The sequence below is a fragment of the Primulina tabacum genome, unplaced genomic scaffold (assembly GCF_025594145.1).
Source record: "Primulina tabacum isolate GXHZ01 unplaced genomic scaffold, ASM2559414v2 Contig754, whole genome shotgun sequence".
In the NCBI taxonomy this organism is placed as follows: domain Eukaryota; kingdom Viridiplantae; phylum Streptophyta; class Magnoliopsida; order Lamiales; family Gesneriaceae; genus Primulina; species Primulina tabacum.
In genome coordinates this window covers 1-57,792 of record NW_027459890.1, presented here as the reverse complement: position 1 = coordinate 57,792, position 57,792 = coordinate 1, and the positions used below count along the sequence as shown (strand labels likewise).

At 38.0% G+C, this 57,792-nt stretch overlaps 3 protein-coding genes and 1 pseudogene across 3 annotated transcripts; 2 read left to right on the top strand and 2 right to left on the bottom strand.

Annotated features, from left to right (window-relative positions):
* The first annotated feature begins 2,970 nt into the window (after positions 1 to 2,970).
* On the top strand, positions 2,971 to 25,119 carry LOC142534959 (uncharacterized). The gene is given in 28 exon segments (XM_075641601.1): positions 2,971 to 3,150; positions 3,153 to 3,310; positions 3,312 to 3,380; positions 3,383 to 3,430; positions 3,432 to 3,464; positions 3,466 to 3,549; positions 3,552 to 3,608; positions 3,610 to 3,983; positions 4,879 to 5,353; positions 6,440 to 6,527; positions 6,684 to 6,865; positions 6,974 to 7,110; positions 9,789 to 9,855; positions 10,315 to 10,477; positions 10,553 to 10,700; positions 11,276 to 11,351; positions 11,448 to 11,630; positions 17,655 to 17,815; positions 19,241 to 19,346; positions 19,559 to 19,760; positions 19,847 to 20,133; positions 20,267 to 20,388; positions 21,820 to 21,964; positions 22,043 to 22,135; positions 22,895 to 22,968; positions 24,114 to 24,167; positions 24,249 to 24,548; positions 24,682 to 25,119. Coding segments are annotated over 27 exon segments (3,969 nt in total). The 5' UTR covers positions 2,971 to 3,062; the 3' UTR covers positions 24,544 to 24,548; positions 24,682 to 25,119.
* LOC142534958 (uncharacterized) lies at positions 15,221 to 17,455 on the bottom strand. The gene has a single exon (XM_075641600.1). It carries the CDS (start codon positions 16,900 to 16,902, stop codon positions 15,646 to 15,648), a length of 1,257 nt encoding a protein of 418 aa, XP_075497715.1. The 5' UTR covers positions 16,903 to 17,455; the 3' UTR covers positions 15,221 to 15,645.
* A 738-nt stretch (positions 25,120 to 25,857) lies between the features above and the next one.
* LOC142534956 (translation machinery-associated protein 22-like) lies at positions 25,858 to 28,807 on the top strand. The gene is made up of 7 exons (XM_075641599.1): positions 25,858 to 26,113; positions 26,201 to 26,266; positions 26,698 to 26,757; positions 27,192 to 27,275; positions 27,367 to 27,434; positions 27,517 to 27,599; positions 28,490 to 28,807. Exons 1-6 carry the CDS (start codon positions 25,966 to 25,968, stop codon positions 27,556 to 27,558), a joined length of 468 nt encoding a protein of 155 aa, XP_075497714.1. The 5' UTR covers positions 25,858 to 25,965; the 3' UTR covers positions 27,559 to 27,599; positions 28,490 to 28,807.
* An 805-nt stretch (positions 28,808 to 29,612) lies between these two features.
* Positions 29,613 to 32,086, bottom strand: LOC142534957 (cytokinin dehydrogenase 2-like; annotated as a pseudogene).
* Positions 32,087 to 57,792: the final 25,706 nt, after the last annotated feature.

Genomic DNA, 57,792 nt, shown 5'->3' with positions numbered 1-57,792 from the left:
GATCTTGGCTCGGGGTTCGTACCTCGACCGTTCATGAAGGCCAGGGCTCCGCACCCTGGTCATCTATTAAGTCCAGGGATCCGTACCCTGGCTCGGGGCTCCGTACCTCGACCATTCATGAAAACTAGGGCTCCGCACCCTGGTTATCTATTAAGTCCAGGTATCCGTACCCTGGCTCGGGGCTTCGTACCTCGACCATTCATGAAGGCCAGGGCTCCGCACCCTGGTTATCTTTTAAGTCCAGGGACCCGTACCCTGGCCCGGAGTCCCGTACCTCGGTCATCTTTTATGTCCAGGGATCCGTACCCTGGCTCGGGGCTCCGTATCTCGACCATTCATGAAGGCCAGGGCTCTGCACCCTGGTTATTTTTAAGTCTAGGGACCCGTACCCTGGCCCGGAGACCCGTACCTCGGTCATCTTTTAAGTCCAGGGATCCGTACCCTGGCTCGGGGCTCCGTACCTCGACCATTCATGAAGGCCAGGATTCCGCACCCTGATTATCTATTAAGTTCATGGATCCGTACCCTGGCTCGGGGCTCCTTACCTCGACCATTCATGAAGGCCAGGGATCCGCACCTTGGTTATCTTTTAAGTCCAGGGACCCGTACCTCAGTCATCTTTTAAGTCCAGGATCCGTACCCTGGCTCGGGGCTCCGCACGTCGACCACTCCCAAGATCCGGGACATGCTCCCCAGCCCAAGGCTCCGCATCTTGGTTATTCATAAGCCCAGGGTTCTCAAACCTGGCTCGGGGCTCCGCACCTCGACCATTCTTAAGTCCGGGAGATATGAGGTACCGGCAATTTATTTAAAGCCCGGGAGACATGAGGTCCCAACATTTTATACTTAAGTTCGGGAGATATGAGGTCCCGACATCTTATGCAAAAACCGGGAGGCACGAGGCCCCGGCATCTTATCTCAAGTCCATAAGACACGAGACTCCGGCATTTCATCCCATTTCTGGGAGACATGAAGCCCCCGATGCTTTTATAGAACAAGATTGATTATCTCTTTGGGAATCCAAGCATGACTGATCAGGACAGCGAGTATGACTCAGCCCGACTATTTAAGGGATGTGTGATGATACCCCATAAGAGCCCGGGTCATCCATGACCCGGAATATCAAAAAGATTTCCAAATCCGAGTGAATCTGCAGATTGATTCTTCTGGAGCCGGGCAGGTGCAAGCTCATGCTCTACTCCCCGAGCAACCAGACGCCCGGGCTCTTGTATAAATCTCCCGGGAGGCATTCTACCCGGGCACCTCGCTAACAGTGCCGCATTTGAGTGGTTTAGAAGATAAGATCTTGTCTCGAGAAGCGCACCTGACTGAATCCTATTGATGTGAATTGATGGAAAATTAGGGTGGCGTGACAGGAAGGGTTCATCAGGAGCCGGGCAGGTGAATGCCCGGGACGTCTCCTCCTCGGGCCACCGGACGCCCGGGCTCTCGTTCAAACTCCCGGGAACTTTCTACCCGGGCCACCTCGGTATGAGCACCGCACTCGAGTATACTAGCAGAATAGGATGTGGGCGACTGTCCCATCTCTGACACTAGGCCGATGAGTTGACAAAATCAGATGGGCTGGATGTGACCAGTATGAGATTTGACATGTCAGAAAATATAGGGTGTGCTCAGCCGTCCTACTATAATTAGTAGGTAGCACGGAGAACGAGGTCATAATTACTTCTCCTACTATAAATACCAGGTTCTCTCTTTACATTTACATTCATTTATTCACACCAATATCACAACCATCACTTGGTTACATTGGTTCTTGGTTTGAATCATTCACTGACTTAAGCATCAGAGTGGCCACGCCGGACACCCCTCCGACACCCATTCACGTGGTTACCTTCTTGAGTGCAGGAAATCCTCTCCGCCCGGGGAAGAAGCTTCTGGTTCAGATATCTACATTGCTCTTATTTCCTTCATCATTTTGATAGCAGATCCGGTGGAACACCCGACCCTGCTCACTCATTTCACCAGGATCGCATCATATATCATGATTTTGCATGAAAGCATATCCAAGGATTTACGTAGTCCCTTTAATTTCCTTTACTTTATAATATCAAATGTTGCATTGTTTTTGTAATTAATCTTGTAATATTATTGACATACTGCATGTCTTTCCAAGCAAGTATGTGTAGCTAATCTCTTGTTTACTTTTGTTATATACATTAAAGCTAAAAGTTATTACCACTTCCTGGTCCTGTCGCGCTCCCATACCATGTTGCTACAGCAGGGGCGAAACCATCAACGACAGACGATATTGATGATCCCGGACTCATACAGAGGCAATGTTGGTTTATAAACATTAAAATTGCCGCAATTACCATAACTGGGAAAGAACGGGTGAAGAACACGGTGATTATATATATATGTGAAGCAAACTTTTAAATGTGCAAAAAAAGTTGGATGAAAAGGCAGTGGTGGCTGTCGTGTTAGCGCTGGTCATGGCCTGCCTTTTTATATTGGTACAATTATAATGCTTACCTTTTAATAAGTAACTTAAAGGAGAGCTTCTTACTATGTATAAAATAAAACCAATGATTATTATTATATATATTATATATAATATATATAGATAGATAGATAGATAAGTTTTTTAAAAAAATTGTGAGATGCAAGTCAATTTTGTGAGACAATATCTTATTTGATCACTCATAAAAATTACTATTTTTTTATGTTAAATACATGACTTATTATTGTAAATATTATATAGTTGATCCGTGTCCCATGACACCTTACCACAAAAAACTTACCAATATAATTTCAATATATTATATACTTACTATATATTATATATATTTATGTGTTCTTAGTTGAGGTAATAGTTTTCCAATAATTAATATCATTAGTATGAACATTGGTAAGGTGGGCTGCCCCATATATTGCAACATTTAGGCGGAGGCCTATTATATATATAGAGACGATGATGATTCAGATCTCCCAAATTTGAGTGCACGACCAATAACAATGTCAATACCTCGGTCGCAGAGCGATCAACTCTTGTCCTCCTCCGCCTCCCCCGCCATCCCTCCTCCTCTTCAGGGGACTGCATGCTCCCCGGACCGCCGTCCAAGAACAACGGTGGATCAGCTGATCTATCTTCAGCTGGCCTACTCGCCTACGCCTCCGGCAGCTCCGTACCGTTCTCGACACCCATTCCATGCAGCTCGTCTCCACCATGCCCATGCCCACGCCCTCTCCCTCTGCTGTCTCCCCTTTCATAACTGCTGTCCGATGGTCTCCGCTCTCACTCCCTCATCTCCTCCTCGAGAACTCATCCCCTCACCTTCTTCTCGCCCGTGGGTGATCGCCATGGACGCATTTCGATCCTAGATTTCCGATCGAAATCACCGATACTGTCTTGGACAGCAATACTTCTAATTCGTCTAAATTGGGCATTCAGGATCTCTGTTGGGTTCCAGACCCGTTCCGACTCCTGGGGTCTCGCCGCCCATTTCCGGCCCTTCATTGCTCTCTCTTTACAATACCGCTACGGGGAGATGCTTCTTTAAGTATGACGCTTCACCAGAGTTACTTCTCCTGTCCTCCGCCGCGACCCCTTTGATTCACGTCATTTCTGTGTTCTGGGCCTCAAGGGGCTTCTTACTCTCGGTGAAATTGCTTGGTGACTCAGAGACCGACGTTGTGATGAAGGAGCTTCAGATTCGTACTGAGGCCTCGGAATTGCAGAGACTGGAGAGGGATTCTCCTAGCAATGGTGGAGCGCCAGCTTCGGCGGCTTTCCCAAATTATCTGGTGAAATTTGCGTTCTCGCCACACTGGAAGCATTGTGTATTAGTAGGCTTTCCTAGGGAGCTCGTGGTGTTTGACTTGCAGTATGAATCTGTTTTGTTTGCAACGGGCCTGCCAAGGGGATGCGGAAAGGTTTTAGATGTGTTGCCAGATGCGAGTATGGATATATTTTACTGTGTTCATATGGATGGGAAGCTCACTACTTGGCGATGCAAAGAGTGAGTACTCAGCACAATAGGTTGTTAAAAGTCACATGGCTATGGTGATGTTTAATTTGAATTATATATAGTGCTAAAAAAGGCACAATGACCGGCTCTTAATTTCCAATAAAGTTATTGTAAGGTCGAGTTAAATGCTGAATTTGTTTGTGTGACAATAATTGATTGAGCAAAGATGTCGGGACTCAATGCTTACTCTCCATCATTCTTATAGTTGCTATGTGACATGAGAATGAATTTGAGCTGAAAGGTCATCCCCACCTTCCTCCAGTATATCACTGACAGTCCTTCGTGAGTGCGGCACACACCTTTTTTCTTTCTTTTGGAGCTGTTTTGTCGTATTTTCAATCTTCGAATAATGGAGCTGAAGTTTAATGAGAGTTTCAAGGTTTATTCTGGTAGGATTGTGGAAAGAAACGGGTTCTAGAATTTGTGAAACAACGAAAGGAAATGATAATGGTTACTGCATCTAGTTATGAAGTAAAACCCCTTTCTGCATCTTTGCAGTTCCGGGTATTTCTAACTTTATGTTTCCGTGTACGCATTAATCCATAAGCATTGAGCCATAATATATGTTGACGATGTTCAAAGTTTTATGATTAAACAAATGTGATTTTTTCATTATTCTGATCTTATGAATGTTAGTAATGCAGTGATGCGTATGTATCTATTTGAAAGGATGAAAAACTTAATTTTAGGAGATTTAAGTTCTATTACTGGCTTGCTATTTCTGCTCTTGCTAATAGAGTTTTGTACAGCAGAATGCCATAAAGCAAAATAAATTGTCTGATTGATAATTCGTTTTCGTACGCCATCATCATGTGCATAATTAGAAAAATCTCTGTTATCTAGATTTGAAATGTAATTATGCATATTTATTTGTTTATTACCACAGAGGCGAGCAGGTGCACATTATGTGTTCAATGGACGAATTGATTCCCTTAATCGGTACATCTGTTCCTTCTCCATCACTTCTGGCTGTTACCATCTCCCAATTAGATTCAACACTCCAAGATATTGGCAAGCTTTGTTCGGATGCGACTTCACTTGATATAGATTTTGATAGTCCATTTGATTTTGTTGATGAATCTTCTATCATTTCTAAAACTCATTTAATATCAATTTCGGATGATGGGAAACTGTGGAAATGGTGCCTGACTGCTGAAGAATCCAGCGCTGTTCTGAAGGATATAGAGATTGTTAGTGAAATTGTAAAAGCCAGTAAAGTTCCAGTTCCAGAAATTGAATCCCAGTTAGCTTGTTCAGCTAATGAATATGCAATTAGCTCAGTTAACCAGCAAGATGATAAATATAGAAGAAAGAACTGCCAATCTAGACGTACCATTGCCGCAGATGAAGTTTTATATAAGGTAGGCTGTCTAGAGTATGTTAATGCGCGAAGCTAGTATTTTTTTTGTAGATTTTAAATCTCTTTCATGTCAAACTTTGCTGTGATAGATTTGATGGTATTTAAATATTTCATATTAATTTGAATATAATCTTTTGAAGATCCACTGGCAGCATGAGAAGAAACCAAGTGAAAGGATCAAAGGAATAAAAATTAAAAATCATCTTTTTATTTTCCAAATTTGCTAGTTGTCAGTAAATCAAGGTTATCTACCTGGCAATAACAAGAAGGCTTTAATTTCCACAATCAGATCATTTAGTGGATTCCGTACGAGTCACTGAACAAATTTCAGATATCTGAGGCATGGTAGCTTCTAGATGTTATGATTGGTGCATGGTTTCTACTGGTATGGTCAATTTGAAGAGTTTCCAGGCTTTCATCTCTGACTTTCTTGTTTACATGTAAAACATTTATCAAAGTTTTGCAAAATCTTGAAAGTAATTTCGAGATGATATTTCGTTTTTTTATTTTGTTTTTTGTTGTTGGTGATAGGTGGATGAAAATATATTTTGTTTGAGTTGACGATTGATGTGCGAATATAATCAATTATGTGGAAAAATGAAGGGATTTGGGTTTTGAAAATCTTTTTAATAAAAACCTTCGAAAGAGAGATGAAACCATTTGATTGTGAAGAGAAAACGAAGAAATGAGTTGAACCATCTTTTCAAAATAGAAGAAAAATTTCAATTTGAAAACAAAACAAATAAGGGCTTTGATTCTATCTCATGGTGTCACCCTCAATGTTCATAACTATTTACTTCATTAAGCTTTACGATGAACTGGGTCGAAAAAAATGCTCGAGGCATTGCTGGATAATATTGGGCTTAGCCCCTTGAAAATTTTACTATTTTGTAGGTACTTGATTCTGCTTTGCTGTTTTTTGTTGAGGTTTTCAAACTCAAATTCTTTTAGGTTTCCAGTGATTGCAGGAAACAATATTATATGTTTATTTTGGATTTGGGTGGGAACCGGTATGTAATATCCTGCAATTCACTAGAAACAACAAGCCCTTACCTTTGTCTTTGTGTTTGCTATAATATTAACGCAGATTAACCTAGTTGGGCAACTGCATCTTCTCTCGTCAACAGTGACTATGCTGGCTGTACCATCTCCTTCGCTTACAGCTACTTTGGCACGTGAGTTCTCTCATTCTTTTATGTGATCCTTATAATCCTTTCTTCACTTCGACCCTGGTGGAAAGTCTTCTGATCCTCAAAATATAGAGTGAGTTTATCAAGATATTGGCGAACTTTTTTTTTTGTGTCAACTAATCATCCATCCGATGCATGAAGGTGGGGGAAATTCTCCTGCTGTAGCTGTTCCGCTAGTTGCTTTAGGAACTCAAAGTGGCACAGTTGACGTGATTGATATCTCTGCAAATGCTGTTGCTGCAAGTTTTTCCATTCATAGTAATATGGTCAGGGGATTACGCTGGCTGGGAAATTCAAGATTGGTGTCATTCTCTTATTCACAGGTCGGAACTGCCCAAGTTATTTTATGGTTATATGCCTCAATCTTTGTCACGCATTCAGATATTATCATTATACTGCAGTTTTCACTCTAACACGGTTTGTGGAGTTAGGTAACCGAAAAAACAGGAGGTTATGTTAATAAGCTAGTTGTTACCTGCTTAAGAAGTGGCCTTAATCGAACATTTCGAACTATGCAAAAGCCAGAGAAAGCTCCAATTAGAGCATTGAGGGCTTCATCTTCTGGAAGGTTCGCTGATTTTTATAATGTACTTATTTGCTCTTTTTTTCACATTTCTACTTTAACTGATAAGTGCTCTGTCTTTTTGTCTCTTGCTGAACAAGCATGATAATCTATCTCTAGCCCTAAAAATCAATTCTTTGCATTTGTTGTAAAATTCGAAAAAGCAAGGGAGTTGAAGACCCATGTTTCATTTATGTGAATTTCAAAGTTTGATTTGTTTTTATGAACCCACAAAGATCTTATTGCCTGTCAAAATAAAACAACTTAAATAAACTTATACGAAGGCTTCCAGTTGATTACTTAGTCATGACTTTGCTACTTCACAATTTAAAAGAAGCTGTCAAAAACAGTATTTACACATGCTTGATTAGCTATTTAATTAGTAAAAACACGGATAGTTAGAACTGGAAAACATTGGTACAGTAAACCAATTTTTCTACTCATGTTGTGACCATCGGTTTCTGCTCTTTCTCCCTTTTCCCTTTCAATTTCTATTTTTATCCAGTCATTTTTTATCCATTTCTCTTTGGTGTTGGTGGTATTGGACATTGGTTGTGATTGGGTTGGGGAAGATGGAAAGCTTAGTCAGGAGGTTGGTTGATTCTTACTTGCTTTATTTGATCACATTGAGTTAGACGACTTACATTACTGGTAGTGGCCTCGCTAATTGCTACATTCGTGAAGTTCTGATCTGCAAAGATGGGCATTACAGATCTCCCATGAGCCTTTCTAGCCAAAGCATTTCACATATACCCTGTACAATAGCTTTAAATTCTGCTTCCACCATTCCCACATGACTAAATTCAACACGATTTTGTACGATACCTGGCAGTTTTTTAATTATCTTCAACTCCAAGGCCTATCAACAGTCTGCAAAGGTTTCAATATCGATACTTTATTTTTCTGAGCATCAACACTTTAGATCGAGTTTCTTTGAGATGTTAAAGAATTTTGTCAGATTGCTATAGATGTTGCTAAGTTCTAGAGTGCATGAACTAATTTATAATGATTAACCACAAGTGTATGTCAGGTCATTCAAGAAAGAGAGAATTTTCTAGCTAACACTTGTATTTTCATTTGTCAACTGGAGGATAATCTACTACCACCTTTCTTCAGTAGGGTCACAATCAGGTTTGCGCCTTAATTTCCCCTTTTCCTCGTGTAAATTGAGTATATATCTCCATTGAGAAATGAAAATTCGATCGCACATTTTTTAAATCTCTCTTCCAAAGTACCACTTACAATTCTCCAAAATTTATGCTTAGAATCCTGTCTCCAACTGCTATTTAAACTCTTGGATTTAACGTGTATCATCTTCAGTGATTAGACAATCCACATAAATTGTTAAGATGGATCACCTCTCATCCTCCTATGTTGATGAAAGTTGCATGATCTACATATCCTTGCTAGTATCCAAGGCTAGCAAGGGTGATATTACACTAGGTTTGTAAAGTTTGTTTGACTCGTGAGAACATAAGTTATACATCCGAAGGAATTAAGAGTTTTTGTGATTGGAAATCCATCAGTTAAACATTACAAGGGTCAGGAATTGAAGTTTTTGAGGAGGACGATTTAAGAGGGTGTGAAGCAATAAGATTGGGCCCTCACTCCTGTAAGATTTCTGGGATTGCGGTAGTTAGCGTAATAGTACCAGTGAATAATATGAGATGTTAATTTTTTGGTCTCAGTCACTCCATTTTCTCGCGTCTACAGACGCGAGGGATGTTATGGCATTGATAAAGGATCTATTTATAGGGTGATTGAGCGGTTGGTCATTTAGAAGGTTGATTTGTTGGTGGCTTTTTCTGCCTTTTCTACCTATTTTGGATGAAATAAGATTAGAGACTCATATTCTCAAGAGAACCTCCCGATCTTGTTGCTCAAGAATTTGGAATATTCACTCGGATATTTTATTCCACTCATTTCTCTCTTAAATACAAATAGGACACTATTTCAATCAGGAAACCATTGACTAATCATGCAAGAAAAATAAGAAAGCACAATAAATTAGGAAACTAGAATCCTATGGTTTTAGAGCTGGTTGAAATCTTTATTCCATGATTAAAGTTGGCTGATATCCTTAATTTTGGTCATCGTTATCCCTTGACTGAATCTGGTTGATATCCTCGTTGAGCTGGTTTGGATAGTTATGAGCCCTAGTTCAGGCTTTTGTGCCCGTTACAGATGTGACCTAAGATTTTATCATCAATAACATATTGAGTCAGTTGAAAAAGATATTTTTTAATTTTATATTAGGCAGAGTTGGATGAATGTTTTGAAATTTTCTTTCGATAAGTTTATGACATTGTTAGAATACTCCGCAAGCAAGACTTTTCTTTTCGATGAGAATGAAATATATTACTTCTCTAGCACAAGAAGACTATCTTTAGAAAAGGGACGTGATAATAACCAATATTTACATCACATATCAGTCATTAAATAGTTTCCCAACATTTTTATGCATACAAATTCCGAAAAACATGAGGTTTGCTGAATATTGTCCTTGGGATTTAAAGCCATAGCAGTACCCTCTTCTTCCAATACCAAACTCAACCCTAATGCTTATTTATCATTCAAAGTGTAAGTGATTTGCTTGCATGCATTTGTTTGACGCTTGCTTCCTTTCCTTGTCATGCTATCTTATGCAATTTGTTCTTCCATGGTATGGCTGCAATTTCTTTCAGATATCTTTTGATCTTGTTTCGAGATGCTCCTGTAGAGGTTTGGGCAATGACAAAGACTCCAATAATGGGAAGTTTTGCCAATTTTGGTTATTTTTCTGTCATTCTTGATTTTAGCAAGACATTGTTTCTTTTGCTTGACTAAGTGTGTCTGGATGTTTTGATAACCAATTCATTCTTCAACAGTTTAAGGTTCAGATGTTTTGTGGTAAATAATCAGACTGCTAATCAATTTTTCGCTGTGTCCATTTAAAGACTTTTCCTCCATATGTGGCTGTATGCAGTGGTTCTTAATGAGCCATGGAGCTTTTTTTATAGAATATTTGAGATAGCTCCATCTTTGAATTATATCCCTGATCTTCTGCACCATATGCAGCTGTTTTGAAAGTCCTTTGCTTCCACTTTTTAAATCAGAATTTTTTTTTTCTTTGACACAACGAATAAAAATTGTTATTGGTTGTGTAAACTATTGATTCTTTGACCTGAAAATCTGCGGTAAAAGTGAATTTTTTATTGTTTTATCATGCAGCTGCGGTCGTTAGCCCTGCCATTCACTGTTCTTGAATGGACACTTCCCACAGTTCCAAGGCCAACTCAAAGTACACCTTCAAGAACCTCGTCATTTTTATCCAGAGACCGTGTTGGGATGCCTCCATCTGGGACCTCTTCTCCTACTAAAGCCCCTTCATCAGGTTCTAGATATTGCTTTTTGCTGGAGAAGTTATATATATTGATCAGTCCTTGGCTCTGATCCTTCTTTGTTCTAGATTCCATCACAATTACATGCAATAGTTCATCTGTTGCAGAAGGAGCTGATGGATCGCAAGATGAATTTTCGGAAAGCTTTGCATTTGCTTTGGTCAATGGTGCACTTGGAGTTTTTGAGGTTCATGGACGAAGAATCAGAGATTTCAGGCATGCTTATTTTCTTCCTCAGTTTGTAATTGTTTAAAGATGTGATTTTTAGTAGACCAATTACATCATCTATGCACATTGGACTCAATTGGGTTTTAGTAAGAATCCGTTTGAAATCACAGGTATCACATTGGTGATTGATCTTATTCCTTGACAATTGGATAGTATGAGAGTTTTTATTTGAAATGGGATAGTTGTTTTGTTAATCACATTTATATAGATACATGCCAAAACCTAAAAAGAACATCTTGGCAAAATTTTGAGACCATTTAAAGTGGTTCTCTCCACTAAAAAAAATTTGATCTTATATAAGACTTTTATTGTTTGCTTAAGAAACTTTTTGTATAAAAATGCTTCGAGTATCCAAAAACTTTTTATGCAGTTTTCGACATTCTTATTAATATCATCCAGAAGTATCTCATATGCATTTTATTTCTCCTCTATGTTTACCAAGTAACCATATTGTATTGCGGATGTGTGGTATATCATGGATTTCTTTCTTTATATTACCATTTTCTCAACATCATGAATGCTCTCTGACTCCTGTTACCATTTTCAATTTTTCATCATGTCAGACCTAAATGGCCATCTTCATCTTTTGTTTCCTCGGATGGATTAATTACGGCAATGGCCTATCGCTTGCCTCATGTAGTATGTACCATTTCAGACTAATTAACCAATATTGAGTTTACATGTTTTTTACCTAATTGGAAATTTCATATTAGAAGCTTTGCATCCCCATCTCAGGTTATGGGGGACAGGTCAGGGAACATACGCTGGTGGGATGTGACTACTGGCCAATCATCCTCATTCAACACTCACAGGGATGGTATTAAGAGAATTAAGTTCTCACCGGTTGTTCCTGGAGACCGGAGCCGTGGGCGCATTGCTGTTCTATTCTATGACAACACATTTTCTGTGTTTGACCTTGTAAGTTTACAAGACACTAATTGATAATATTCACGCATGTTATGCTGTCTTCACACATATCTCTTTGGAAGTTATCTTGATGATAGCGTGTGGTAGACCGAGGCAACGATTTGTTTTTCTTTCATTGTTTGCCAAAAAATTATTTTCTTAAAATAATTGGACAAGAATGCTATTTACTTATGGTTTTATTTGAATGGGATATTTTTATAGTAGATGTCATACAATATTAGTTCGTGATATCATATTGTAGATATATTATATATCGAATTAAGAAATAAAATAAAGGTATAATATGTTAGCAACATCCGATTAGTAACCGAAAATGTATTATAATGTGAAATGGAAATAACAACTTCCTGTTACAATCACTCTCTCTCTCACACTAACAAATTGTTAGTGACTCATCACTCTATCTAACTGAATGCCCTCTAGCTTACCCCCCCTCTTCTTTTTATACATTCCTCCTACCCGCCTCTCTCCTTCCTTCTTCTAGAATATACATTTACAATCTTGGGCCTCTGTTTACTTGTCTCTTCATTCCCTGGGCTTGCTAACTCAGAAGTCTCTGGGCCCAATGAGTTTGGGTCCATAACATGCCCGGCCTCTTCAAGATTCGCCTTGTCCTCAAGGCGAAATTCTGGAAATTGTGCTGTGAAATCTTCTTTGTCTTCCCACGTTGCTTCTTCCCCTGTTCTTCCCTTCCACCGCACCAGTATCTGTTGGATCAAGTGCCCTCCTTTGCTTTTAGTTCTTTCAGCCACAACTTCCTCGGGTTCAAAAGTGAGGAACAAGTCAGTGTCCACCTCTCTTGGCAACTTAACTTCATTAGGGTCATGTCCCACTGCTTTTTTTAGACAAGATACATGAAATACTGGATGTATCTTGGACCCTTCCGGTAATTTCAAGCGATATGCCAGTGGTCCCACTTTCTTCAAAATTCTGTAAGGTCCGTAGTACCTTGCTGCCAGCTTCTGGAAGACCCTCGTACTAACTGAATTTTGGCGGTGTGGTCGCAACTTCAGGTACACCACATCACCTTCTTGGTATTGAACCTCTCGATGGTTTTTATTAGCATATTTGGTCATGCGTTGTTGAGCCCTTTCTAGATTGTATTTCAGCTGCCTTAATAACTCATCTCTGTCCTCTAATGCTTGGGCTACTGCTGGCACCTTAGTTTCCTCAGGAAGAAACTTAATGAGAGTTGGGGGTCTTCTTCCATACACTACTTCGAAAGGTGTCATCTCAGCTGACGTTTGAAAAGAGGTATTGTACCAATACTCCGCCCAGTGCACCCACTGCGACCAGCCCCTGGGCTACTCCGAGCAAAAACACCGGAGATAGGTTTCAACACATTTGTTCAATGCTTCACTTTGCCCATCCGTTTCTGGATGGTAAGCAGTGCTCATCTTGAGTTGAGTCCCTTGTAGTTTGAATAATTCGGACCAAAATAGGCTCATGAACACTGCGTCTCTATCACTGACAATGGTTTTTGGGACCCCATGCAACTTGATCACATTACGTGCAAAGATTTCGGCCACTGAGCAAGACGTGTAAGGATGTTTAAGGAGTAGAAAGTGCCCATACTTAGACAGTCTGTCAATTACCACTAGAATTACTTCGAACCCCTTTGACTTCGGTAGTCCTGTAATAAAATCCATGGCCAAATCCTCCCAAATTGCTTCTGGAATAGGCAAAGGTTGTAATAAGCCGGCCGGGGTAGCAGCCTCATACTTTTGTTTTTGGCATACTTCACATTCGGACACAAACTTGTACACATTCTTCTTCATTCCAGGCCAAAAGAAGTTGCTTGCTATTCTTTTATACATTCTCAAGGCTCCCGAATGGCCCCCTACCGGAGTAACGTGGAATTCTCTCAATAATGTGTAGACCCACTGCGAGGTTCGTGGAATAACTATCCTCCCTTTAAAGAGTCAACAACCATTAACCACTGAGTAGTGTTTGCCACTGCCTTGGGCCGTGCTCATCCCCTCCATTATCTTTTTACATGCTGGGTCATTTTCCACGGCCCGTCTGATGTCTCGTATTCCCACCCATTCTGCCCTGATGATAGCAGCCAAAAGTCCAATGTCCTCTCTTCGTGATAAAGAGTCTGCTGCTCCGTTCTCATTTCCCGCTCTATGCTTTATTTCAAACTCATACCCCAGTAGCTTTGCCAACCAATATTGCTGGTCTGGCGTGGTTATACGTTGCTGCAGCAGGTTCCTCAATGGTTTATGGTCCGTCACCACTAGAAACTTCCGTCCCAACAGATAGTGACGCCAGTGTTGAACTGCCAAGACCAATGCCATCAACTCTCTTTCATAGGTTGACTTGGTTAATGCTCGGTCCGCCAAAGCCTTGCTATAAAAAGCAACAGGCCTGCCCTCCTGGTTTAGCACTGCCCCCACTCCAGTCCCTGATGCGTCACATTCTATTATGAATTCTTTCGAAAAATCTGGCATCTTTAATACCGGAGTGGTCACGACTGCTTGCTTCAGCAACTCGAAGGCTTCTTGAGCTTTTTCATTCCACCCGAAATTGTTCTTCTTTAGTTGCTCAGTGAGTGGCCTTGCAATCTTCCCGTAATCTTTAATGAATTTCCGATAATATCCGGTTAGTCCCAAGAATCCCCTTAGTCCTTTTGTGTTCTGTGGTTGGGGCCACTGTACCACACTTTCAACCTTAGTGGGATCCACTTTCACTCCCTGGCCCGTGATGATATGCCCCAAGTATTCAACTTGTCTCAACCCAAATTGGCATTTCTTTTTGTTTAAAACCAACTGGTGTTGTTGTAATAATGCCAATACTACTTTGACGTGTTGCATATGACCTTCCCAATCCTTACTGTAAATCAAAACATCGTCAAAGAAAACTAACACGAATTTTCGCAAGTAAGGGCGAAATACCTCGTTCATGGTTGCGTGGAATGTGGCCGGAGCGTTTTTTAGTCCAAAAGGACATGACTAAAAACTCGTAGTGGCCCTCATGTGTCCTGAACGCTGTTTTGTGCACGTCCGTGGCTCGGACTCGAATCTGGTGGTATCCAGATTTAAGGTCCAGCTTTGAGAAGAACATTGCTCCATGTAATTCATCAAATAGTTCCTCCACCACCGGAATTGGATACTTGTCAGCGACAGTGATATCATTCAATGCCCGATAGTCTATGCAAAATCGCCAACTTCCGTCTTTTTTTTTTACTAGTATTACCGGGCTCGAGTAGGGGCTGTTACCGATCTGTATCACCCCTGATGTAAGCATCTCCTTCACCATTCGCTCGATTTCATCCTTCTGATGATGGGCATATCGATAAGGTCTGACGGATACTGGTCCACATCCCTCCTTAATACATATGGCATGATCCTGTTGCCTACAAGGGGGTAATCCACTGGTTTCTCGGAATACCACCTCATACTTGGCAAGGATTTCACTTATGGCCTCCTCCCTTCCTGTCTGCCCCTCCCTTCTTTTCTTCACTCCATTTGACCAATATTGCTCCGCAAAACTCTACCTCACTCACTTTGGAGATCCCTTTTAATGAGATTAATGATGATCTTCTGAGGGATGGATCCCCCTTTAAGACTATTGTTTGATCATTGCAGCTGAACCGCATCTCCATCTTGCCCCAATTTAGCAGGACATCACCTAATGTGCGAAGCCAATCAACCCCCAAAATAAGATCAACTCCTCCTAAGTCAAACAAATACCCTTCAATTTGAATTCGACATTGTCCCATATCCACCTCTAATCCCCTGCACACCCCTTGGCAAGACACTCGACAGCCATCCCCCAGACATACTCCAAAAAAAACGCTCCTGTCCCATTCAAGCCCCAACTCCGTGATTAATTTTCTTGAGATGAAGTTGTGGCTTGCTCCACTGTCCACCATTGCTATCACTTCTCGCTCTGCCACCTTCGCCTTCATTTTCAATGTTTGTGGATGGTTGATGCCATTTACAGAATACAAGGGTAGCTCCAGAGTATTGTATTCAACGTCGGGCTCCCCTCCTTCCCCCGTTTATCGTATCACCTCATCCTTATGCCCCACTGACTCCGCCTGTTCCCACTCGCCTTCGTCTCCTTCTTCCTCCGCTAAAATCGTCACCCTCAAGCTTTTGTTGGTACATCTGTGCATTGGGTGGTAAGGTTCCCCACACTTAAAGCACAGTCCCTTCTCTCGTCGATGTAAGAATTCTTGGTGAGATACCACCCTACCATCTCGATTTTTTTGGTATGGTGGTATCCTCGCTGCCACCCCACCGCGATCTCCCCCGCTACTTCCTCCTGATATGCCCCGAGGCCCACTGCCGTAGGATTGCTGCGAAATTGGGTTTCTCATTCGTTGCTCCCCTAGACCAGCAGTCCCCATGTTAACATTGGGCCCTGAAAGATTTTTGTTACGGTCCCTATCATGTACTGGGTATGGATTGGCCCAACCCATGTTAGTTACCGATTTTTGTGTATACCCCAGGCCCGATCCAACTTTATTTCTTCCCCTGTCTACCGCCGTCCCATATAACTCCTTCTCCAACCCCCTGGCGAACATCATCGCCCGATCTACCGTTCGAGGATCGTGAACGATCATCCTCCGTCGTATCTCCTCCCTCAATCCACTCAGGAAGTAGCCCAAGCATTGGTCCTCCTGGACGTCTCCCAATTGTGCGACCAACATCTCAAAACGCTCGATGTAAGCGTCTATTGACTGTTGGCCTTGGCTTAATGACGCCATGAGTTCGAAAGGGTTGGCGTCATATCCACTATAACGTTTGATCAGCTCCTCCGCAAACCTATTCCACCCCATGTTCGGAATTCTCACCTTCATCCATCGAAACCAATGTACCGTGGTCCCCTGCATACAGATGTAAGCCAATTTGAGCTTACACTCCACTGGTGTTTCGTGGACCTCGAAGTACTGCTCCATCCTCCCCAACCATCCCAACGGGTCCTCTCCTTCAAACCCCGGTAACTCAATTTTTTTCAGTGCCAACTTCACTTCTTCTACACCCTCCTTTCGTCTCCCTTCCTGGCGCACACTCTCATCCTTCCCTAACATATCACTCCCAATCCCATGTTGCTCGCCACCTTCATTGCTTGCATCTGCTGCTCCCCCTTGTGCCTTAATAATTTGTTCCATCATCTCCCTCAGCCCCAGTAATCCTTCCACCGCCCTGTCGATTTTGTCCAATCGACCCTGCACTTGCATCATGTTGTCTTGCATCCCCATCAGCGTTTTTTCCATGCTATCCATCTTCGCTTCTGATCGTGTGCTGGCCATGTTTTCTTCAGCTCGAGCGGATCCGGCAGGTCGGACCAAATTGTTAGCAACCTCCGATTAGTAACCGAAAATGTATTATAATGTGAAATGGAAATAACAACTTCCTGTTACAATCACTCTCTCTCTCACACTAACAAATTGTTAGTGACTCATCACTCTATCTAACTGAATGCCCTCTAGCTTACCCTCCCTCTTCTTTTTATACTTTCCTCCTACCCGCCTCTCTCCTTCCTTCTTCTAGAATATACATTTACAATCTTGGGCCTCTGTTTATTTGTCTCTTCATTCCGTGGGCTTGCTAACTCAGAAGTCTCTGGGCCCAATGAGTTTGGGTCCATAACATAATACTTTAGAAGGTTTGTGTAAAATTAAAGTAAAAATATGATTAAATTCTGAGTCCTGAGATGGATGGAGGAAGTAAATATACTATGGAGGTAGAATATTAAAATGAAACTGTAAAATTTGGTTTCATTTTTTGGGCGTGGAGGGGTAGAAAATGGATGCAAGACATGGCATAAATGATTTTATGGTATTGTCAGCAAAATCACCCATACACTTGTAAATAATTTCCACTTTCCCGAATCACCTGTTTTAAATTTTTGAGTTAGGAAGCCATTTCTTCCCTGGTTCTATCAATTAAAGTACTTTAAAAGGCCATGCAAATGTCAAGCTTCGATTCACTTTTTCTCATGTGGATCTTGAATAACTCTCTCTTTGATTTTGATATTTTTAATTTTGTTGGTGATTTATAGGACTCACCTGATCCAATGGCTAATTCTCTTTTGCAACCCCAATTTCCTGGAACACTTGTACTTGAACTTGATTGGATGCCATTGCGAACAAATAAGAATGATCCGTTGGTGCTGTGCATTGCTGGAGCTGATAGTAGTTTCCGTCTTGTTGAAGTTACTGTGTATGTTCCTTCAAGTTTGGCACAAGTTTTGATGTTTTATATTTTGAACAACTAAAATGCTCATTTTTATGCTCATAAAATGAATGTTAAGCTGCCAGAAAAACACAATAACTTCTTCCCCTGACAGTAATTTTAATTTTGCAATCGGCCAAATTTTGTATGTCTGAATGTTTTTTTTTTTTGATAGGAAACGATTAATTATTAATAATAATAAAGTAAAAGGAGTACATCAGTGGACTAGTAGTCCACTGTCATAATGTCGCGCAATCCAATAAAAATAAAAATTAAATAATCTAGCAATACACATATTCCCAATGTCTCATCAAATCAAAAAAGGAGACATTAGTGAAGGCTTTGTGGTTTCCAATCCACATTGCCATGTTGATCTTGATTTTTTTCCCCGCAATCCTCTGAATTTGCCTCAATATATTCAAAAATTCTTCGGTTTCTTTCTAACCAAACCGTCCAACAAATGCAGTGAACCACAGTTTGCCAAAAAATTCTTCCTCTATTACCATTTGGCTGTCCCAAATCCATATTGAATAGCTCTTTTGTTGACTTTGGTGTGACCCAAACCAATCGCAGCTCTTGCAACGCTTTAGCCCACAGAGATACGGAAAATGGACAATGAATGAGCAAATGATCTTGAGTCTCTGTTTCATTTCTGCATAAAACACACCAGTTGGGACTCAAAGTAATACCAGGACATCTTTGTTGAATCATCTCCGAGGTCGGTAGCTTACCCAGAGTGGCTGTCCATGAGAAAATCTGGATCTTATTTGGGATTGTATGTCTGAATGTTAAGCTGCCAGAACAACACAATAACTTCTTCCCCTGACAGTAATTTTAATTTTGCAATCGGCCAAATTTTGTATATCTGCTTATCAACTTGTCATAAGACATAAATATTGTTTGGTCCTATTTCATCAGAACTGTTGTGATCTTTGTAAGAATACTAGTGCACAGTCGGTTTAGATGATTACAAACTGTAAAATAGAAATATGAAAAAAGTGAACCAAGAATGGAAAAAGCACGTCAAAAGTGAAGATCGTGGGTCACAGAAATTAAGAATCACCGTTATAGATTTCCACATTGCCATCGTTTAGTTTAAATCTTCCCCTGTATTTTTTTCCTGGATCAAGCCATCCATGATATCATCAGAGCAGTCTTTATGAGAAAATGGGTCAAACATGGACATGTAACTGTGGTCACTAGTAAATAAAATCAGTTCCTTCTTAATGGGGGTTCAGTTTTATCCTATACTTGGATAATTGATGGCTATTGAAAGCGAACTGTTTATGTGTCATATCTACTGTATGTTTGGGCATAACCCCGTTTCATTTTTAAATTGTGATTATAAATTTATGTACATTTTACTTGGCTTTGGTATTAATATGTGATGGCAAATACCTTCACATGCAGAAGTGACGTGAAACTTGGGGGTATTGGCGCTCAATCCCGGTCCATGAAGGAAAGATTTCGGCCCGTACCTTTACTTTCTCCTGTATTGCTCCCCACACCACATGCCCTGGTATCTTCCGATTCTTGACCTGGTAGTTCAATAGAGAGAGATTGTAATCCTATGCAGTTTGATGGATTGCATTTTGTTCTTTTGTCACTGAGCATTGATTCATGATAATATATACTAGTATAATTCAATAGTCTGATGACTTGGAGGTTTCATGTTGGTGGTAATGTCCTCTAGGTTCTATATTGCTGATTTTAGATATTTCTTCATTAAAGGCGTTGCGGATGATCATACAGTTGGGTGTAAAGCCTGCATGGTTTGATGCCTTTAATACAGCAATGACTATCGTAGATTCACATACTCCAAGAACCCCATCTGATGGAGATTTTCGTGGTTATATGATGGATTCACCGCGTGTTGGTGACACGGTAGTTCCAGAGATGCTTCTCAAAGTATTAGAGCCTTACCGTAAAGAAGGTCTGTTTCTTTCTTGTTTACCAACATGTAGAGTTCTTGGATCTTAAGCATTTAATAACATTTATCTCTCTTTGTTTTCTATTAAGGCTGCCTGCTTGATGACGATAAAGTTAGACTATACTCTAAAGTTGTTCAAAAAGACTCGTCGTTGAGGTTGGCATTTGCTGCTGCTGTCTTTGGTGACTCCATGGAATCACTATTTTGGCTACAACTGCCTCATGCTCTCAACCACTTGATGTTTAAAATGGCCAATAAGTCTCCACAAAAAGTCCCAACATCAGCTCAAACTCCTGAGATAGATGAGGCATCAATGTTGAGTAGGATATCGTCTAAAGGGAAATCAGGGCCTGGATCGGGGAAAAAGAATTTGTTGGTTAGTTTTCATCGTTGTTGATATCAACTTAGCTATGATGCCTTTTTGTTTGTATGATAAGAGTCATGCTGTGGCAATGCATATATCATATGCTATACTTGAGAATTTTCTTAGGTACTTTTCTCATGACCAGATTAATGGCCAACTTAGACTTATGGCTTTTCAACCAGAAGAACTGTGCGAGCGTGCAACCGAACGGATTACTTGGCATGAGAAATTAGAAGATGAAGAGGCAATTCAAAACCGTGTACATGAGTGAGTTATTCCTCTAAAATTATCCTTCAGTTACGAGACAATTGAAACTGTCAATGGGCTGTTTGCATTGTCGCCATATCACATGCTTTTTTTTATAAAAAAAATTAGCCATGGCCTCTATGAACTGTATTTAAGAATTCTATTACCAACTTTGGAGGTTTACAATCGTTTCCTATAAAAAAACTTTGGAGGTTTACAGTTCTTCAATTACATTTATTTTTTAATCCAGATAGCAATTGCCTTTTTGATAGTTAACAGTTAAACCATAGTCATGTTCGTGTTGTGCATTATTCTATTTGATATATTCAGCTATATTTAAGATTTAGTGCTTTTTGGTTAAGTGGCTATGGGCTAATTGGATTTGGCACATTTGTTCATCACTGTGAAGCTAAAATATTCGTAAATAATCTGATAGTTTCATTTTTTGTTCATAAATAGAATGTGACGTATTAAATTCAATTTGCTTTTAGTCAGAAAGTACTGAACATGATATGTGAATTTGATTGGGGTAATTAGAAAATAACCTTGGTCAAACTTTTTTTAAAAACAATGACTCTCTCGTGTGTATTTGAAAACATCCAAATTTGAAAACACTCAAATATACTTGGAGAGAGTATTTTTTAAAAATGAAGTTCGCTTATTCCGCCAAATATCCCAATTTGATTTGGACCCTTTATTTTGATCTAAGCATAATAGGATGGAAGGTCACTGAGATTAGGCATCTTCCTTTTATCATTATGTTTAATAGTTCTATTCTTCCTGCATAGTTAAGTTGAATTTGTTACTTCACTTGCTTTATGATACATGAAATATTCCTTGAACTCCCTGGAGTGATGGTGCTAATAGATATGTTTGTCAGTTTAATCAAGTTTAGACAGTGATTTGTGATTAGTTCTGGACAGATTTATAAACATGCTCGTATCTATCTGCAATAGATGTTATTGCATGACAGAAGCCAGGTTTAGATGCCTTAGAATCACAAAATGGTAGTCGAATTTCCAGGTTGGTAGTTACAAGAGGAACATGATTTGTATACCTAATACTTTTAGATTTTGGATCTGGAGAAATGTAATTTAATACCCAATGTTCTTTACAGTTGCAGAGCTTAAAGATGATTGTGATAAGTGTGTGGAGGAAGAGTCATTTTGAACTTTTCATTTAATTCAAATTTAAAAAGACATCAAATTTATATTTCTTTTTAATTTATATATATATCTATATATATATATATATATATATAAAGTATTGAATGAAAACCTTTGAAGCTCGGAGGCACTCCATGTGTCTAGTGTTGACTGCTCCTTCTTTAAGTGCAATGTGTGCTCATGGTTTTGCACTCAAGTTAATGGACATTCTTAATGAATTATACAGAACCTCAATGTATGTTACACATCATTGGATCCAAGTAAATTTTATTTTCTTGATGGTCAGACTTGTTTCAGTTGGTAACTTGGAAGCTGCTGTTAGTTTATTGCTCTCAACTCCTCCAGAGAGCTCTTACTTCTATGCAAATGCTTTACGAGCTGTTGCTCTTTCTTCTGCTGTGTCCAGTTCTCTGCTTGAACTGGCTGTGAAGGTATGTACTTGTTTCTTCTGAACTACTTTGTTGACGCCCATAATATTTATTGATTTGATATTTGTGAATTGTGATTAGGTAGTTGCAGCCAACATGGTCAGGTCTGATAGATCATTATCTGGCACACATCTGCTTTGTGCTGTAGGGAGATACCAGGAAGCTTGCTCTCAGGTAGCATTTTATCTGTGTGATATGTGCACTCACACACACACACACACACACACACACACACACACACACACATTAAAGACGAGCTTTTTACCCGGCTATGATTTTGATTTTATTATGCATAATTCCAATGTACACCATGACACGCACAGTACGTGTTATGACTCTTTTCAAATGCAAGTTGTGCCTTGGGGATCCAGTTCAACCACTGTTCTCCCTTAAGCTTCTATAGGCTTAAAATTGATTGAACAACCACTTTTTAGAACACAATATTTCATTTTTTGGAATGAAATGTTTTTTTTACGCTTGCGTGAAAAAGCTTGAAACTCGACCTTGAAAAGCTTGAAACTCGACCTTCACGCTTCGGCGCACTTTGCGCTTTTAGAACCTTGGTTACACCCAGTAAGGCGGCATGTTCAATACTTATGAAATACATTTTATCATTGCTTCCAGTTGTTCTCTCAAGGTGCATTTCAAAATGTGATTGTTAAAGCTTACTAAGATCTAACTCAGGGCTATTTATGTTGGCTTGTTTATTCTTCTTGTCCTCTCTTGTTGGGCCTCTTGCTATGGATTATGCCCAGCTCTCTTGCCTCTCTCTCTCCGTGACCCCTTTTAATTACACGATGAGCTCACCCAGCTGCACCAGAATAAACCTTTGTAACTGATATCAAAAATTTCGGAAAAAACTAGTCAAAGAGATCAAGAAAGAAAGGGATGCTATTCTTATGTTTGCTTATATGTAGTTCCATCTCTTCTCAGTTGCAGGATGCTGGACGATGGACTGATGCTGCGACACTAGCTGCTACACATTTAAAAGGATCTGATTATGCAAGGTGTGTTCCATCTTAAGTTCAGAATCAAGTTTATCTTCCAACTTTATTAGAACTGTACACGAATACCATTTTGTTCATTTAATGTTGCAAGCTTATTTACACAGATGGCTTTCTATTTTTAGTAGGAACACAGTAGAATTTAAAAAGAAAATTCGTTTAAACCTCGGTTCTGCTCTCTAGGTTTTTTTAGGGATAACTCCAATTTTGTTTTCTCAAAAAGCCCCAGTTTCACTCTCTAGTACCAAGCCCTATGATGGTTTAAAGCCACTGAAAAACATAACAAAATGCATTTATTGTTGTAACTGACATTGCTCAACAACCCACGATGTAAACCAAACCAGGTTTTTCCCATTTGATCCCAGTTTTCTACTAATTACTGCACTCCTCGGCATCTCTACTGGATCACCAAGCTACCGCCACCAAACTGTCCATATCGTTTTCTTGGCTCTTGCTCAACAATATATGATTAATTACCCTTTTTATACTTCATGTGCGTCAACTCCTTGTTCAGAGTGCCACAATGTTATGTGATATCCTGTCAAACTAGAAGGCATTGTTATTGCATCCTGGCCCAAATTTGCCATATTATTTTTCTCTTCTTTATTTTGTGTTGGACTCTCACGATTTCTGCCCCTCCGGTTATGTAATTTCACGTATCTATTTTAATGTTGTGGAGAGTGTCATAAAATTTTAAGATATTATTGGAAGAGAAGATAATATAAATCTAATCTAATATATATAACAGTAGACTATTTTTGGTGAGTGATGTAATGCTATATTCAATATAATGATTCTGTTGTTACGTCTGAAAATGGGTGAAATGAATTTTGAGAAGAAATGTAAGCAAAACTGTTACACTTGGTTTTACAATTGAAATGGGGCTTGGAAATGAATGCAAATACACATTGCCCACAATTTTCCACTGTATTCTTAACAATATATGTTCATGCTTTGTTGATTTGTTTGGACCTTATATTTGATCTACCAAAACAAAACTTATGATAGCATTAAAAAAGCGGAAGAATAAGTAAGAAATAGCTGGTCAAAGGGAAAGAATCCTTGTATAATGCTTGTAAAATCTTTCAAGAGTTGATTCTTCAAGGGTTAAATGACTGTAGCTTGTATGTATGTGAAACAATCCACAGGGTATTGCATAGATGGGCCGAACAAGTTCTGTACGCTGAACATAACCTTTGGAGGTATCATTCTTAAAAAATCGGTCGTTCTAGAACGATGTCACTATTTCATTTTAATGCAACCGCAACCATGTTTCAATGTAGGGCTTTGATCTTGTATGTTGCAGCTGGTGCCTTGCCAGAGGCACTGGCTGCACTTCGGGAAGCGCAGCTGCCTGACACAGCAGCAATGTTCATACTTGTTTGCCGTGAAATCCATGCCAAATTTCTCTCTAACTTGGATTCTGAGGAAGAGGCGTCTTCAATTAAAGATAAGCTGTCAAACTTACCTGGGCTGAACCCCCTAAACGATGATGTCATTGCAGTTGGTGAATATTATGGACAGTACCAAAGGAAACTAGTACATTTGTGCATGGACTCTCAGCCTTATACTGACTAAACAGCGTTAGTAGCTCTAATTTCTCAGCATGGACTCTCAGCCTAACACTGTTCTACCAAGTATTTTTAATAGCATATGCTTACATGAAGGTGTGTGGTTCCTCGTTGCTTTTCATTATTTCTCTCATAATCTTTGCAGATCCCGACCCTCCTCGGCGGCAACCTCCCATGCGTTGATATTTTTCGAACTTAGCATAGTTCCAACAAATGCGTGCAGGATTTTCCAATGTTCAGATTGCAACGAATTGATGGATGTATTTCATTATAGTCGGCTGGCCAAAGATCTGAAAATTTTCCGGGGTGTAGGCAACGTAACACTGAAGAAGAATCACTGAATCACCGCCTGAAAAGTGATATGCATGCATTACCAAAGCGTTGTTTGTGGTGTAATTGTCCATTGTTATACATGCAAATTTATTTTTCCACATAATTTTCGAATCCAAGTAGTTGTAATATGTATTTTTTTCACAATATTACAAAAATTCAGTGTACTTATAGCACCGTCAAGGTTCAGTTATTCAAACGTGGGAATTAACGAAAATAATTGTTTATTATAATTTCTGTTCGTTTAAATGTATTTATTTATTCCATTATATAATGTTGGCTTCATCAGACTTCATTTGGATTTTTTAATATAACAAATCGGTGTTAATAACGATTCCATGTGATATGTTGCCATAGATATGTTGTGTAATGATGAAGAAAATGACCTGTAATGCGGTAGATGAAACAACGATTCACAATTTAATAACTTAATAAAAATCGAAAAAATGCCCTTTACAATATAAATTATTAACTTATTGATTAAGATATTTCTATAAATTAATAATATTTTAAGATTCAAATATTATTAATATAAAAAATTTATCGATGGGAATAAAAAGAAATAAAATCAAAATTTATTTCTGATATTTCCTTTGGGGCTTGACCTATAAATACAGAGATATATATCCTATCCTCCCTCGTTTTTTTTTTACGATCAAAATCTTGTAATTTATTGAAAAGTTAAGATGTCTTTCGTTACAAGATGAATTAACCAAAAAAGAAAATCTTCAGTCTCACACACGAAGTGAGACGAGGATGAAATAATAAAAACAGCAATCGAATGGACAACTGCATTTGCTGATCGCCTAATATGACTAAGAGTAATGTTACGTCCAATAAAATTTTGATATATGTAACTATGAACCTGACAAAACTGAGATTCTCTTATGGCCTTGTGACTGTTTGCACTATTAAAAAAAAGTCTGATATAACTGGATAAATAGGTAAGCTGTGCATTTGAGAGATCTTTAAATCACACTCAGTAGCGAGATCCTCCCCCACTTTTTAAAGCCATGTATCACAGCCTTTTGAAAACGTCGTCGTGTGACGTTGAGGCTACAACACGATAACCGTCGCGAGTGCCAAAAAGTTCGCAGTTATGGCCGAGAAGCCTGAACCGGTTAGGGTTTTATACTGTGGGGTTTGCGGATTTCCTGCTGAGTATTGTGAGTTTGGATCCGATTTCGACAAATGCAAGCCGTGGTTGATCCAAAATGCCCCCGACCTATATCCAGATCTTGTCATAGGTGTCCCTATAAACCCTAATTGCAAGTATATGATCTTTAATTGGACATATTTCGCTCTTTTTTTTAAATATGCTGTTTTTGTTTCAGAGGCTGGTGCGGAACATGCTAATAAAGTAGCAGATCAGCTTCAGTCTACTTCTATCTCCTCCAACGGTACTTACGCAGTCTATAATTATTTTTGAATGTTTTATTCTTGTATTTTCGATTCATATATCTATCCTGTATTCACTGTGTATAACTTGTTCTTCTTACTATTTTTCTGAATGACTCAAAAATAACGTGCTTCTTTAGAGCTTAGAATTATGTAAACAGATAAGAGGATGCAATACAACGGTATTTCTTATATTGGTTTTTAAAATGAAATGCATCTTTTTGTGGTTTAAGAATTTATATTTTAAAAAACATTGATCTTCTTTTGCATTACCTAGGCGTGTTTTTCCCTCATTTGTCGTTGTGTGATGGGTTATCTTATGTACACGATTTGAAAGTGAACAACTTTTTTGTTGTCTTCTGATTGTCAAACACTGAAACCTACTGAATTTACTTTGGCCTGTTTTTTGAACTGCTCTTCTTGATTTCAACAGGTTCTTCTTCCCAACCAAAGGAAGAAGTAAAACGTTTACCTGGTGGGAAGATTAAAAAAAGGTATGCTTTTGAACAAAATATTTGCTTGTGCCAAGTTTGAAAGCCACGAATGTATTTGTAATGATTGGTTGCATTGTTGGTTTTCTTTAGATTTGTGTGAGGTCTTTTTGAATGGATGTTTAGCTTGGTTTTCTGCATTCAACTGCTGATAAAACAGTATAAAAACAGATTTGCAGGAAGATACCGCCAAGATTCATACTTTCTTTCTTTTTTCTTTACTTGCTAGAGTAATTATGGAAATGTTCTCAAGTTGTATTTTTTGAATTGAGACTACTTTTGGCAGAAATTAATCTGAACATGATCTATTGTAGTATTCAATTTACGATAAATTAATCTGTATTTGATTACATGGAGAACATAGCATCTTGGAGCATATTGGTCCAGACATTTGAATTCCATGCACAGTGGAAGTATTGAAACTTATAAGTTCTGCAGGAGAAGCCGGAAGTAGTTATTGAAAAGATGACTCGTAATAAGAGGAAATGCATCACCACTGTTAAAGGCCTCGAACTTTTTGGTAGGGGGTGTGTTGTATATATTTTACTTTATTATATTATACTCTTGGGTGAAGATTCTATAACCATCTTGTCCCACGTTTCAAAATTTAGGTGTTAAACTGAATGATGCATCAAAGAAGCTTGGTAAAAAATTTGTCACTGGCGCTTCTGTTGTCAAGGTATATTGCATTGGTGGCATAAACCTTCGACATAAGTATTTAACCACATATTGCTTTTCCTCCTTTCTGATTTATTTAATAGGGCCCACCGAGAATGAGCAAATTGATGTTTAAGGAGACATAGCCTATGACATTGTGGAGTTTATTACTGACACCTGGCCAGATGTAATTTCATGCCTTCTTTATTTTCTTTTCAAGTAACAATTCCTTTGCTTGCCTTGCATATTTGGATTAAAATGATGCCATTGTTTATAACTGAAGCGTTGGTGAATTCTATGTGTAGTTTACTTCAAGTTTTATACTTGAACACATGCTTTTGTCAGTTACAGTTTATATATTATCCATATAAGCCAATTATATTACACTGTTATTCCTCAAGTCCATTGTTGTATGCGAAATTTGAAAAAATTGACTAGTTTAGGTTAGCAATGCACTCCTGAGTTGGTTTTTGGATTGAGGTAACTGAGCTCATGTGGAAAGCCCATGGAAGATATTATTTCTCAGTTGATGCTTCATGTAGATTATAATTTTACTTGCACAAATCAAATTTCCATTGCTGCTAAGTATTAAACAATTATTGTGCTTGAAACTTATTTCAACGGTGCCTAGGTTGTACTGTATGTATTTGTTCACGTGTGGCAATTTTTGTGTGTGTATGTTGGTGTCATCTCATGCAAAATAATCAATGAGACCTAAATTGGATGAAAGCTCCATTCATCGAACAAAGATATCTTTAATTACTCTACTTCCTGTGCCTATATGCAGCTTTAATAAATTCATGAACATGAAAGAACAATTTGCATGTTTCTAATGCAAAGACAACTTTATTCTCATTATTAAAATTTGTTCTTCATCTTTTAAAATGTTAAGAAAATTTTTGCCATGAATCGCTTTTGTGAAAATGGTTCTTTTGCGTATGTCATTGGCTATGTAGTCCTTTCTTTATTATAATTCTTTATAATGAACTGCAACTTGTGCTCTTTTCTCAATATAACTCAACGTTTTTACACCAGTTGTGAAATGGATTGAAGGCCTTATCCTCTTGTTTGTTTTAGGTCCCAGAGACCGCCATCTTCTTTATCGAGGATGGAAAAAAGGTTCCAGCAGTTTAATTGTGAACAATGTTTGCATCATCTTGGTGACTTAACAAATGGAAGGAAATTATGAAATATTTTGGCTTTCCCTCCGAAGTTTTGGAGATGCAGGACATACGCAATGTGTTGAATGTTGTCACGATTGTGGTATAATATTACACACGGCACTGTGATCTTGCATTTCAGAAACATGCTTATGTTATAAATTGTTATGTATAATATCTATCCTGATATTTTATATGCTCATTTAGACAAATTAAATATGAAATTTTGATCCTAGATCATACCTGTTCCATGACACGTTCTTTTTGTTTATATGCCTCAAACTTGTGAAGGCTACACATTTTTCGTCTGCCTCTGTCTCTTGCACTTTTTAGGGACTAGCCTTTCAAACTTTTTCTTAGGAAATTATTTGATAATGATGTGCTTTTGTGTTTGTTTTTGAGATACACTTCTGCGTGGTATTCCGATAACCATTGCTGTTTTTGCATGAATTCTTTTTTCATACTTGAATCTGGAATGCTGCTGGTTTCATTTATTTGCTAGGATTGGATCCAGTTAAAATTTCCGTGAGCCAAAAATCCTTAGAAATGTCACTGTATTCATGTGTAGATGTAACAAAGGACTAGTATTGTGATGCAATTTTTTGGAACTGACCGACCTGCTGTGGTTTTATACCAATTTCAAAATATTACATACCTTAACCTTTATTGATGAGCTTTAGCCTTTAGGACTAACAATACTAATTTTTATGTAACCTTTTTCTTTGGTTTGTTAGAGATGTAGATGTAGCTTGAATGTAGCTCAAGTGGCACCTTATTAGAGCTCGACTCAGATTAAAAGTAAATACTCCAATTCTAGCTCGGGTTTGATCAAGTCTAGATTTTCAGGCTGGAACTCGACTTGGATAAATTTTGATTAACTTTAGGCTCAGCAAGTTTGATTTTCTGGAGCGTTAGTTAATTCAAGTTTAAGCAGGAGTTTGATATTTTTTTTTTGACAAAATTATTTTATATTTTGTAAAATTAGCTGTTAAATGTGTAATTTATGATAAATTCATGATACACCAGAAATATAAATAATATGAAGAAAAATAAAGAAGTCTGCTATTTTCTTGAAGTAGACTTGTTTAACAGGAGTAGTACCTTCGCGATATCGTTATCAAACACTAGAAGAAATTAAAGCAAATCGTCCTTTGAGTCCTAAAGAGTAAACAAATCGAACCAAGCTAAAAGGCCTATGTTAAAAATGACTTATTAATTGAAAATTCTTTGGCCGGGTGATAGTATCATTCTTGGGTCGAACTTGGCTTTCATTTCTTGAAAATTGATCCATTTGGAGCCATAATGTTTGATCCAATCTTCCCTTGATTTGTAGTGCGGAAGATACTGTTTAATCTTGATACGAGTCTTTCGGCAGAAGTGTAGTATTTCATTATTTACTGCATCGTAAATCTTCGTCTCGTTGGGACTACTAGAATGCAGTAGTCCTAGAGTATAGAAGATGTCTTCATCTGGTATAACTGCAGACATTCGTTCATCCCATCTGGAAATTTTAAGTTATATGAAACGATGTATATATATAGCACATATACCGTATACAAAAACACACACACACACGTAGAGAGAAGAATGTGAATTATGGAGTGATTGATTACTTGTCTTTGTTAAATTGGTACAAGAGGATGAGTTCAGTGTTAATCTTGGGAATGAGATTGACAAGAACTCCAGCATTTAAATCAAGAATCCGAGACTTTGGCACAAATAAATTCAGCCATGGATGAGTCGGTGATTGCGGGGTATTCTGTACTTCCAGCCTTGAGACTCTTGTCAGGAAATCAAAATAGGAGACATCTGCGCTGAAATTTAAACTAGGAATGAAGTTCATCTCTTTCAGCAGCATTTCAACTACCTGCCAATATATATCGTGGAATCAATTAATCTAATAATAATCACATTTTGATTTTCTATGTATGTTCATTTAAAGGTATTTAAGTTAATACAAGTATATACCTTATTAACCGTATCAGCATCGTGATCGTCGTAGTACTTGACTAATTCGATAGCGTAGAGGAGACCATGTTTCCTCAACAATAAAGTAATATGATCTTGGTTTGAAGACGAGTTAAAGGAAGACCTCCAGCTATCTGGAATAGTCTCATTTGTGATAAGAAAGCCTTCCACATAGTTTGGAACCTTTGATGAGATAAGTTTTTCTTGATCTTTTGTGTAGATGGAGAAATTGCTGTAGAGTAACCTTACCCATTTCCCCTACATAATAGTTAGAAGAGATATAATGCAGAACAGTTGTGTAACAACATAATTTTAGATTAATATAGTGGATATATAGATCATAAATGTGATGATTATGTGTATATTATAAAAACTCATGTGAGACGGTTTTACGAGTCAATTTTGTGAGACAAATATTCTATTTGGATCACCATGAGAAATTATTATTTTTTATATCAAAAATATTATTTTTTATTATAAATATATGCATGGTTGATCCGTCTCACGAATAAAAATATATGAGATCGTGTTACAGGAGACTTACTCTTGTTGGTGCTTTGGCCAAGACGATTCTTGCTCTTGTTATGATGCCAAACTGTCCCAAACCTCCAAGAGCCGCATAGAACAGCTCTGATTCATCCTTCCTTGAGCATGTTATAAGCTCCCCTTTACCTATATATATATATAGCCAAAAAAAGACAAGCAAACTCCATTAGTTACAAATGTATGATCAATTTAATGAATTTAAAGGTATTGGAAAGATATCTAATTTATGATCTCTACTTTAATATCATATGTATAAGAAAATTATTTTCCTGAAACATCGAATTCACGGGGTATGGTCAACAATATTATCATATATAAACAAATTTACCAGTAATAACATCAAGTTCAAGGACATTGCTGATTTGAGGGCCATGTAAAAATGACTGCCCACTGATTCCAGCATTAGAGAGTGTTCCTCCCACAGTTAGATACAAATAATCAGTCCAAGAAACAGGAGTAACCCCATGTTTCAACGTCTCGCGTAAACGTCGATCCAAGCTCTTCGCCTCCAACATCTGCATAAAACCCTGAAGAAGGGCTCCAAGAAACCCTAACCCCCACTCCCGTTTCTACTCAAAGAGGCCATCTCCACGATCACTCCTTTGTATGCCATGGCCTGCCCCCTCACCGAATGACCTTGTCCTCTGGCAGCAATAGAAAATGGAGTACTGGAACAATTGTTCGAGTATTCGATAAGTTTAATGATGTCTTTAATGGATGAAGGGTAGAAACCCGCTGAAGGGATCTTGTGAACGATGTTTCCATAATCATTAGAAGCTTCGCGATCGTATCAGGGTCGGTTCGAATCTTCTTACTGATTTCAAGGGGAAGGATTTGATCTTTGCAAAGTGCAGTTTGCAATGGCTTGATTGGCTTTGCTGAAATGCAAATTACAATATCGAATAATGTGATGATCACTATAAAGAAAATGAAATGCGAAGGCCGGTTGGGACAATGGGTTGTCATATTACAAGGAGATCTAAACCTTAATTTAATAAAATCTTTATCCATTAGGCAGGATTTTAGTGGACCAAGCGCTTATTTGTTGAGGAGAAACTAATCCAATTCGTATATTATTGATTACTACTTAGAGATTAACTTGTACTATGACATAGTATATATATAGAGATTAACTTGTATTATGACATAGTGTGTGTGTGTGTGTTTATTTATATATATATATATATATATATATATATATATATATATCTAGTTAGAAGAGGCTATATTTATATGCATACAAAAATTGACTTGGGCTTGCATGCACTTAATTAATAGCCTATATTAAAAAAATATTATTATTATTATTAAGAAAGAAAATTTGGTCGAAGGCCGAAGCTGAATTTCGGGTTCATTAGATATAAACAAGACCATTGACTTTGATGCAAATTAATAATTTTATAGATATGAAAAAGGATTAGATTTATGACGTGTTTACTATTATTTTGTTTGGGATCGAACAGATCTAGATAATTAATTAAATAAAGAGATGGGAGATATATAAATATTTTGAAATTTTTATGAATATATTTGAGAAATTAAGTTTCAATATTATTACGGATATATTAATTTAATTAAATTTCAAATACAATTCACGGGGTTTGTGTCTCATATATTCGCATTGTTTGGTGTATTTATTCAATAATTAATATATGGTAGGTATAGAAATGAGTTGGCCATTCCATGTTTAAAATGTTTGATTTAATTTGATATTGTTTTGAAATGCAAATGTCCAAATAAATAAGTAGAAATTAATAAAATTGGGAAAAAAAAATACTTATGTCCAATACTTTTTTTTAGTTTCTTAATTGATGAAAAACTTTGTCCAATAATATTTGCAATAAAACACTAATATTTGTTTTTCACATGAAACATGTCCACACGCGCGTTTCGATTGTTGTATATTTATTAGATGCGAAACGAATTTTACTCCTAGTTTTTTTTAAAAAAAAATTTCTTCAAATTTAATTTGTATATTAAAGTTTAATTTAAATCGTTGAAATTGTTTAGTTTAAAGATATATAAAGTTGCTATTTTAGGGTCACGCAAAAAATCTTTGAAATAAATGAATTATAGATTCGATCATGATATTATGACATATCATTTCATTAAAATATTTAGGGTCAGAGATTCACATGAACAAGCAAGAAACGAAACCAGAACATCACCAAAGATTTGCATAGTTTCAGTCCAAGATATTGCATGTTTTGGTATAGGGGGCAATTTCAAAGTCAATAATTGCCAAATATTATGTGAAATTAATTTGAATCTTTCAAATTCTTTAGGGCAAAAACTTGTGTGAGACGGTCTCACGGGTCGTATTTTATGAGACGAATCTCTTATTTGGTCCGTGCCATTCAATTGCCAAGAACCCAACTTACAGTGTCTGCACGGACCTCCAGACGGACCCCTCTCCGGATGCAGGCACGGGGTCCGTGTGCGCAATATCAGATCGAGATTTTGGCGAAGATTTGCTCGTGATCTGGAAAGGAATAAAAGGAAAAAAAAAACGAGACAAAAGGGGTTTTTTTTTCAGAATTGAAGAGAGCCGACTTTTAGAGGAGAAAAAAAAGGGCGACTTTGGGACTCTTGAAGACGGCAAAGACTTGGGAGAAACGAGAGAAAAAGACAGTGCAATTTACACGCAAGATCCGCGCACCATCATTGAGATTTCTCTTCTCTTTTATTTTTATTTTTAGACATGAATTCAAACAATAAATTTGATTTTAGTTTTGAATTTATGGAAGTAGTTTTTCTTGTGATCGGGACCACGATAGGGACAAACGACTGATTTGGTTTATTCGTTGGATCATTCAATTCATCAGTTATTTCATGTTATTGATTAATGTTTGCGTAATTTTCGTGCTTTTGATTTGGCCAATTAATTGCATGTTTGTTGTTCGATCTTTGACTCGAAAGGGAATAGATTGGAATTAGCTTCAAAAATATTAATCAACACACAGTTAAACCGACTAGAAAGTATTCGGTTTCAGTGTGCGATTTTAGGTGACAGCTGTAATTCTATCGTTGATGCATGCGTTTTTGTTTAATTAAATTCAATTAGAAATAATTGGACTGTTAAATGAAAATAGGATTATAAATTCTAGAAATAGATTTATAATTAAATTAGAGGATTACATCGTGACTACGAATAATTGCTAGTCGAATAATTCTCGTGCTTGAATTTGATCAGAGTTTGTTACCGTTGTGTGCTCCCGGTCATTCTATTTAAATTTGAAAAAAAACCCCACGTTCCAAGCTTCTCTGGTAATTGATTTAGTTATTAAATTAGAATAAATTCATTTAAAAATTCACTTAGTTGAAATAATAATCAATCGCTCGTTCTTGTTTGCCTAGATTAAATAAAATAATCGAATCTTAGTAATTAAATAATAGTCTCTGTGGGATCGATACTTGGATGTTCGTCCATTTACTATAACTTGACCTAGTCCGCTTGCTAGAATTAATCCCAACCGAATTTAGCGGTCAAGTTTTTGGCGCCGTTGCCGGGGACTATTTATTTGATATTAGGATAAATTATTCATTTGAGACTAGGCTTTTATTCTTAATTTTAAATATTTCATTCTTTCTTTAGCATTTTAATTAGATTAACTTTGTTTTAGGCTTTTCATACTCTTTGGAGCTTAAATCTTGCACTTTAATTTTTGATTTCTAGGGGTTAGCTCGTGTTATATGAGCCGTGATCAAGACGTCAGGAATCTAGTACCACTTGATCTTGAGATTGAAGCACTCTCCGCAGTATCCGCAGAGCTCGAAGGACAACGACTTGACCCTGGAGTTTGAATCTGAAGCAGAATCTGAATTAGACCGTAAACCAGAGGTTGAGGACAATGGGCCTAGGAGAAGAGGATTAATCGTACGCTGATGGAACTTCATCGACCCTCATTCGGAGGTTATGGGTCTAGTATTGTGCGTCCCACAATACAGGCTAATACATTTGAGCTTAAAACTCGGGCATCATCCAGATGATCCAACTTCAAGTCAAATTTGGGAGGATCACCTTCTTAAGACCCTAATGCACATCTGGAGACTTTCTGTCAACTCTGTGACACAATCAAGTGCAATTGTGGGGTTAGTACTGAGGGCCATTCGACTCAGATTATTTCCATTCTCCCTACAAGGAGAGGCTATGGAGTGGCTTCGAGACCTTCCAGCTGGTTCTATCACGACATGGGAAGGATTGGTCGAGTTCTTTATGCACAGGTATTTTCCCCCAACTAAGATTACACAGTTAAGAAATGAAATTACATCATTTAGACAGAGAGATGGGGAATCACTGAATTCAGCATGGGCGAGGTTCAAGAAAATGTTAAGGATGTGCCCGAGACATGGCTTTTCAATAGGCCAACAGGTTGAGACATTCTATTATGGAGTAGACCCTTCGGTGAGATCTATGCTCGATGCGGCAGCAAACGGAAGCTTGTACAGGAAAACGCCAACCGCAGCGCTCGAAATCATATCTAATATGGCAGAGAGCAATGTGGGTTGGCAAGACAACCGCAGGGAAAAGAAGGTAGGATTTCTAGAGATGGATGCTCTGACAGCAATTACAGCGAAACTTGATGGATTGACGCATCAGATGGCACAGTTACAGGCAAATAAATCAATACCAGTCAAACCAATGAATCAGATTCAAGGAAGTGCTGAAATGGTTGGTGGTTCATCTAGTGACATGCCATCATGCCAGATATGTCTTGTGAGGGGATACAGTGCTTTGGAGGGGGACTCGGTGAATTATGTGGGAACCAAGGTCGTCCACAATACAATCCATACAGTTTTTCATATAACCCCGGCTGGAGGAATCATCCGAATTTTGGATGGAGGCAACCTGAAACTTCTGTTGAGCCACTACAGTTTAATCCGCCACAACATCCTACACAGCAAAGACCTCCTCAACAACCACCTAAACCGCCGCAAGGTGCTGGACCTTCGATGCCACCCGGTTTCAAGCCACAGGATAGCAAGTCGAATCTTGAGGACATGCTTGCCAAATACATCGCTGGAAATGAGATGAGATGGCAAAACCATGATGCCATGATGCAAAGAGTGGAGACGCAACTAGGGCAGTTAGCGACACAAATGGCTACACGAGCTCCGGGTACACTACCTAGTGACACGGAAAAGAATCCAAAAGGTGTCAATGCTGTCACGGTGACGTCTCCCATAAAGCAGGAGGTGGTCGATGTTGAAAGTGATGTGAAGGAAAGGGAACCAGCAAAGCAAGGGTCAAATGCCGCAAGGGAGAAAGGTAAGTCTCTAAACTCGAACTCGAATATTGATATTAAATCACTCCCATTTCCCCAAAGAGCAAAGCAACTGCAATTGGATACTCAATTTTCAAAATTTCTTGAGATTTTCAAAAAGTTGCATATAAATATCCCATTTGCAGAAGCTTTAGCTCAAATGCCCTCATATGCCAAATTTCTTAAGAGATTTTATCAACAAGAGGAAATTGTTGACTTTGAGACAGTTTAAGCTTTCGGAGGAGTGTTCTGCGATTTTACAAAATAAACTCCCTCCGAAGCTTAAGGATCCAGGTAGTTTTTCTATCCCTTGCACTATTGGAACTTCAAATTTCAGTAAAGCTTTGTGTGACTTAGGTGCAAGCATTAACTTGATGTCATATTCATGCTTTGAGAACTGAAAATAGGTGAAGTGAAGCCACTACAATTTCCCTACAGTTAGCTGATAGATCGATTAAATATCCTAGGGGGAGTTGTAAGGACGTGTTAGTTAAGGTTGACAAGTTCATTTTTCCTGTCGAGTTTGTGTTGTGTGGATATGGAAGAAAGATCGTGAGATGTCCCCTTATTTTAGGAAGACCGTTTTAGAGCCACTGGGAAAGCCCTGATAGATGTACAAAAGGTGAGTTGGGTGCTGAGACTGATGATGAAGTGTGGTGTTTAATGTTTTTCAGTCCTCAAGATATCCTAATGATACTCTGCTTGTTTTAGAATTGATGGCTACGGACGAGTTTGTTGAGTGTGTTTTTACGGAATTGATAGGTGACGATCCTTTGGAGGTCTGCTTAACTCTTCATCTCCGCAATAAGTGGGAAATCAAGAGCTTCATGAATGTATCTGCCTATTTGGAACAGGCAGACCAATTTCAAAGACGGTAAATTCTAGGATTGGGGAGCTTGGGCATGTCCCAAGACCGTTAAAGTCATCCATCGAAGAATCCCCGATCCTAGAGATGAAACCTCTTCCTTCGCACTTAAAATACCTGTTTTTGCTTGATAATGATAAATTGCCAGTAATTGTTTCATCTACTTTGACAGGTATGGAGGAAGAGAAGCTGCTGCGCGAGTCTTGAGGGATAACATCAAAGCCATAGGTTGGAGCATTGCAGACATTAAGGGGATCAGCTCTTCTATGTGTATGCATAAGATTCTGATGGAGGCCGATCACAAGACGTCTACTCAACCCCAAAGGCGTCTAAACCCAGCCATGCAAGAGGTGGTAAAGAAAGGTGATTAAGCTACTGGACGCAGGTATTATTTATCCGATTTCTGACAGTAGGTGGGTCAGTCCAGTCCAAGTCGTTCCAAAGAAAGGTGGGATCACTGTTGTGAAAAATGATAATAATGAATTAATTCCCACGAGAACTGTTACAGGGTGGCGTGTTTGCATCGATTATAGAAAACTTAACGATGCCACCGTAAGATCATTTCCCCCCTCCCGTTTATTGATCAAATGTTGGAAAGGTTAGCAGGCCATTCTTTTTATTGTTTTCTGGATGGTTATTCGGGTTATATGCAAATTCCCATCGACCCTGAAGATCAGGAGAAAACCACTTTTACTTGTCCTTATGGGACATTTGCATATAAACGGATGCCATTCGGTCTATGTAATGCACCAGCAACCTTCCAACGATGCATGATGGCAATTTTTCATGATATGATTGAGGATTTCATTGAGATATTCATGGATGACTTTTCTGTATTTGGCTCCTCGTTTGATACTTGTTTAATTAACCTGTCTAAGGTTTTGGAGAGATGTGAAGAGTCGAATTTGGTCTTAAATTGGGAAAAATGTCATTTTATGGTGAGAGAGGGAATAGTGTTGGGGCATAAAATTTCTGAAAATGGGATTGAGGTCGATAAGGCAAAGATTGAAGTAATTGAGAAACTTCCCAGCCCCAACCAATATTAGAGGAGTGCGTAGTTTCCTTGGGCATGCGGGATTCTACAGACGATTTATAAAAGATTTTCTAGGCATTGCCAAGCCCATGACTAATTTACTGATAAAAGATGTGCCTTTTGATTTCTCTGCTGAGGTGTGCAGGCATTTCAGGTTCTGAAAGAGAAATTAATTCACAGCACCTGTGATGATAGCACTGACTGGGGGTCGCCATTTGAGGTGATGTGTGATGCAAGCGACACGGCGTTAGGGGCAGTGTTGGGACAAAACAGAGACAAGTGCATTCATGTCATCTACTATGCTAGTATGACATTGTCAGCCGCCCCAACTAAACTATGCACCCACAGAGAAGGAGCTTCTTGCTGTTGTTTTTGCTCTGGATAAGTTTAGATCGTATTTAATAGGGAGCAGAGTTGGAGTGCACACAGACCATTCAGCCTTGAAATACTTAATGTCTAAAAAAGATGCAAAACCAAGGCTAATTCGTTGGATTCTTCTTCTGCAGGAATTTGACTTGACGATAATCGATAGGAAGGGCACAGAAAATCAAGTTGCTGACCATCTTTCACGTCTGGAGAATCACGTTCAAGGTAATGATTTTATTCGCGACGATTTCCCGGATGAACAACTCTTTGAGATCACCAATCTACCGTGGTATGCTGACTTTGTTAATTATCTATCAAGTAAGTTCATTCCCCCCCATTTTACATATCAGCAAAAGAAAAAGTTTTTCTCAGATTTAAAATACTCTTTGTGGGAGGACCCTTATTTGTTTAGAATATGTGCAGACGGTATAATTCGTAGATGCATTCCCCAAGAAGAGGTAAGTGAAATTTTGTTTCATTGTCATGCTGGTCCGGCTGGAGGCCATTTTGGGGCAACTAGAACTGCGTCCAAAGTCCTCCAGTCTTGTTTTTATTGGCCTACTTTGTTTAAGGATGCGCATGAATATGTCACAAAATTGTCCAGATTGTCAGGCGAACAGGTAATATTTCTAGGAGACATGAATTACCTCTCAATAACCTTCTTGTGTGTGAATTATTTGATGTGTGGGGTATCGATTTCATGGGTCCGTTCCCGGGTTTCTTTTGGGAACAAGTATATTTTGGTGGCTGTAGACTACGTGTCTAAGTGGGTGGAAGCAAGTGCATGCAAAAACTAATGATTCTAGGGTTGTCGTTCAATTTCTTATGAAAAACATTTTCTCACGTTTTGGCACACCTAGAGCCATTATCAGCGATGGGGGTACTCATTTTTGTAATCGTCAGTTTGACAGTCTGTTGGATAAGTATGGGGTCCGACATAAGGTGGCAACACCTTATCACCCCCAACTAGTGGTCAAGTCGAGGTTTCGAACCGAGAACTAAAACGCATTCTTGAGAAGACTGTCGGTGCTTCGAGGAAAGGATGGTCTAGGAAACTCGACGATGCACTATGGGCATACCGCACCGCTTTTTAAAACCCCCATTGGCATGTCCCCTTTCAAATTGTTATATGGAAAATCGTTGTCAACTACCTGTAGAACTGAACATAAGGCTTATTGGGCTACTAAATTTCTGAATTTTGATGCTAAAGCCACAGGTGACGAGAGAGTGCTGCAGCTAAATTCATTGGACGAGTTCAGGTTGGAGGCCTACGAGAATGCCAAGCTTTACAAAGAGAAAACCAAACGCTTGGCATGATCAAACATCGTCACATCGAGAATTTGTGGTAGGACAACTGGTACTACTATATAATTCTCGTCTGAAACTGATGCCAGGTAAGTTGCGTTCACGGTGGTCAGGATCATACACTATCACACAAGTTTTTCCCTACGGAACAGTGGAGATCACGAGTGCAACAACCGGAGCTTTCAAAGTAAATGGGCATAGGCTGAAGGTTATCATGGTGGTGCCATACCCGATGAGCGACCACAGTGGATCTACAAGATCCAAACTAAATCAAGGGAGTACAGTCAGGCTATCGACTCTAAATTTAGCGCTTACTGGGAGGCAACCCATTGTTTATTTTTATTTTTCTTTCATGCTTTAGTTTATTTTATTCGTTCTAGTTTACTTTCTTTTTGTTTTTCTAGCATTGCTCGTGAGTTAATCTCAGTGAATGGTGGTGCAGGTAATTTATCTACTAGCGGTGGAATTTCTCAAGTGTGGGAGAATCTATCAGGGCGATCGGCTTCAAAACCACGAATTGACCAGGGAAGTGTCTGTACAATTCTTGTATCTTGTGTGCTTGATTGAGCCTCAAATTTCGTGTTTAGATCTATAGAATTGTACATGCATGGCATCACATTTGGGTTGGTTCGTATATTTTTCAAAAAAAAAAAAAAAAAAGTGTAAAATTGGTTTTCTTATACCGAGCCTCCACGGACCTGCCCCCGGACCCCGTGTTTACTTATTCTTCGAAGTGCCAATTTCCCGAGTCTGCACGGATCTCATCCCGGACCCCTACCCGGGGTCCGTGTTCTTCACTTTCGCGACATCACAGAAATAAAATCGCGCAGCCCCTCTTCCAAATCCCTAAAACCTCAAATTGTTTCCTTCTCTCGCACCGCCGCCACAATCACTCACGCCTGCCAGCACACACCGCCGTCCTCACCACCTCTCCCGCCGCCCGAAACACACCTCCATCACCTACTCTAACACTCCATTAAGCAACACCCACCGCACACAATCACTCACGCCGCATCTTTCACCGCCGGAACACCACCCTTCGCCGTGCTTCATCATCGTCATCTTCTTTTTCCGGTAAGCGTGGCTAAGCCTCTTCTCCATTGGCGATTATCAGTGTTGGGAATTTTGTGTGCGGTAGAAGAGATTAATTTATTGCGAGATAGTTCGTTTATTGCTTGGGTCTTTGTCTTCGGTTTGCTTGGTTAGACTGCGGTGATTGATTTGGTTGTTTTATTCCGGGTTGCATTCGTGAATTTTTGTGTTTGAGATTGGGTGAAGTGAATTGGTTGAAACAAAATGCCTCCTCGTCGACTGACTAGTAAGCGTGCACGAGGCGAGGCTTCCTCATCATCTCGCCGCGCCAGAGTAGAGTTTGACTCCTTCAGATTCACATCCCTCGAGAACTCTGATTGGTACTCGGCCCTGCATGAGAACGCATTGATTGTTGAAAAGTCTATCCACCCCCGGATTGATCACGAGGTACCAATTCGGGCTGAATTCGATAAGTTTGGTTGGGGATCACTGTTGGACATCACCGGTCCCTACTTCCCCGAGTTGGTATGGCAATTTTATGCCAACTTTGACGACAAGAGTACTACTGGGCTGCAGGCACATCCGCACTTTCGTAAAGGGGGGGTGCCTATCGAGTTTGATACTGCCCTATCTAGCCACTCTGTTGAATGTACCAAATGAGGGCCCCCCGGTGAGTCATAATCAGCTAGACATGTTCTTCTCTGACATCACCTTTCGGATTCCCGAGGCCCGACATCGTCTGCAGTACTTCACTTCCCAGACCAGGGTCTCGCTCGAGCGTCCTGCCCACTTCCCTCCCGTTGCTTGATCGCTTAATCTGTTATTTCACGGGAGCTAAACATTGTACCAAGGAAACCCGGGACAACGAGGTCAGAATTATAGATTTATACATTATCGATAAAATGTGAATGGGTTGGGGGCTATTCCTGGGATTCCGGTGGCTTCGATCATACTCGCACATATGCGCTCTGTCGCACATATTAACCCCACCAAGAACAAGCGCCCATATGCCCTTTTCCGATCATCATCTCCAGGATTTTAGCGGCCCACGGCGTCGATCTCACCGGCGAGACGTCCCTCGCCCCCACTTCTACACAGATGCTCACCCCTCAGGCTATGCAGGGGATGTATTTCATTTTTCAGGCAGGGTGCGTGGTATCGGAACCCTGAGAGTCGACATATCGACCATCATCCACCGTGACCCACCGGTGTCTCCCCCTGCCATCGATGACCGCGCCTGGGATGCCCGTGGGGAGGAAGAAGCGGCATTGGATGCACGAGCTGGCCCTAGAGCTGACGTACCCCCTAGACCGCGCAACTCGCAAGCCCGGCGCCACTTTTACTCATCCGTACTCGACTGCAATGGACGACATCCGAAACCGCTTAGCTCGTATCGAGCAACAGTCTCCCGACGCCTATGCCCCACCCTGGGAAAGAGCTACGCTCGAGGCATTCATGGACTTAGAGTTGGGATCTGAGGACGAGCAGTAATTTATTCTGTTAGGATGTGTGGAGGATGTTATTGTTTTTTCTAGATTTCGCCCTTTTTATGTTGTTATCAACGTTTTCAGACTTGATCTTTATCGTTACTCTTATTTGAATTTTGATCGTGTGTTTGTGTGTTTCTCCTATTCCTTTTTACGTTTCCTTGTGTATTCGATGTCGTGTTTTTCAGGAGTTGCTGATTTCTACCACATTTTCACCACTTACGCTCAATTTATCCAGGGAAGTGTTTTTGCTTTTAACTGTCTTGATCGTTCCTTTTCTATGCTTTACACCGAGGGCAGTGTCGTGATCAAAGTGTGGGGGTGGGTCAGTCTTGTTACACATCGTTGCACAACACTTAACAACACTTTTCACGTAGGATGGAACTATTTTTAGACTAAGAACTCTTGTTTCACTTGATAATCGGATTGATTTGTTAGATTTTGGATCACCCGGAAAATTGGTTCATGCCTAGTATTGAGTGAGAGGAGTCGTAGTTTCAAGGAGAGAGTCTAACATGAACCAGTTCTGTATCAACATTTTGTTCAATGCACGTGGTCAAACTTTTACTCATTGATAGTGAATTGGTGAAATGTGAACTTAAAAAAAAAAAAAAAAATTTTACTCATTGATAGTGAATTGGTGAAATGTGAACTTAAAAAAAAATAAAAATAAAAAAAAATAAAATAGATTAATCGAACAACGATCCCTGAAACTTGTCTGATTAGCCCTCGAAGCGAAAATACGAACGATGGTGACTTAGGGATGATTTAGGCGATCTTTGGACCGTTTGAGCCTTTCAAGCCTGACCAATACATCATTCATTGCCCTAGTAACCCCTTTTGAGCCTGAAAAAAAAAAAAAAAAAAAATCGAATGGTGTGTGTCAATGACACACAATCAGCCCCCATTCGTCAGTTATTCAGTGTCCCACATCAACTACCTGAATCTTAGCCTATACAATTTTTCCTACCTACATGTGAGAAATAAAACTCCTGTGCACATTGGAATGTTTGAATTACGCCAATGGATTGAAGAATTGAGTGAAGGAGTCGATGAATTTTTGTTCATGTGAACTTAAAAAAAAAAAAAAAAAAGCTGTGGGTGAAAGTTGGTGGACAATGAGAAAGAAAATGAGACGCTAGAGCTCTGAAAATGATGAAAAGATAGTAACTGTTGACGAGTCGAAAGTTGAATGAATGTGCTACAGGAATAATTTTTATTGTATCTCACTTTTGATTCCCCTATCTTTTATTGTAGCCGTGAGCCTTGGCCTTACGTTATAAGCTTGAAAAGACCTATTAACCAGGTCATTGTCGTTCAACATTTAGTAGAGAGGGGTATGAAAGTCAAGCATATGGGGCGTTTCGATAACAAATGAAAATAAATGATCAAGAAACCAAGTAGCTGGAGATGAGTACGAGTCAGACCTACACACTACACACATCTTGTTCTGTTGATCCTGACTGGGTAAATGTTTGAATCTTGAATTGCAACGAAAACGAACCTTGTGATATGCGAAGTGTGATCTTTTGACCGGGGGTGAAAGAGTTTAACAAATTGAGAAGTTTTGATTGTGGTACTTGAGTTCTGAATCTGAAATATTTCATCTTTATTTATTGTCTAATTTGTTCGAGGACGAACAAGGGTTAAGTGTGGGGGAGTTGATAAGCACGAATTATATAGCATTTTAGGGATTTTATTTTGTCGTATTCGTGCATATCTGGCATTTTTATTCCGAGTTTTGCGCTTATTTCGTCTCATTATGGCTGTTTGCAGGTTTGACCAAAAGAGGGTGAACACCAAAGAATGAAAGAAAAGTCAAACCTCGCAACGCCACATCAGAAATACCCGGAAAAATAGGGGAGAAAATAAAGGCTTTGGGAAACAAAGGCCTATACACGGACCCCGGAGAGGTCCGTGCCATTCAATTGCCAAGAACCCAAGTTACAGTGTCTGCACGGACCTCCAGACGGACCCCTCTCCGGATGCAGGCACGGGGTCCGTGTGCGCAATATCAGATCGAGATTTTGGCGAAGATTTGCTCGTGATCTGGAAAGGAATAAAAGGAAAAAAAAAACGAGACAAAAGGGGTTTTTTTTTTTCAGAATTGAAGAGAGCCGACTTTTAGAGGAGAAAAAAAAAAGGGCGACTTTGGGACTCTTGAAGACGGCAAAGACTTGGGAGAAACGAGAGAAAAAGACAGTGCAATTTACACGCAAGATCCGCGCACCATCATTGAGATTTCTCTCTCTTTTATTTTCTTATTTTTAGACATGAATTCAAACAATAAATTTGATTTTAGTTTTGAATTTATGGAGTAGTTTTTCTTGTGATCGGGACCACGATAGGGACAAACAACTGATTTGGTTTATTCGTTGGATCATTCAATTCATCAGTTATTTCATGTTATGATTAATGTTTGCGTAATTTTCGTGCTTTTGATTTGGCCAATTAATTGCATGTTTGTTGTTCGATCTTGACTCGAAAGGGAATAGATTGGAATTAGCTTCAAAAATATTAATCAACACACAATTAAACCGACTAGAAATAGTATTCGGTTTCAGTGTGCGATTTTAGGTGACAGCTGTAATTCTATCGTTGATGCATGCGTTTTTGTTTATTTAAATTCAATTAGAAATAATTGGACTGTTAAATGAAAATAGGATTATAAATTCTAGAAATAGATTTATAATTAAATTAGAGGATTACATCGTGACTACGAATAATTGCTAGTCGAATAATTCTCGTGCTTGAATTTGATCAGAGTTTGTTACCGTTGTGTGCTCCCGGTCATTCTATTTAAATTTGAAAAAAAACCCCACGTTTCAAGCTTCTCTGGTAATTGATTTAGTTATTAAATTAGAATAAATTCATTTAAAAATTCACTTAGTTGAAATAATAATCAATCGCTCGTTCTTGTTTGCCTAGATTAAATAAAATAATCGAATCTTAGTAATTAAATAATAGTCTCTGTGGGATCGATACTTGGACTGTTCGTCCATTTACTATAACTTGACCTAGTCCGCTTGCTAGAATTAATCCCAACCGAATTTAGCGGTCATTGCTCATATCGTAACATTTCATATTGAATCCAGACAAAGCCAGAGTAGTTTTAAATTTGAATCTCATATCACAAATTCATAGGAGTATCCGAGTATACATATCAGCGAGAGGGAATATCTATTTCATGGACCTTCAAAGCATATACTTACAACATTACTGAACAATATGCCATCATGAAGAAAATCAAATTTCAAGATGGAAAACTGAGGCTGAAAATGCAAATGTAAACCTGAACCGTGAATTAAAATAAAAATCCATATGAATGAATAGGCAGCACAAACTGAAGAGGATAAATCTCAAGTTCTTCCAATGTCCCACATTGCCTCTAGGTATATTCAACATCTCTAACCATTTTGAGACTTTTAATACGGGAGTTTTTATGTACAGTAGCAGTAATACTGAGAAACTCAGAGACATGTTAATCACTGAGTATATTGTTTTCCAGGCAGGAAATCACATGTCATCCATAAATTCGATGTAGTCTCATATTTTTTAGTTGTAAGATCTATTAATTTTCCAAAGAAGCCCAAAATGTTGCTTCAAATGCCGTAACACAAGAAATGTATTCATCTTGATACCAAATAGAACATTCGCAGATGACAGTCTCACTTTGTGGAGAACACTAGCAAAGTCACAGAAACATTGAGAGACTGAAGTGAGTTGATTACTATTTTCGGATAAAAGAAACCTTGAAACAAATTATATGCATCAGTTTCAAATTTTCCTGTCTTCTTTGTTTTTCTGTATCATATTCATAGTTGTTAAAAGCGCGCGCTGCACAGCCTGCACTTAAGTGCACTCCAAAGCACACGGATTCCGTGTGCGCTTTTTTGCACTTAATAGAAAAAAACAGTTTTTTTTGTTTTAAAAAAAATCTAACAGATGAGAAAGTGTGATTTATCCTCTATTTATTTAAAAATAGAGAAGGAGAAACCCTAATATCTCGTTGCATATGCCACACGCCGTCTCTGCCCCACATCGCTTTTGCCTTTTGCCCTCACATTTTAATAATTTATACTTGGAAGATGAAATGAAAATTTAATATTTAATATCTCATGATTCATAATTTTTTAAAATAAATTGATTTTATTGTTATCTTTTTAGAATATTTTATTTATTGTGATTTACTTCTGTAAAGTATATGCTTCACTTTACGCTTTAAGCCCCAGAACACATGAGCTCTTTAATTCGCCTTGCACTTTTGACAACTGTGATCATATTAAGTCGTCAATTAAATTTTAAAGTACAAATTCACCTTGAGCTTCAAATGATGGATGGATTTCCAATTTATTGATTTCAAATTCTTTGACTTACTTGGATAGACAAAATTAAGTACATTTCATATCAATTCCATATCGAGTTATGCAATTTTAATAGTAATTGTTAGGGATATAAACGAACCAAGTCACTCGCGAGCTACTCGTAACTCAGCTGGGTAAAAAACTCGTTCAAGTTCGTTCGTTAAGTTATCGCGCCGAGCTCGAGCTTAAAGATATTCGGTTCGTAAGCTCGCGAGCTTGTTCACGATATCGAGCTCGAGCTCGGCTTGTTTATGTCGAGCTCGAGCTCGGCTCGTTTGATGGGCCTTGAGTATATAATTAACTTGCATTGTCTCAAATCGAAATTGAGTGTAAAATAAGTGATTGAAAGCCTATAAATGAAAAGTCTACCTCCTTAAATTCTCATATCTTAGTCGGTCTTTTGGCTATGAATATTAGATGGGCTCAAAAACGAGCTTGTTTGACGAGTTCGAAAATGAGGTTGTTTAAGGAGCCCGAAAACGAGCCCGTCTAATGAGCCGCGCTCGAGTCAGGCTCATTAAACATGATAAACGAGCTATTAACGAGCCTAGCTCGAGCTATTTGCGAGCTAAATAATTTTAATACACGCCAAGCTCGAGCCTATAATAAATCTCGAATCAAGCTCGAGACTATACATATCTTAAACGAGTCGAGCTAGAGCCTCATACCATTCGACTCGGCCCGACTCACTTACTTCCCTAGTAGTAGTTATGGATTTCAAATACACCTAAGTTGGTTGTCATTTGGAATTCATACCTCAAATCCTTCCACAGTTCAAATAACTCTCTCCAAAATTCATCAATCTAATGGCCACCTGAGATTTTTTCCCAAAAGTTCCAGACTCTGTTTTTTTAGTGAATTGGGTTTGAGGATGGGCATTATCAAGGTGATAATGAAATCCTTGTAAAAGTTTAAATGATGAAAACTCAAAAATCTTGCTAATTTAATTAGTCAGTATTTTTTGATCCATAGTCCAAGAGATACATGCACACATGTAACCACGCCAGTAATTTCATTCACCCAAACGATCAAATTTTCATCCTACAGCACATGGATAGAAAACAGATATCGAATGACTGCTCATGCCAAACAAACCTTATAAAAGGCGCCCATACCCTCATTCTTAAGCATGTTCTTAGTAACCTCCCCAGCTGATCCCTGGCCCAATTGAATTCTCACCTGAAATCAGAACAAAGACTTAATAAAGATCCGTGACCTTCAGCACACACAAAAAACCATAAGAGTTCGAGTTCAAGTTCATCACCATCAACGTTCAAAAATTTAATACAAAGCCATCGAAATAACAGAACTACAAAAACCCTCAAATCAATCCTTCAACAGATATTGGATAAAATAACATTTGCATCACCACACAATTGCAGTAAACTACAAATCCATTACGGTTGTGAAAGAGGATCCAAAACTTATTCGAGTCTTTCAAAACTATAACAACCGTATTTTAGAATTCAAAGAGGCCCATTTGATCCAAGATCTGAAACAAAGCAAGAAGCCAACATTCATCCAGCTCCAACAAAATTTAATTCCTCAAAACTCAAATAAATTACAAACAACCCGATGAAATGCGCCCGCGCGTGTACACCAACCAAAAAAAACAAACAAACACCGAGTACCTTGATCATATCGATTGGCTGGATGACACAGGTAGCAAGCATACCAGAGCAACCGCCATTAACAAAGGGCTTCACGGTGGGCCAAACTCCAGCTGATTTTCGGCTTCTCTTCTCCCATTGTTCTCCTTTTTCTTCTCCCTAGTTTTTCAAACAAAGGGAGAGATTGACCAAAGAGAAAACAAGCACTCGTCGTCAGTGAAGCATCCGAGGGTTTCCTGTGAAGTGTACCTTAACGAATTTAGGACTCACCCTTCAACTATACATTTATAACACTTAGCCCCTTGAACTTTTAAATAAACACAATGCTATATATGAGTTTACACAATCTAACAAAGTTTTATTCAAGTTTAATATATAAATCATTGATTTATTGTTATTCATTAAGTCCCATATAAAAATTAATTTAGTATTGTTTGTAAAACTAGATAATTTATGATTACATTTTAGATGATAACCCAGCTCAAAATTTATTGTGTTATAGGAAAATATTAAAAAAAATTAATATGTTTATTTACCCCTCCAACACGTAGACGAGCCTAAAACAATGTTTGTGTTTCTTTATATTTGACAATATTGTTTATTTATGTAAGTCTCATTAGTCTATCTCTTTTGGGTCATGTAATCACAATCCTCGTGATAGTCATGAAGTCCTACTCACAGAACTCACAATTTCTGACAGTGGAGTACATGTCTCCTTATGTCTCGAATCCAAGACTTCTGTACAAACCATAATACTTGGATTCCAAGAGATCTGATACCAATTGAGCTAATTATTGTAAGGGTCATGGGCATACCCTTTTTGAGTCATGCAATCACAGCTGTCATGATAGCCGATGTAGCCCTACTCACAAAACTTCACACTCCTGTCAGTGTAGCATATGTCTTCTCGGGTCTCAAACTCAAGATATTTGTTCAAATCACAAGTTCTTGAATTCTTAGAAACCTGCTACCAATTAATCTATTATAAAATTAAAAAAAAATTGAGGCTCACAAATAGTGAGCAAGAAAGGTTTGCACATAAAACTTATTCTGCCAAAGTAAAAAAAATAGTGCTCTGAGTAATCAAAATTAGATGTTCGTATATAACTTTGTTTCTTTTGCATTTTAAGGTCTTTTTTATATCATACTATTGAGTGACATAAGATATCGCGGGGAATGGTAGAATTTTTCTCAAAATCATGTTTTTTACGTATACATAAACATGAAAAAATATTTGCGGAAGCTTAAATCGAGTGTTACCTCCGGCCATTGAAAATTTGTTGAAGCTTTCTGATTTCTTTTCAATTGAAGCCTTCTAAACACTTCAACACTCCTTTAGATGGTGTATTTTCTGTATGAGATTGTGTGTTTAGGGACCTCAATGCCTTCGGTATTTATAGGCACCACTCATACCATCACCGAGTGTTTTGGGAGCTCGAGATTCAAACCAAATTTGTATACGCATCTCAATTTTCAAAATTTGAGGCTGCCGTGTACAAATTTTTTCAACAATTGTTGGCAATGACTGTCGTCATTTTCAACACTTTTATTTACGGGTCACAATTTTTATACATTCTCCCACTTGACCCGTATATCTCATTTATCATAGGAGAAATTAAAATACATGAATCATGGCGATAGGTCATCTAAAAAACGATTATTATCTTCCATGTATCATAGTGTATTATATCTCTCAATAATTTAATGAATAAACCCTATGTTTATTCGAGATCCAACTTTATTGATATTTTTCATGATAACTGAATATGTACATAACTGAATATGAAAAATAACATAACTTAATGAGTTTCATTAATTTTGTTTTTACAACAAAATTACATAAAAGAACCAAGTCTCATTCGTTCTGTATGATCATTGAATTTCAATGGTGTCATGCCTTTAGTCAAAGGATCTGCAATCATCAATTCAGTGCTAATGTGCTCGATAACCATGGTTTTATCTTTAACACGTTCTCGTATGGATAAATACTTAATGTCAATGTGCTTGCTTCGACTATCACTTTTGTTATTTTTAGCCATAAAAACAGTAGATGAATTGTCACAATATATTCTTAATGGCCTAGATATAGAATCCATAATTCTAAGCCCTGAAATGAAACTCTTCAACCATACACCATGTGAGGTTGCCTCAAAACAAGATACGAATTCAGCTTCCATAGTGGAAGTAGCAGTCAATGTCTGCTTTGCACTTCTCCAAGATACAGCTCCACCAGCTAGCATGAAAATATATCATGAAGTGGATTTTCTTGAATCAATGCAGCCAGCGTAATCTGAATCAGAGTAGCCAATTCTTCCAAATTCTCAGTTCGTCTGAACATAAGCATATAATCTTTGGTCCCTTGAAGGTACCTCATGACTTCTTTGGCAGCTTTCCAGTTATCCTAAACCTGGATTACTCGATATCTTCCCAACATCCCAACAATAAATGCCAATTGTCGGGTCTAGTGCCAACCTGAGCATACATTAAGCTTCCCAACAGCAGAAGCATAAGGAATGCTTTTCATTTGTTCCCGCTCTAGATCATTCTTTGGGCATTGGCTCAAATTGAATTTATCGCCTTTCACAATGGAGCTATACTTGGTGAACAATCTTTCATCCGATATCTCTCTAAAACTTTATTTATATAGGTTTTATTGAGACAGACCTAGAATACCTCGAATTCTGTCTCTAGTATCTTAATGCCAATGACATAAGATGCATAGCCCATCCCTTCATATCAAAGTTCTTAGAGAGGAATTGTTTCACCCTCATATAACAACCTTTATCATTGGTTGCAAGTAATATATCATCTACATATAGAATAAGGAACAAATCTTACTCCCACTGACCTTCTGGTATATACATTGATCCATGAGGTTCTCAACGAATCCAAATGAAGAGATAACATCATGAAATTTTAAATACCATTGACGGGAAGCTTGTTTCAATCCATATATAATTTCTTAAGCTTACATACCAATTGCTCACCATTCCTAGAGAAGAATCCTTCAGGTTTGTTTCATATAAACCTCTTCCTCTAGTTCTCCATTAAGAAAAGCTGTTTTCACATACATTTGTTGTAAATCGAAGTCAAAATGTACAACTAATGCTAGAATGATACGGAGAGAATCTTTCTTAGATACAGGAGAAAAAGTCTCCTTATAATCGATTCCTTCCTGTTGAGTGAATCATTTTAGCAACAAGTCTTGCTTCTATACCTTTCAATGTTGCCTAATGAGTCTTTCTTTGTTTTGAAGACCCATTTACATTATAATGGCTTTACACCATCAGGCAACTGAATAAGATCCCAGACTCCATTAATGCCATAGAATTCATCTCTTCTTTCATAGCATTAAAACATAGTTTTGACTCATTACAACTCATGGCTTGTGAAAACGTTTCAGGATCATTTTCGGCTCCGATGTTAAAGTCCGATTCTTGTAAATACACAATAATCACTAGATATTGCTGATCTTCTTATTCTAGTAGATCTTCTAAGGTTGTTTGGTTGATCAACAATTTCTTGTTGTTCTTCATTAACTTGATCTACTGGATTTTCATCAGCGATTTGTGGAACTTCAGTAATCGGTTGCCTAACACCCATTTGGTCTTGAGGGGTGTGAATAACGACCAATCTATCATTTGAATAAGGGTTGTGCATTAATGTGATCATTCTCCAAAACTATGTCATGATCACTCCCACTAATCAAGTCATTTTCAAGAAATTTTGCATTTCTTGATTCCACAATTCTAGTGTTGTGAGATGGACAATAGAATCTGTACCCTTTAGATTTTTCAGCATACCTAATGAAATATCCACTTATAGTTCTTGGGTCCAGTTTCTTTTCATGTGGGTTGTAAACTCTTATTTCAGAAGGACAACCCCAAATGCGTATATGTTGCAAACTCAGTTTCCAACCTTTAAATAACTCAAATGGCGTCTTTGGAACAGCCTTAGTTGGAACTCGGTTTAATCTATACACAGCTGTCTTAAGAGCTTCAGTCCACAAGGATTTAGGAAGTTTAGAGCTACTAAACATGCTCCTCACCATGTCCAATAATGTTCGGTTTCTCCTCTCAGCTACGCCATTCTGGTCCGGAGAACCAGGCATAGTATATTGGGCAACAATCCCATGTTCTTGGAGAAATTTCGCAAACGGACCAGGTGCCTGTCCATTCTCAGTGTATCTACCATAATATTCTCCACCTCTATCAGTTCTCACGATCTAAATATGTTTTCCACATTGCTTCTCCACTTCAGCCTTAAAAACCTTGAAGGCTTCAAGTGCTTCGTTTTTGTTATGAAGCATGTATATATAATATCGTGAATAATCATCAATGAAAGAGATGAAGTATTTCGGACTTTGCATGTCCATATCTGGACAACAAATATCTGAATGTATGATTTCTAATATTTCTATACTCCTCTTGGCACCTTTTTTAGACTTATTGGTCTGCTTTCCCTTTATGCAGTCCACACAAGTCTCAAAATCAGTAAAATCTAAAGTACTGAGTACTCCATCATTTACTAATCTTTTAATTCTCTCTATGGAGATGTGTCCCAATCTCCTGTGCCACAATATAGAGGAATTTTCATTTATAACACATCTTTTAATACCTCTTTGAACATGCATAGTGGTGTTATTATTTTGTAAAGAAATAGAGAAAAGACCATCAACCATTGTACCTTTTCCAATAAGATTTGATTTATAAAACAAATTTATTGATTTATCCAAAAACTGAAATGAATAACCAAGGGGTACAAGTTTTGAAACTGAAATTAAATTCCTAGAAAAACTAGGAACATAAAAGTCTTTTTCAATTTTAAAATATAACCCTATTCAAACTAGGCAGCAAGTCCCAATAGCCTCCACATGCGAAGACATCTTGTTTCCGAATAGATGCTCCGCTCATTTTCTATTGGTTTCCTTAGGTTTTGCATATCCTGCAAGGTATTTGTAACATGATTGTAGAACCAGAATCAATCCACCATGTGTTATAAATCATATCAACCATATTAGATTCATAACAACAAATGAAGTAGGAATACCTTTCTTTTCAAGCCAGTCCTTAAATTTATTGCAATCCTTCTTAATGTGTCCCGTCTTTTTACAGAAGAAACACTTGGATTCTTTCTTGATGTCAGGTTGGGTGGAATTATCCTTTCCCTTTTTCCCTTGACTTTGGCTTGCTTCTTATACTTTCCTTGTGTAGTCATAAATACATTATCACTCGTTTCCATCAACAACCTTCCTTCCTCTTGAACACATGGTCATTAAATTAATCGACCATTTATCCTTATGTGTATTATAGGAAATTTTGAAGGGTCCATATTGCTGTTGAAGAGTGCATAAAATGTAGTGCACAAGAAAAGTCTCAGACATTTCCACTTCAAGTGTCTTGAGCCGAGCCGCTATGTCCCGCATTTTCATGATGTGCTCTCACACACCTCTCACACTGGTGAGCCTTAATGAAGAGAATTCCATAATTAGGGTGCTAGCAAGTGCCTTATCTAAAGACTGAAACTGTTCATCAATAGCCTTCAGTAATTCTTTGACATTATTATGCAGGTCGACAGAACCACGCATACCACCAGAGATTTTGGTCTTTATGAACATTACGCAGAGTCGATTAGATCGCTCCCATTTTTCATAAAGATCAACATCATCCGGAATGTTGTTTTCAGTAATAGCAGATGGTTCGTCTTTCCGTATAGCATAATCAATATCCATCCACCCTAATTGAAGAAGAATTCTTTCTTTTCATATTTTTAGTTATCGCCCTTTAATTCGGGAATGTCACATTTCATATCAGAAAAACTCGCAGGTTGCATAACTGCACAAAATATCATATGCTTAAAATTTTGAGACAATATCATGTTTTACCAATGTAATTCATGTTTTAAAAATCTAGTGACATAAAATTTGCTGTGGGCTAAAATTTTAATTCAATAAGATTTTTAACTTTATGATAAAACTATCAAAATGTATTTTCCTTAACTCCTGTGGGTAAATTAAGAAAATATAATTTGATATTTTAACCTAATTAGTTATATAAATATAATAAAAATCCTGTGGGGTAAATTTATTATGTTTATATAATTAATTACAATTGATGTCCATTATGTGATCCAAATCCACTTAATGCATAATTTTTCATAATTAAGGATGTGTGGCTATTCCTCAATTATTTAAAATTATACGGTTCACTGGACAAAATTTTGGCTTTACTTAATGCTTTATATAATAATTATTTCGCAATCAACATTTCCAAGAGTGCTCCCAGGAAAGATGGGTAGTGCTAAGGCCCTTTAAATACCCAACTCCTAGACAGAGCAATGTTCATCAGGGAGACCAGTGGCTAGTCAAGGCAGTTTAAACCGGTCTATGAAGAACTCCCTCAGATCATTTTTTTACGTCACCTTATAATTATTATTCAACTTAATTATCCACATTTATGTGAATCTTTATAAACCAAAATTTTTCATATAAATAACTTTATATTCACATTTTTACTTAATATGAACAATTACATTCCCCATCAGTTTTTCTCTTCAATCAGAGTAGTGATAAAGTGAGGATCACATTTACATAAAATGTGGGTCCTCATCAGTTTTTCTCTTTTATCAGAGTAGTGATAAAGTGAGTTATTTGTTCATTTGTGAATATCTGAAATATTTTATTATATTCACATCTTACTTGATATTTCATTTCAAATTATAAACAACTTAATATAATTTATATGAACAATGTGAATATTGTTTTTTCAAAATATTTTACAATACAATTTGCATTTAAAAAATTCCAAAATAAATACAAGTATAATATTAAATTTGCATGTACACATCAAACATTATCCATAATATTTGACATTTTATCTAATATGCAAAAATAATTTCTAAACATGTATTAAAATTACGTCGAACTTGGAATTATTTTAATGTGTACAAATTATTTAACCAAATGCTATATGTATACAATTATACATATAACTTAATAACACATTAATCATTATTTATTTATTTATTATTTTTATTTAAAAATAATAATAATAAACGAAAAAACAACGACCATGTATACCAATTTGATAATTGGTGTGGGTCCCACAACATTAATAATAATATAATAAAAATTTGCATAGACTTTAATGAGAAGGCAGATTCACGTGAAATGTTTCATTGGTATTAATTTTCTGAAAAATGAAGGCAACTCATTGTATATCTCTTCGTCTTCAACCTCTCCAATTTTCAGAAAACCAGTAGCACCTTCTTCAAAATATTTTCCTCCCGAAAAATATCTCCAATATTTAAGATTTCAAGGAAGAATTTCAAGGTGCAACCGAGAACACAATTCTCAGATAAGTTTCTTAATATCATTTTATCTGATTTTTAACTTCAAGTTTTTACGTAAAACTTTCCAAAATGAAAAATTTTCAAGGTCGAGGTATCGTTGCTCTGATACCAAATGTCAGAATTTTTCTCAAAATCATGTTTTTTACGTATACATGAACATGAAAAAATATATGCGGCTCATACCATCACCGATTGTTTTGGGAGCTCGAGATTCAAACCAAATTGTATACACATCTCAATTTTCAAAATTTGAGGCTGCCGTGCACAAATTTTTTCAACAATTGTTGGCAATGACCGTCATCAGTTTTCAACACGTTTATTTTACGGGTCACAATTTCCTTACAGGGAAAACTAAAAAATATGAAAGAAACGATAAAAATTAATATATTATCAAAATTGGGGATGAGCAACACCTCGATTAAACAATAATATCTGGCATAACCGATTTGATTAAAAAAATCGATTTGGTAACAATTTTAAAATTTGATTTTTATATTTCAAAAATATGGTCAAATCGGTTTATTTGGTTTGATTTTGATTATTAAAATTCTGTAAATTGGTATGTTTTTTGTTTTAGTCATGTAGCTTGTCAAAGTTTGATTTTCATACAGTAATTAAGATTTTTTTGTCTTTTTTTGTTTGAAACCACTAAATACAATCACGTAATATATGAGGCTTTTCTCCAGCTACTTTCTTTATAGGTCCTGCTCTAGGGTTGTGGCCTTTTGCTGTGCGGTTTCTAATTTCTTTGTTCTTTGGATGATATCCCAATCCCAGCAAAGTCAAGAGGCTTTGAGGAGCAGATGCAGCCTCTGCACCGAAGATGCCCATAGAATACATTGCAGAACGGAATAATCGGAATAGTAGGTCCTTGAACAGATCCTACATTAGCCCCTAGACGTTGGTCTCTAACTAGAAAAGTAAATGCTCGAGCATGAGAAGCTTCTTTCTGGTCTATTAGGTCCGTAAAACTCTTAGGATAAACAATATTATTGAATCAGATAAAAAACAGGCAATGAAACCAAAGACGGCCAAAGCCCCTAAACTATAAAACAATTAATCATCCCCAGACCAAACAAGGGCACGTCGAACCCACACAAAGGCTTTTGTTAAGATATGCTAGATTCCGCCAAATATACAAGTGGAACCTAACCATACATGTCCTCCGATTATATATTATAAATCTCCGACACTAACAATCCACCCTTCCCCTCCAAATGGCAATTTTAATAAATAACCAAATATGATACTTGGGCTAAGGGTCAAGTTAGAGGCTGGGCTAGTGGGTAGGTAATCCGATCATTCAAATAATGTCAGCTGAGACACTAAGAGATCCCACTACACGTGAACTAAACGACACTAGGGCTGATCCTGATCAACATTTATAATGACCGAGATACCTATGTATTATGAGGCATCAACCTATGTGTTGCCACTGTTTTCATTCTTTGGTAGTCACATATTTTATTTTTCTTCATGTTAAGATATTCCAGACTACATGTCGTTTCCTTGGTTCTTTCCTTCGTTCGGTTGTCTAGGGTTGCTCATCCTTTATCGTCACAGCTCTGTTAATTGGTTTTTGCAGGGAATTTCAATTCAAATTACTCAATGAAAGTAAAGCAGCATCTGATCAGGATAGCAGATCAAAATCTATGAAACTTGAACTATTTTTATTTTGTAATAAGGATGCTAATCATAAAAAATTTCAAAAATCAATTGAAACAAAAGAAATCATTGAAAATCCCTCAATGCATATATAAATTAATCACAGATTTCGAACAAAAATCAAGAGAACATCAAGATGACGTTCTAGTAGACTATCAAATTTACTCAAGAATGCCATAGCTGTTGATTTTGAATCTATCTATTCTATAGAAGACCCTGCTATCACTGCAGTTTTCAAGACAATCGAGTCATCTGGGCTTCAAGTCTTTCTAAGGTCTTTCTGGAGATCTATGTCCCAGAACTGAAGAATTTCTATGGCGGAGGTTTTGTTGATGATGGAAAGATTTCCATAACGCTCGGAGAAC

Coding starts and splice junctions, on each gene's coding strand:
- LOC142534958 (XM_075641600.1), bottom strand. CDS start 16,902: ATGGCCAGCACACGATCAGAAGCGAAGATGGATAGCATGGAAAAAACG.
- LOC142534956 (XM_075641599.1), top strand. CDS start 25,966: ATGGCCGAGAAGCCTGAACCGGTTAGGGTTTTATACTGTGGGGTTTGC. Junction 26,267..26,697: donor TACTTCTATCTCCTCCAACG/GTACTTACGCAG, acceptor TGATTTCAACAG/GTTCTTCTTCCCAACCAAAG. Junction 26,758..27,191: donor TGGTGGGAAGATTAAAAAAA/GGTATGCTTTTG, acceptor TATAAGTTCTGC/AGGAGAAGCCGGAAGTAGTT.